This window comes from Gavia stellata, chromosome 2, assembly GCF_030936135.1.
Source record: "Gavia stellata isolate bGavSte3 chromosome 2, bGavSte3.hap2, whole genome shotgun sequence".
In the NCBI taxonomy this organism is placed as follows: Eukaryota; Metazoa; Chordata; class Aves; order Gaviiformes; family Gaviidae; genus Gavia; species Gavia stellata.
The window spans coordinates 51,200,230-51,272,318 of NC_082595.1; the positions used below are offsets into that span (position 1 = coordinate 51,200,230).

The following is a 72,089-nucleotide window of genomic DNA, read 5'->3' on the forward strand; positions in this document are numbered from 1 at the left end:
ATGAGCCACCCCTGTAAAATGTCCATAAAATGTCCATTGAGTTCTTTTCTTCCATGACCTGGGTTCCATCTGTTATGGTGGTTGCTCAGGAGTGGCAGTGTGTTCTCCGGTGTTATTGGCTGCCAAAACCTATTCAGGTTGGGTCACTCTTGCAGAGCTTCTTGTGAGGCTTGTCCTCTGTTTAGGTGGTTTCTACTGTAGCACACAACTCAAACAATGGGTTACAACAATTTAAAGTTATATCCATTACAATCTCCACACCTGGTCCCTTTGAACCAGGATGTAAGGTTTAATATTGCAATGAATTGGTACAGACTTGGCCACGGGCTGCAGTCCCTTCCCTTGGCTGAAAAGCTGCCAGGTGGAAAAGGACCTGGGTGTGGTGGTTGACAGCCGGCTGAAGATGAGCCAGCAGTGTGCCCAGGTGGCCAAGAAGGCCAACAGCATCCTGGCCTGTATCAGAAATGGCGTGGCCAGCAGGAGCAGGGAGGTGATCGTGCCCCTGTACTCGGCGCTGGTGAGGCCGCACCTCGAATCCTGTGTTCAGTTTTGGGCCCCTCACTACAAGAAGGACATTGAGGTGCTGGAGCGTGTCCAGAGAAGGGCAACGAAGCTGGTGAGGGGTCTGGAGCACAAGTCTTATGAGGAACAGCTGAGGGAACTGGGATTGTTTAGCCTGGAGAAAAGGAGGCTCAGGGGAGACCTTATCTCTCTCTACAACTACCTGAAAGAATGTTGTAGCAAGGCGGGTGTTGGTCTCTTCTCCCAGGTGACAAGTGGATGTGAGGAACAACAGGATGAGAGGAAACAGCTTCAAGTTGTGTCAGGGGAGGTTTAGACTGGATATTAGGAAAAATTTCTTCACTTCCAAGCCTTATCAAGCATTGAAACCGGCTGCCCAGGGAGGTGGTTGAGTCACCATCCTTGGAGGTATTTAAAAGACGTGTGGATGAGGCACTTAGGGACATGGTTTAGTGGTGGACTTGGCAGTGTTAGGTTTACGGTTGGACTTGATGACCTTAAGGTCTTCTCCAACCTAAATGATTTTATGATTCAGAGGTGTACCTGCTCCACTGTGGACCTATCCACAGCCACAGATGCTTTGGGGTGTATCTGCTCCAGCATGGAGTTACTCAGAGGTCACAGTCCCTTCAACTGGAGTTTAGACTGTAGTTACAGTATGCCTACTACAGCAGTACAGAACCAGCAGCAACGCCCTGGCCATATGCCAGCCCAGGCACGTGGCCAGTGCTGTTATTGAAATGGTCCCAGGCCCATCAAAGTAAGATGATAAGCAGTACAGCAAACAGCAGCCACTAACAATCACTAGACTCTAATATACAGCAAAGCTAGTAAGTCCTGTGGCAAGTGCAGGAGCCTGCCAATTAACAGCTAAACAGCTGTAGCAGCCTTAAATCTGGTCTAGCACATTCCGATCTAATCCGTCGTTATCTCGAACTCCTCTAGCCCGGCACTGGGTGCCAAAAAGCACTCTTATGGGTTAACCCCAGTAGGCAGCTCAGCCCCACACAGCCCCTCGATCATTTCCCCCCAGTGGGATGGGGGGGAGACCTGGAAGGGGAAAAGTGAGAAAACTTGTGAGTTGAGATAAAGACAGTTTTACAGGTAAAGCAAAGCTGCGCACACAAGCAAAGCAAAAAATCAGGAATTCATCACTAGTTCCGTTCGGCAGGCAGGTGTTCAGCCATCTCCAGGAAAGCAGGTCTCCATCACGCCTAACGATTACTCGGGAAGACAAATGCCCTAAGTCAGACTGTCCTCTCTTCCTCCTTTTTTCCCCCCAAGGTTTTATTTCTGAGCACGATGTCATATGGTGTGGGGTATCCCAGCTGTGCCCCCTCCCAAGCTCTTGTGCACCCCTAGCCCACTCACAGAGAAAGCCTTGATGCGGTGTAAGCACTGCTCAGCAATAGCTAAAATGGGGGGGGGGGGGGGAGGCTTATCAACACTGTTTTCATCACAAATAGAAACCATAGCGCCATAGAAGCTACTGTGAAGAAAATTAACTCCATCCCAGCCAAAACCAAGACACAAATTTACAGAAGTAGTAAATTTGACCTTTGAGAGTGTGACTCATCAGTCTAGGCACCCAGGGTGAATTTCTGCTCCTGTTGGTATAAAAGAAAATAGTTTAGCAAATGGAACAGAATGTGATCTCATATATTTGATTTTGCTACTTTTATCTAATCATTGCTCTAATTTCACAAACATTACTGCCCACATGATGACTTTCTATGAAGTTTTTCACTGATAAAATAAGAATATAAAACTTCATGAACATTGACAAAGAACCCAGGCTTTTCTGTTTAAAGATCAAGGGCCTCACTCATTTAAAAATACTTCTTTTCATCCCTACCAAAAGACAATTCACATTAAAAAAAGCAATCCATACGATCAATACTTAAGAGTAAAGAAAACAACAGGGAAGAAGGAAATAATTATTAATTATCCTTTCTGTTCTCAGCTACTGAATCGTAAATTTAAGTGACCGCTCTACATACAGCCTGACACTATAAAAATGCAGGGCTAGGGTACAGGCAAACCCATTCCCATATGGTCAAACTGTGGTCCTCAGTTCATCTAGCACTTCCAGGAAGAGGAAAGCAGTTTTGAAGAATTCAGGCAGGATATCTCTGCCATTTACATGTTGACAAGCACCTTGGGGAAATAGGGAGAGATATTTCTGAATAGCATTGTGTTGCAGCCGCTTTCAATTTTCACTACAATTCCTGTAGTTTTAAGCTACTAATATAAAGCAGCTGAAAGTCCTCTAAGGCCATCAAGAACTAGACAGGCCTTACATATCATCAATTAAAAGACACCTTTTTACTCATTTGTCATACATCTTCTAAAATAAATGGCACTGACCTAGGAAAAAAAAGCTCAAAGCTTAATAATTTTTCTCATAAATGTTTATAATCCTTAAAAAAAATGGTCATTTTGATGAACGTTTTTTGCCAGAGTAACATGATGTTTACAGTCATTTTGAAAAGTCCATTTCTTTTTCTGTCTCTGGATGAAAAGGGTCATTTCTTCCTCCTGCGAATGCTGCTTTTCTTCCTTGTTTGGTGAGGCTTGCGGCTCTGAGTTACCTTATGCACAGAGCCTGACGGGCTTCGTGCCTTGGCAGAGCCACGTGGGTGCAATTCCCATGTGTAAGTTCTGTACTGTTCCTCCTCTTGGACATTCAGTTCCCTTAGGCAAAGCAGGATGACCACTGCTTAGACCTGACCTGCTGTGGCACCCCTAGCCCTCAGCTCTACCCCAATGACCAGATTCTCTGCCAAAGGAAGGATCATAGGTAGTTCAGTTTTGTTAAAATGAGATCTGGTTAGATGAGGGGTTAATTTAGGAGATAAATCACCGTTAGGACCTTTTAGGGGGTTCAAGGCTATCACGCAGTCCAGTTGTAAAACTCAAAATTGGGTGAAGTATTTGGGCCAAGTTGTGGACCAGGACTCTAGTTAAGGTTGGACCAAATCAGTCTAATAAAGGTAACCAGTTAGTTAGGCTGGCACGGTAAGTACGGTTTAGAATGAATGTTGGTTAATGACCTAAAATCAAGATAAAGTCATATTAGGCACAAAGTTGTGGACAGATTGTGGCTTGCACATATTAAAGCTGGATCAAGATCTGGAGCCCAAGGCACAGGTAGGAAAGGCTGTTAGCCTGTGAGTGGGACAGAACACTAAAGCAGAGAAGGTAAGAAGAGTAGACTAGTCCTCAAAACAAGGATAAGACATAATGGTGAGTAAAACAACCTCTTTTGGGTTCCATTTCCAACCCCGCTATAGGTCACTATGGGAATGGATTAGGAGCTCGGCATAGAATCAGAGTAGACACCTATCCTGGGTGTTGCCATTTTGATAAAATATGAGCCGGTCTGCCCATGCTTGGGCAAGCGCTGACACTAGGTGTTGACAAGACATCCAAGGGCATGTCAGCTTGTACTGCAACACACTTTAAATAAGCACACAGTGAATATAATGAACATTTCTTACAGGTTAAATAGCTTTGTGTTAAGACTGTGGGCAACCCAATTATAAGAGCAACACAGGCAAGTACAAATGGACCTTCAACTATAACCTCTCTGTTTCCAATGATGACTTATTACATGTATATATAGGCAAATAACATACAGGTATGCATTATTTGTTTCCCCAACCAGGTACTTCCCATTACTGACAAGAATGCACTGATTTCAGAGACGTGTACTACTGCCTGTTGGCTACGGCACGTATCTCTGCTAGCTGTGCAAGTCCTGGTGCCTCTCGCATCACAATTTCTTGGGGTACTTTTAACAATTTATCGCTAACATGTCTTATTGCTTAAGTTATCTATTCTTCTAGGCCTTTTTACATAAAAGCTGTTTACGTTTACATCAAATAACCCTCTCTCCAACTCCATGTAAGCTTTTCCCCTGTGAATACACCCTGTTACTTTCCACTCAGGTCCAAGCCTAGAAATGTTAATTTTTTGTTGCTCTGAGGCTTTTGTCTATCTGCTAGACTTTGGCATGATCAGCTTTATTTTTCTGCTGCAGACATAAGTTGGTATCTAGTTACCGGCACTACCTGAATTTAGGTTCAGAGCTATTCCAGGAAACTATGTGGCCAAACAGCCACAGACAGCTCTGAAAATGCTGCATCAATGTCAGAGGGCCACAAAACTTTAAAACTGTCTTGATTTGGCATTTTACATTTATTTTTAATCTAAAAAACACTGCATATGTATAATGTAGCCTCAGATGTTTTCAGATAAATGCATTTTCAGTTTATTCTAACTTTATGTCTTTTTCTGGGAAATAATTCTAACTTTATAGTAATTACAGCAAAGTATAGTCCCATAACAACTTAAGGAACTTAAATTCTTAAGTTCCTTACTGTAAGAACCACAGCATGTACTTTGTCAAATTATTCTAAGAACGGATTATTCAAAAAACAAAGAAGCCTAAGCAAACTTTTTCGTAAAAAAAAAAAAAATCCCAAATTGTAAATAGCAGCCCTCGGTTCCCGCTTTCTTCCCCCGTAGGTAGCGCGCCCGGGCCGTCAGTGGCGGGGAGAGGGGCAGAGGCACGGCCCGTTGCCGCCGGCCCCCGGACCGGGCAGGGAGAGGCTGGCGGCGCCCCCCGGAACGCCATGGCCGCCGGAACGGCCGGGCAGAGCAGTCGCTTCCGGGGGGGCGGGATCAGGGACGGAGCTTCCGGCGGGAGAGGGGGTACCGCGGCGCCGTCTCCGCCAGAGAGAGGGCCCCGCGGGGGCCGCTGCTCGGCTGTGGGGCGTCGCCCGGCACCATGGCGATCCCCATGGTGCCTATGGAGACGCAGTTACAGAGCATCTTCGAGGAGGTGGTGGTGAGTCCGTCCCCGGAGCGCCGCCGCCGGAGCGGGGGGGGGAGCGTTGTGAGCAGGCCGGTCCGGGCCCAGGCCTTGTCCGGGGCCCTGGGGCCCGCCGCGCTCCCCCCGCGGGCGTGTGTGGGGGAGGTGGGGCGGGGTGTGTGTGTGGCGCATCCTGCAGAAGATCAAACAGGGGAGAAAGAGGTTTTCTGTTTTCCTGGCGCATTTTGTGCGTTGAAAAGCCGGGGATGTGGAACACCGCCGTCCTCCTCGGCGGTAGTCCGTGCTGTTACCACCGGCGGGCCCATCGCGAGCTGTGCTCAGGAGGTCAGTGGAGGGGAGATGGTTTCTCAGAGCTGAAATCCTCCCTCTGCTGGGTTTTTATAAGGAAGCTGACGCAGAGTAGGACTGGGCATAAAACAGAGGGAGGTAGATTGCTTGCCCAAAACCAATTTATAGTGTGCTGAGTTCACTGTAGAATAAACAGTTTAAGGAGGCATTTCAAAGGAGACTATGAGAAGATGAATGTTTTGAGGAGACATTTTTCTTCAGCCAACAGAGTGGCGTGAGTGAATCATGGAAATACCCCCACACAATGGTACCTGCAAAACGAAACACAGTTCGGTAGATCATTAGAATAGAGTAGGACTATTTCAGTTGGAAGGGACCTACAACAAGGCCAGTTGCTTGACCAATTCAGAGCTGACCAAAAGTTAAAGCATGTTGTTAAGGGCATTGTCCAAATGTCTCTTAAACACTGACAGGCTTGGGGCATCGACCGCCTCTCTAGGAAGCCTGTTCCAGTGTTTGATCACCCCCTTGGTAAAGAAATGCTTCCTTATGTCCAGCATAAACCTCCCCTGGCACAGCTTTGAACCATTCCCACGCATTCTGTCACTGCATCCCAAAAAGAAGAGATCAGCACCTCTCTCTTCATTTCCCCTTCTCAGGAAGCTATAGAGCGCAATGAGGTCGCACCTGAGCCTCCTTTTCTCCAAACTAGACAAGCCCGAAGTCCTTAGTCGCTCCTGACAGGATATTCCTTCCAGCCCTTTCACCAGCTTTGTTGCCCTCCCCTGGACACATTGAAGAACCTTTGCATTCTTCTTAAATTATGGGGCCCAGAACTGCACACAGTATTCAAGGTGAGGCCACACCAGCTCTGAATACAGCAGGATAATCACCTCCTCTGACCGGCTGGTTACACTGTGTTTGATGCACCCCAAGATGCGGTTTGCCCTCTCGGCTGCCATATTGAGCCTGCTGCTGACCAGCACCCCCAGACCCCTTTCTGCAGGGCTGCTCTCCAGCTGCTCCTCTCCCTTGTGCCTGGCATAACTTCATCCTAGGTGCAGAATCTGGCATTTCAACTTGTTAAATTTCATCCCATTAATCATAGCCCAATGCCCCAGTCTGTCTAGATCCCTCTGCAGGGCCTCTTGTCCCTCCAAAGAGTCAACAGCACCTCCCAGTTTGGTGTCATCAGCAAACTTGATAATGTCACATTCAACTCCTTCATCCAGATCATTGATAAATATATTGAACAGGACTGGAATTGAACCCAGAGGAACACTGCTGGTGACCGGTTGCCAGCAAGATGTAGCCCCATTCACTACAACCCTTTGAGCTCTGCCCTTCAGCCAGTTCTTCACCCAGTGCACAGTGATCCCACTCATCCCACAGGTGGACAGCTTGTCCAGAAGGATGCTGTGAGGGACAGTGTAAAAAGCCTAACTAAAATCCAGAAAAACAACATCCTGCCTTCCCTTCATTCACTATGCCAGTGACCTTATCATAGAAGGATATCAAATTAGTTAAACAGGACTTTCTCTTTGTGCCCCGAAGTCATTGGGTCATTGTGTCATGGTTTTGTAGAGCACAAATGAATGAGCACTTCATGGTATGAAACACTGCGGTGACAGTAGTTGATAAGGTCCTGAACAGGAGCCTGACTTGACGTTACAGAGAGAAGAGGCTGGTCGAACTGTCTGAACGGGAAAGACTATGTAGGTCTCACAGAGAAGTGTATTTGAAAATTATGTCCATATGATGAATTTCAGTAGTGGGAAGGTTGGGTTTTTCTTTCTGTTTTAAGTTTGCATTATAAAATGCACACTGTACTTTTCTTTGAATGGTGTTAAGTTGCTTGTAGCATATTAATTGCCTATACCCGGTTGATTTCTCATTTTGGCACTGTCATTCAGATTATGTTTTCACGTGTTTAACATTGTGATTTGGCTGTGTTGTCACATTGCCTGTTTGTGAGCAATGTTATTTGCCTAAAATTTTTATGTAACAAAAAAAAAGGTCTTAACAAAATTTCATTGCATTTTTGAAGCCGAGAAAATAGCAAGTTGGTACTTTCCACCGAGTTGGTAATAGCAGCAGTGACAGCAGCGAAACTTACCTGTTTCTCTGCAGAACGGATGAGTATCAGTTTCTCTTTTGCTTCTTGAGAAAGCTATGAGTAGCAGTGACAGGCAGTTCTAGGCTGTATGATTGAAAAGGATCACCAGAAAGATTATTTGATTACACACTCTTATTTCTACAATATAAAAATGAAAATACATAGTCGTCAGTTACATATCACATCTGAGTATAATATGAAATTGTTATAGAAATTAAAAAAAGTTGTAGGATAGAATTTTCCAGAACCTCTTTGCTGATGTATTAGAGTAATGATGTAGAAGCCTTTGAGTAAAATGGAGTTTAAAAAAAAAAAAAAGGAAAAACAGAAGTTTTAGGGGAGATAAGTTGGATATTCTTATCTAGTCTTTCACCTAGTATAAGACCATATAATCATTCAATGGAATTTAAAAAGCAAGGGAGCTAAACTCAGATGGGAAAGTAACTGTATATAATTGATTCGTGTAACTGAGTGTCATGGAACATAAGTGGGAAAAAAACTTAATGGGATTAAAAAATACTGAGTTTTTCAAAGTATGAAAAAAGAGCTGTAATAACAGAATCAAACAATTTCTCCAACTTTGGAAAGTAAATTAATCTCTAGGTATTTAGAAAAAAAATCAAACAAACAAAACGAAGAGCCGTAATCTGGATCCACAAGATATGTTGTTTATACGTTTATAAGAAAACAAAGGAATCTCAACTTTGAAAGAGTCTAACATAGCAGAAGAAATACATCTGTCTCTGATACAGTCCCACAACAGTACGACTGTTACTCTTTTGTGCTTCATCCTTGTGGTGTGATACTGATAGAAAACCTTTTCACAATAGCTCACTCGGGGTTTTTTTCTTACAGAAAACAGAAGTAATTGAAGAAGCTTTTCCTGGGTGAGTGTAATGTGCAAGACTTTCTGTATACATGTATTTTTCTACTTGTGCTCTTTCATTGGGTACTGCTAATAACTAATGTTCTTACTTTCATTAGTATGTTTATGGACACTCCTGAAGATGAGAGAACCAAACTGATCAGCTGCCTGGGCGCTTTTAGACAGTTCTGGAGCAGTCTTTCCCAGGTTAACATTTAATTTGTTGCTTATGTGTACTTTATATACTTTTTTTAATACAGTGAAACCTTGTCTAGTAGACAAACACTTAAGCTATAAGGTCTGTGTCCAGTCATTCAGAATCTGGCTTCAGATATGGCGCAGTAAAGAATATAGGAAGACTTTGCAAGAAAAAAGATTAGTTTTGACGTTCATAAGATTATGTAGTTGTTCAGCAGAGGTTGGTGTGCAGTGCAAATAAAGATAAGCAAATGGAAGTGTAACAGTAAAGAAATAAACCAAAAAAGGTAGTTTGTTACAGGGTTTCTGGTAGAAGTGAATAAGTAAGGAAAAAAAAAAAAGAAAATATATGTTTATATTCAAAAATTACCTTCCAAAAGTTAGATACCTTTAGGCACTCTTCCGTAATTGGAGACCTGGTCATCTTTGTTTTCACTGAATTTGATTATAACTGTGAAAAGGAAAGAAAAATATAGAACAGTTCTATTGTATTCTATTCTTTCCTAACTTCTGTGTGAAAAACAAAGTTGACTATAAAAATCAATGCTTCAGCTAGGAGGTGTTTCCAGTACTGGACAACTGAACAACTTCTGTTGGACAACTGGACTTTTTCAAAATAAGATCAAAAGACTTGTAGGGAAAGCTGTATGTTGTACAAATGGACAACTTCTACCATTTATAATCTTGTTCTTCTGTTAGTTTCATTTCTTCATGATAGGATACTATAAGAATTTTACAGTTTGTTTCACTACCTGTAAATACATTCTTTTTCCCCCTCTACTGCTTTTTCAGGAATCCCATGAGCAATGCGTCCAGTGGATTGTAAGATTCATTCATAGCCAACATAGTCCTAAAAGAATTTCTTTTCTTTATGACTGTTTAGCAATGGCAGTAGAAACTGGACTTTTGCCACCCAGGTAAGCTATGTTGGGATGAATTGATCAATAGGATACATGGAAGTTGTAATATTGGAGGGTATTTTACGATGTCATTGTAAAATTATTGCTGGAGAGCACGTGCTTATTATCTGTCATTCATTCTTGCGTTGTCTCCTCCTGCTAGGATGGTTTGTGAATCTCTGATAAACTCAGATACGCTTGAATGGGAAAGGACACAATTGTGGGCATTAACATTTAAATTGGTCCGGAAGATTATTGGAGGTGTAGACTACAAGGTATCTTCCCCCCGTTACTTTCTTCGTGATAAGACACGTTATTTTCTGGCTTTGTTTTTATGATTCTGTGTCGGAGACATCCAGCATCTCAAAGTCTGCTTTGATTATGAAAGAAAAAAAATAATTCAGTGAGATAATTTTTAATGCTTTTTCATATTTGAGCTTTACCTTAATAGATGATTCTGTATGGACAATGTAACTCCTCTTACCCTTTTCTCTATTACACAGTCCTCTTCCATCCCTCTTTCAGTTACAAGCTAAATAACCCTAATGCAATTGCAGAAGTGGTACACACAGAAAAGTAATACTATCAAGCATTAAGGCTGAAGTTCTCGCATCTGCTCTGTCCCCTGTTGCTACATAGAAAAAAGGTCCTGAAAGCTGTGTCTTTGGCAGGGTACTACTCTAACAGAAGGAGTAGGAAACCATGCATCTCTTGCAGAGAACCAGCTCACCAGCATTGGTGAGCGTGTTAGAGCAAAAAACATAAAATGCAACATTGTGCTTTGGTCAATCTGCGCAAGCCATTGTAGGTTGGATGTCTCTGGATACACACCAAAATTTCAGCAGTTACTTTCTCTTAGGGTATCCTAACACTGAGAAGTTCCATGAAGAGTTTAATGTAATTAGTATTCATGTTCTCAGTAGCAGTCTGTCTTCTGACATTTAGTAACAAACAGCGAATTTGCCTGTCAAAATATTGTCTGACCATATTGATTGTGTAATCTTTTTGCCAGAAATAAAGAATATCTGGGAACATTAATTTTGTGTGCTTTCTTTTAGGGTGTGCGTGATCTGCTGAAAGTGATCCTAGAGAAAATGTTAACAATTCCAAACACTGTGAGCTCAGCTGTTGTACAGCAGCTTTTAGCAGCAAGAGAGGTAACTATCTGAATTTTATGTTATAACTATACAGGAAGATAGGCCTCATTCTTTTGTCATTAATGGCTTTCTAATAGCTAGGATGGCTCTCTTTGAGAGTTGGTACAGTTCAACAGCAAAGACTTACTCTTTGTGTTCTAATTCTTTTCTGTAGTTGCATTTTATACAGTAAACAAAGAGCTTTTGGGGGATATTGTAGATAAGCACTGAAATCCCTAACAGCAGAGTCAGGCCCAGTGTTTGACTTGCCTAAGGTAAGATGTATGAGATATAATATTGAGAATAACTTCTTTATTTTTTTTCCTTGGTGGATAAAAATAGTAATTGTTTTCAATAGTTTGTAGGCAGACATAGAGGCATAGTTTTACTTAGGCTTATACAGTCTAACTTACACTTGTACAATTAAAAACAGGTTTTAAACTAATGTAGTACTATCAGAATACAACTTAAGAAAAAGAATTTTAATTCTTACATCTGTTTTTGTGGGCTGCCTCAGACTAGTAGACAGAGTACACCTTTGTTTACCTTATCCAAAGTCTTTTTCACTGATGTATTTTTTTATTTATAGGTGGTAGCCTACATTTTGGAAAGAAATGCATGCTTGTTACCTGCCTACTTTGCAGTTACAGAAATCAGAAAACTATATCCTGAAGGAAAACTTCCCCATTGGGTAATGATACGATATCAAATAATGTAATCTGGAGTTTTGTTCCACACAAAACAAAATTACTTTTATTTTTTTAAAAATAAAATTTAAATGAAGATTTTGGATCTTCTGTTCAACAGTAAGCTCTGTGTTTAGGCATGTAAATTAAGATACAGGCTTGATGTGATTACAGCAGCAGGTCCCTGTGTTCTTGGGTGAAATTGATGACATGGTTTTGACCTATGGCCTGATGTTCGAAACTGTTGATGCACTGAGTTGGTTTTGTTGAATACGTTTGGAAATGCAGGTCATGCTTACCTACCAGATTGTGCTTTTTCTGTGGCTTCAAGATAAGAAAAACCACTTTAAATAGCTGACCAGTATTTTCTTTCTGTTTGAATTCAGTTATGCAAAAATAATTGGGGCTCTGGTATGATGAAAGTGGTCACTGTTTCAAAAAAAAAAGTAATGTTGATCCAGTTTTTAATTTTGTATGCTGTTAAAATAACTAGGCATCAGGAAAAGGATAAAATCCCGACTCCCTTGAATTAATGGGAAAACTGTAACTGACTTCTTTTGAGACAAGATTTAATCTAGAGTGTACTAATCGAGGTCCTTTGTCTTTGTGGAATTGTTATCCAGAGGCAGACAGAGATTTGTTATGAACAGAAGTTCTAAAGCTTCTCTTAAATCATCTGTTACTAAATAGTATGCACTGAAATAATATAATAGGCATAGGAGAAATAGTTATTATATAAACTCTCATTGAAGTGCAAACTGAGAAGAGTGCTTCCTGCCCCTTCTTTATAAAGTCATATTTTTCCTTTTGTGGTTTTAGGTTCTGGATGATTTTTCTGACTTGTCAAAATGTATAGGAAGCTAGATATTTTAGTAGTTTCCTGTGTATTTTATTAAAGTGTGCAAACTGTTTTTAAGTTTTAAATAGTCCTTATCAGTGTCTGCAACTTAAAGTCTTAACTTTTTTCTCCTCTTCTCACCCAGTTACTAGGTAATTTAGTATCGGATTTTGTGGATACCTTCAGACCTACAGCAAGAATAAATTCCATTTGTGGTAAGAGAATGAATTAATGAATGACCTTAAAATATATCAATTTATTTTGAACTATTTTATTTCTTATAAGCTTTTGGGGCATATATTCATCTAAGCAAAATGATTCAGAGCTTATGTTTCATGTGGTGTCTTTACTCTTGTGTTTGTTCTCGGACTTGCTTCACTTCAGTTTTTGCTTCGAAGGGGAAAATTTGTATTGATGAGATCAAACAATTTTTTGCTACAAGCTGGTATTGGAAGTGTACTACTGGTTACACAGCCGTATAGTTTCTAACTACAGTAGACATTAAGAAAACCATAGGTTTTCTACGCTCAAGGATTTTGAGTTAATACAGATCCACTGGTATGCTAGTCATGGAGTGTTTTCTGACTTCAGTTTTCGTTGGAGCTTTTGTAGCTGCTCAGCCTTATCCCTATTGTTGCAGGCTTCTGTGTGAACATTTCCTAGCTCAGATGAGTACTGGCTGTCCTATTCTGTGAAAGAAAAACTCACCTTCGTTTATTGCTAGAAATCTGAAAATTAAAATGTGGCTGTTTTTTAATTGTGATGCCTGTTGCGTTTTTCTTCAAAAAGATAAAAATGTTTTCTGTTTGCTTTGAGAATTAAGTATCTTAATAACAGCAAGGTTTATTGCAACTGACATTCTTCAGTGCAGACATTAAGAATGTAAATCCATCTGTAGTGCTCTAAAGCATCTTGCATTTCAGAAGCATGTAGTTACTCTTCTATTGAAAGTATGGCATAGCTTTTATGCATATGACTCACAGGGATCACACACAAATTTTTGCAAGTCTTGTATGCATAAATGACCTGTATAGATATGGTTGAAGTGGAGAAAGAAATATTTACTTCCTTCTTGTTTTAACTGTTAGTAACATGGCCAGTCGGGACAATAGAAGTCATGGAATTTGAGCTGACAGTGAGATTTAGATCAAAGTTGAGGCATCTAAATTTAGATGCTGATATACAGGTGCACTAGGGGCTCAGTTCAGATGCCTGTGTTTAAGCAACTGAAATAAATCCCAGGTGTCTAATCTACACTGATTAACAAGTCTACATTTACCCTACAAAAAACTCTTCATCTGTGATGAGCTGAATGAATCACATTGGCCTACACTGACTGAATTAACTAGATCTCCATTGACTGTAATTGGAGTACAGATGCTTGTATTTGACTAGTTTAATGAACAGAATCCTGCCCACAGTTTGTTTTACAAGGTGAATGAAGGGAAATCGAAAGACTAGATTATATACTTAAGATTAGAAATACCATTTTATTTGTGGAGGGGGTCAGTGTACCAAAATTAAATCCCTAGGTCAAGCAATAGCAATGGAACAGTCTTCTGGTAACCTAAAAGGGCACTTTTGGATTAATATTTGCAAATACTTATATTTTGGGGGTACCTAATCTGAAAAAATGGACATTTTACTCCTTAGATATTTTATTACTTGAAAATTAGTTAGAAAAATAAAATCAGCATGAAGCAATCCTATAGTAAAAAGCTTTAAACAGTGGAAATTTAAGGAGATCATAAAAGTGGCTGAGGCCAGTTTTTGCATCAGAATGATTAAACAATAGGCCAGTTTCACTGTTTTAGAATTTATAATGTTTCATTGCATGTAGGTCGCTGTAGTCTTCTTCCTGTGGTAAATAACTCAGGTGCCATGTGTAACTCATGGAAGCTGGATCCTACAACCCTTCGTTTTCCTTTGAAAGGTCTCTTACCATATGATAAGGTATGCCTTATTAAGCTTCTTAAACATGTTATATTCAATAAGTATGAAGCTTTTATGTCATTAGGGGGAAAAAATAATTTCAACAGTGAATATCCAATTGTTCCAGGTAGGCTAATATTGAAGATGTAGATGTTTTCACTGTGTTACATATTTCAATGATTTCAAGCTATATGTGGAGGACCTTTAAAGCAGTGTATGGTATAACTGCTGCCCAGGATGCTGAAGAACATGAGATGTTTAAAGTGCTTTGTGGGTGTGTGCCTGTGAGACAGCAAAAGAGAGCAGAGAATTGATTGGAAAATTAGTTTAGCAGTGGGGAGATGAAAGAGAATGGGAAGGTAATTTCTTCTTTTCTGTGCTCTTTGTTAGTCCATAGGAAGGATAATTTTACAATTCAAGCTTAAATATAAGATAGCTTATTTAAACTTAAAACTCTGTGTGTGAAATAGTGGTGTACTGAAAGAATTTAAAAACTGTAAAGGATCAGGACAAAAACCAATGTTGTCCAGCATCCCATTCCCCATATCCTAGGTGTCTAAGGAAGGATATAGAGATAGTATATCTAATGAAATATATTGTGCTCACACTCTACAGCCATTGTAATTTTGGGTGTTTCCTGAGACAGATTTGCTTTCTATATATTTGGTAAACCTTCCTCTTCCAGATACTTGTTCAGTCTCCTCTTGAGCTCGTGTAAACTTTTAGCATCCACAACATCCCTTTAACAAGGAGTTCCGCATTTCAACTTCATGTTGCAGGAGGAATCAGCTCCTTCTGTTTGTTTTGAACCTAGCTTCAGATAACGTTTTTCTTTAAAGTGATTCAGCTATTGGAAGATACAGTGAGCAGTTGTTCCATATCTCCTTTCTTCATGCTACTCATGATTTTTATGGATCTTGGTCATGTGCTTCCTCAGTTGTCTTACCTGGCTTCCTTTGAGTTCTTGATAGTCTTCCAGTATTTCAGGGCTGTTTCAAAAAGTGTGCCATCCTTTTACTGGATGAAGAATGTTATTCTACTTGGTCCCCGTAAAATCTGTCACTTCTCAAGAGCTGTGATTATTTCCTCCTTTCTTTTGGGTATCAGAGAGCAAAAAGATTTGCCAGATAATACATATCTGCATAAATTAAATATTCATTCTTACATTGTTTAACTCAGTTAAACGTAAACTCAATATTAAACATAATCTTGAGGCAATATATGTTTGTATGTGATTTTTTTTTTTTTTTAAAGGATCTGTTTGAGCCACAGACTGCTTTGTTGAGATATGTGCTGGAACAACCGTATTCAAGGGATATGGTCTGCAATATGCTAGGTCTGAATAAGCAGGTACTGTACTATGCTGTAACACGTGATTTAATTCTGCATAGAATCTGCACTATTCTTTTTCTCTTTTCTTTGCTATAGCTAACTAAGCAAAACAGTTTAGGTCCAGAGAGTGAATTTTTTATTTTTATTTTTTTATTTTTATTTTTTTATGAGATTGTATTAGGTTAATTGGACACTGTTGTTCTTATCATTTGTATATTGCTTTACGAATGTTAAATTGAAAAGTAGAGATTTAAAATATGATTTTTTTTTTGCATTGCTTTTTTTTCCTATAAGGCCAGCCTCAAGTACACCTTTGACAGACAGTAGAAAACTGCTAGCTCAAACAATAAAAATGGTTATGGTTCATTAGTTTTTAAAGCATTGTTGTACTCTGTTATATTGGCATGTTATGGTACTAGAATAGTGAAAAGCTGGGTTTTGTTCTGTTACATTTTTTCTTTTTCTACCTTGGAATGGGGGGGCTTAGTCTGACTTGGGGATCCTTGAGGCTGGCCTCATAGTCACTGTTTTGTCTTTTCTTTTTTTCTTCCTTTATTTTTGTTCTGTCCTGTCTTGTCCTGCCCATCCTCCAATGCTCTAGACCTTGAACATTGCTCAGGTATGTTCACAACCTTACTGTTGTATTGTGACTAACGATACGCTGGCCGCTTCGTAGCCACTGATTCCAGTTAGAGAATACATGTACAGTCAGGGCTTGAAATTGGCAGGACCATTAGTCAAGGGCAAATTGTCACTACAAATCTCTAGAGATATGAGAGATGTAGCATGAAGCTGACAGTCAGTGGTCCTTTGGTCCTAAAATTTTGGTTGGAGTGGACTGCTACCATTTCCCTTACCAGTCATAAGAGCTTTTGCTTTGTCTGCTGGAATTTTCAGATGAGGAGAGATTCTTAGTTCAAAATTTCTTTCCTTATGCAGGTGGAAAAACATCCACTGCACTTGACTGTAAAATTATAAAGCTGTAAATAAATCATTGTTTTTTAAAAAACAAAAAAGGCAAAAAAAAAAAAAGCTTTACTAGTGGAATTTTCTTATCATTAGGAAGCCTCTGTAACAAACTTCCCAACAGGCAATTATAATATTCTCCAAGCTAGGTGAAAGAAAGGTAGTGCAGAATACCATGTGAAAAGTAGTTCCTTAAAATTTGACTACTTGTTTAAATAAATAAATAAATGCCTGAGCAAATCAACCAAGTGGACTTCTGCTTGAAATTTGAAATTATGGGTATTATATTTACAGTTGATCCCTTGCTACAATAATCAATTCCACACCTACTTTAAAAAACGTTGTTTAAGATTTATAAAATAGCGTTGCTGTTTGCAATACTATAGTGAAGGTTGTGTCAGTGTTTCCATTTAAGAAACTTTTTTCAGATTTGTAACTTGACTATAAAATTTACATGATCCTGAAACCTTGTGTATATTTCCCATTGTAAGTGAAATACACCAGTGCTCTTTTTGGATTAGGGCAATGTTTTTGAATGATTCCTACATCTTGACAAACAGTACTCTGTGTTGTATATGACAATCTCTTGTATTTGAGACTTAAGGCAGCTGAAATGTTAAACCTTGGAAATGAGCTGCTAGGTTTAGTGTTGAAATGAGTAGTATTTGTATTCTGTGTCTATTTCTGTGTCTACATTCAGTTAATAAATCCTCTATGCATCTTGTAGCTGGTAAATAATACAAGATCCAGATAAAAAAATATCTTAAACCCATTTTATTCTTCTAACTATGAGTGGTCTGTGCCTTCAGGTCAGAAAACATTGATGTTAAAAATGCTGGGTTTTAACTCCTACTCTACTGTCCTCTAAAAGTAATCAAAGAAAATTTAAATGAAGTAATGAAATATATTGAACTACACTTCTTAAAATTTGTTTGCTGGTATAGGAATTCCTACACAAAAGTTTCAACCTGGCGTGAATTTCTATGGCCAAGGAACAAACTTGAAGAACGTTGCTTATAAAGGAAATGCTGACAGAACATGAACTATAGCTGTGCTACTACAGTTACATCAGCATAAAGGTGTTTGGGCTGTTGAAAATTTGTGAATTAAAAATATAAATATAGAGTAGGGTGGCTTAGTGGTATAGAACAGGAAATAATGTTCCATTTAAACATTAATGTACTCTGTCTAAAACTGTGGAAAACATTAAAATTTTGTTTGCTTTTAGGTACAAATGAACTTCATGTTACAGTTGAATTTGTTAATGTAGCCTCCTGGCAAAAAATAGTAGCACGCTTTTCAGAAGTTGTGTAACTGTATCAATTTTTTCAGTAAAACGGTTGATGATTTTTTATTTTATTATTAGAACTGAACTAGCCTGCATAAATGAATTGTCAGTATAATAGAAGACACTTAGAAATGCAGATAGTGCCAATTTTGTTTCAAAATAAATACAGAAAACACATCAAAGCAATGATCATTATTTATTTATGATCATTAATTATTTATGTGAAGCTGCTTGCATGCCCTATCAACTATTTACACAGATCCAGTTGCAGGATTGGAGCCTTCATTTGAATCTTTTGGCATCACAAACTAGGTATGGTTCAGCCAAATTTGTCCTAGTTCTCAAATATTCTTGAAGATGAACAATGACATTTTCTGGTTCAGTCTTAACTAAGCAGATCATCTGTGGTAGAAAACTGTTCACTGAAACCAAGAAAGTACAAATCCAGCTGTCCTGTTAATCTTGGAGAGAGAAAAACGAAAGTAATATTTGATATGTTTATACATTCATATGTTCCTTTCGGGATTCTAAGTTTTGTTGTGGGATGAGGTTTTCTAATACCTTTATCAAGTATATGGCTTTAAGTCCAGATGTAATAATGCAGACTTCAAAATGTTCCTTCTTTCGGAATTTGGGGGGTTTATTTTTTGCTACTGTATACTTCTGTGTGGGACAGTACCTTTTGTTTTATACCTATTTGAACTGGTCTATAGGAAGTAGAGATTTAAATTGTATTTTATCATACATGTTATTGTCTATGGTTGGACTTGATGACCTTAAGGGTCTTTTCCAACCTAAATGATTTTGTGATTCTGTGTCAGTTTATATTCTGCTGTTAGCTGGGGTGGTACTCCCAATACTTAATTATCTTTTAAGTAGTTTGTTGAGGTATGTAACAATCTGGTTTTTGGAAAATGTTTAACAATTCAAAGTGTCTTAATACACTGATGCCAAATTAAGATTCAGTTTAGGGATCCTATAGTTGGTTCTTCAGATCGAGCTTTAGTAATGTCTTAAAGACATGAAGTCACTTTGAACATTCTGGTTTATATCTTTACCTTCCTTGTATGTACATACTTGCATGACTAATAAAATGCCTTTTTTGCTTGCATAATTGCAGTCAAGATTGTATTGCAGTCCTCTATACAATGAAAAACTTTGTTAAACTTTGATTTCTCTGGGTTGGGGAATATTTGCAAGAGGAGGTAATTTTCGGGTGTCTTGTTTCTCTTGTTTATACAAACTTTTAATTAGCAGCTATTGTATTAATGATTTTGCTCTTTAAATAGTATATTTAGCTGGTCACCTTTTAAACCAGCAGTGGTGATCTGCAGCTTTGAGTAGGAAATTATCTATGCCATACTCTGTTCAGGTGAATGTGTAGTTGTATATTCTCTCCTAGCTACAAACCAAGATAGTTTGCTTGGGGAGGATGTTGTTCATTTCATGTATGTCCATGCATTGTGTAAGCAGAATCATTAAGTGAAAGGAATGACATAATGCAATATTAAAAAATGGACTTTCCTTTTCCTTTTATTTTTAAAATATTGTACGTTGATGCTGGGAACTTACTATCCAATATTATTAGTGTTAACGTGGCAAAGTACTTAAATTAAGGGGTGTGATTATTTTTTATATATTTCTGATTGTAAGAGTATGTGTTGAGAACACTTCAGTGCATCTTCCTTGTTGAAACTTACTCCATTTTTTAATGAGGAAAATTTGAGAATGCTCACTGAACTTGGTAGAAGTAGTATCAGGCATAATATAAGCAACAAGCTTTAAGGTTTTGTGTCTTGGTAGCATACAGTTTTCGAAAATGGAAGTGAGAGGGGGGTGTAGTTCTGTCTTGTATTTACTCCTTCAGGCATTTAACTTACACGTTTTGAATTGGCCTTCTGGAGACATCATTTACTCTTGCAGGGATCTTGGGCTCTGAGGTTTGGTCTTCTGAATCCATTTCTTAAGTGTAGATACTTGTTAAATATTTTTGAGCTAAATGTTGTTCGTTTAAAATATTTGAAAACTATAATAGGTTGCAGCTAGCCTTACTGACTTCTTACAATATTTTTCTTTTAGGGAACACTTTTAACTCTACCTGTGTCACACACCCCCCACCCCCCCACAAACTCCAGCCAACTGAAAAAAAACCTCCAAAACCAATTCAAGCTTTGATCCCCCCAAAAAAGTACCATGAGTCCAGCAGAAGGCTGGTCTCGAGAGAAGTTTTAGTATCAAGTTATCATTGTAGTGCTTTTTTCCCCCCTGTATTTCTTCATGTTTTAATAATGTTTTCAATGAGATGATATATTTGTCAGATCTTTAAATACTCTTTTCAGGGAAAAATGGAGAATATGTATTTATATAACCAAATTACAAAAAATTGAGTAATGTTCTCTTTAGGATAAAAGCATAGTGGTTTTGAATGCTATATTTTTCCATATATAATCCAAAACATTGTTTGGTTTGGTTTTTTGTTTTTGTTTTGTTTAAGCCATACCAAAGCATGAATTCCTACTTATTTGTGAGGAAAATCAGCTCTCACCTATATTTTTATTCATCTCAGTATATACTGAGATGTTCTTTCAGTGATGAGTAATTAATAAAACAAGGCCCCAATCCTGCAAATTCTTATGCAGCACAATATTTTATTTGAGTCCTCCAAAACTATAGATACAAAATTTGTGCAAAAATGTGTATTCACTGAAAATACAGAAAAAAAAAAAGCCAGAAAATTAAATTAATGAACATAGAATCTGAAGTACTGCTGTATTTCTTACTGAAAATTATTTTTAAAGCAATAAGAGTATGATTTTCAGAATAAAAGAGTGAATTTATTTTTTTAATTTCCTGGCTCCTAAACTTTTCCCAATCTTAGATTTATTCAGAATAGTGAAAATTCCTACTGGAAATTCTGGCTTTCTTTTTAACAGTAATATTTTCCTGTTGTATTCTTTGAATAACTTTATTCTAAATTAATGTAGCCTAACATGATTAGGCTTTAACCCAGTGCTTAGCAAACTATTAAATTTCAAGCCCTGTACGTAGTAGTTTTGCATGCTGGATTATAAACTAGTCTGTAGTGTTGTCTGTTGCACCCTGCTCTGCTTCATAATGAGTTGCTTTGGGAGGGGGAAAAAACGGAACTGCAAAAAACCCAAAGTATTCTCGACCGGTGGTATTAATACTGCTCTCTGTAAACCTGTAACATGGTTGATCCTTGATAATGGCATTGCGTACTGGAAGAGAAGGTGAAACAAATGATGCTTTCTGTTTTAGTTAGAGGTTTGTGTTAAGCATGCTTCAGGAAAGCACAGCTAGACTTGTAGCTTTCTGCAGTTTTGAGCTGGCGAAGAGCATGCAACAGGGGATGCTGTTCACTATATTTTGTCAACTTTTCCCATTCTTGCATTTTATATTTAATTGGAGAGAATATCTTTTTTTTTTTCATGGCAAAAGAGTACCATCGATGAAGGTAGAACAAGCATCTCCTTTCAGCATCTCTCTTTCCTTTTATTATTTCTTTCTCTATTAATTAAAAGGGGTTTTTAGGCTGCCTGGCTAGTAAGTCAAAGAACTCATCTAAGGCATCCCTAAAATGTTTTATGAGTATTTGGGCAATCTTTTTAAACTTTTATACATGCACCTTTTTGCCTCTAGAAAGGGATACTGCATTTTCATGATTAGTGTTTGAGCAGCTCAGTTCCTTTTCTTTTGTATCATTAAAGTAATAAAGTTTTCTTTAAGGCTGCATTATGTTACAGGCATCAGGTGTTTAAAAAAAAAAAAAAAAAAGACGACCATTCCTGAATAGAGATTGTAATGAAAGAAACAGAGGTTAGATTATTTCCAAAGTGCTAGCACTGTCTGAAATAGGTTAAATTCCACACAGCTTTTTGTCCTTAGTAATAGTACTTTGTACCAGTATAACTATATGAATGCAGGATAATAAAAGGTTGTTGCACTAAAGAACTTATGATATGTGACATTATCCTTGATGGTCTTAAATTGAAGATTTATAATCTGAGTTCCAAACCACTGGTAGTGGGCCTGCTTTATATACATCAGTACTAACATATGTATCTGAATATATAATGCATTCCTTACTTGATCATTGTTAAAATTCATCAGGGAAGGTGTGTATTTTAAATGATTCCTGTGTTTGCATAGCTCACTGTGGAGATTGTGTCAGTCTAAATCTGACATCTAAAGAGCTCATCAGTATGATACATAATTTCTGTTCTAGTCACAATATGTAGAACATACCACTTCTATCAGATTAATTTTCAAATCTTCTTGATCTTGTCTTGTACCAGGTGGTTCTGTGTCTGTGGGACAGCACCTAATTACAGGAGTATTAACCAGGTGTTAGTTCTGCTGCTAGTTGTAGGTTGTAGGTGAGCCCAAAAATGAGAGTGAAAAAGAGAATCATCATTGAACACCTATATCGTGTATTGGGATGTTTCCTCTGGGTTTGGTGGTATAATTGATATGATCCCTACTTTTGGAATGGACTTTAAAGGAGAAAAGAGGGAAGAAAAAAACCCACAACAGCAAAAAAAAACCCAAAACAAACAAAAGAACCCTCACTATGTTTGTTTTCCATGATTGCAAGATCAGAGAAATAACATTCTGCATTAATTTATTAAATTAAACATCCCAGATGTTATTTGTGCATTGATGATATGTGTTTTGGAACGGAGTAGGGAATTATGTAATGTATTGTAAAATGTAAAAATCATCGTGACCTGTAACATAGTGCAGCTTTAATACACTGGCTTATCCTTAAGTTCAGACTTCATTTCATGCTTCCCAGCCTTTTGTCAAAATACTGTACTGTAACAGCAACTGTACAAGTTCTGAAGTTAACGGCAAGGCTTTTGGAATACTGTATCTGATCTCTGCCTTACAGCACAAGCAGCGCTGCCCTGTGCTGGAGGACCAGCTGGTGGATCTTGTGGTGTATGCCATGGAACGGTCTGAGACTGAAGAGAAGTTTGATGATGGTGGAACCAGTCAGCTTCTGTGGCAGCATCTCTCCAGCCAGCTCATTTTCTTTGTGCTCTTTCAGTTTGCAAGTTTCCCTCATATGGTCCTGTCACTCCATCAAAAGGTAAATTGTTTGTATCACTCCCACTTGGTAAGAGAGATTTTAAGAACAAAACAAAACAAGTTTAAAAAAAAAAAATCACTCACCCCTGCAAGAAGTACCTTATGTGTAAGAATTAAATTTTTGATCGTTGTGTAGAAATAAGTCAAATTCTCAAGTTATGTCGCTGTGAGCTAGGTCTGTTTCCAGTGTATTCAGTTACAGGATGTTGTATTGTATTTGGATTCAAAATGTGCTAGTAACTAGAATAAGGAGATAAACTGGCATAATTCAGAAGATCTGAGTACTGTGCTGTTACATCCAGTTTACAACCAAGCTTCAAACAGAGCGAACACCCTCTTCATTTTGTGAGCTAGAGAAACATGCCATGTAAATGGATGCAAGAACTTAGTTTGTCTAATCAATCTAATCAAAGATCGTTTGTCCAATTACATTGATATTGGCAATCACAGTCCAAAGTTGTTATTACTTCGTAATGATAATTCTGTTAAAATTGATATACTTTCTAGTAGTTACCCTTTTCTCTGGTGCTTAGTGCCTCTCTGAATTCTAAGGGTGGTGGTGCCAGTGCTCCGTAAGAAAGGAGAGGAGGTGTTACAGTAAGTCAGCAACATCCTGAGCTCTTTGCTGAGAGAAAGTATGGTGTCAATGGTAGGAAAGGTGTGTTCTTTCTCCCCACTGTAGAATTAGCTTGTGGCTATTTAGATACAGTTTCTAAGATGCACTACACATTGCTCCATCTTCATTTGTCCACAGTTACCTGTTACATCAAAATTTACTGTGTATGTTATGTTTTACTTCTGATGGATTCTAGTTCTCTGCTCTCTTTGATATCCCTGAAATTAGTTTTACCAGCGTTGCATTCCTTTAATGTTAATGAACCATTGAAACAATAGGCACTATACAACACAATTGCACAAACCTTATCTAAAACTAAAGCAAACTAGATAAGAGTAGAGATTAAGAGAAGAGTACTGGTTATTAGAGAATTGCTGTTACAGATAAAGAAGTTAAGTAACAAAAAAATAAAACATCCAGACAGGTCCAGATGAAGTGAGCCCAAGCTGTTCTGGTTCAGAGACTTCCTTTATAGATAGAGTTAATATAAAACCTGTGGCCTGCTGCTAGCAGTGGCAATACTATACTTGGCTACAGGGCTGACAGTTTAAGTCCAATATTTAAGAGTTGCTAATTTTTCTGAACAGTGATCCTCAAGAGCTAAATACATTTTAAATCCTACCAGTCTGTTTCTGCGTTGCAACTAATGTATCTGTTTGCTGTCTTTCTGAAAACACTATGTATGTTTCTGCCTAAGTCCTGCTATAAAATTCCCAGTAATATCTGCTGGAACTGTTTTAGTCTGCCCTTCTGCTTTTATAGGAATCTTTGCAGTGATTTTTATTCTGCATGCAGTATTTCTCTGTTACCGAGTGTTTTTGACAGTTGGCAGGCCGTGGTCTCATTAAAGGAAGAGACCATCTGATGTGGGTGCTACTCCAGTTCATCTCTGGCAGCATCCAGAAGAATGCACTGGCTGACTTCCTCCCGGTTATGAAGCTTTTTGACCTCCTGTATCCTGAGAAAGAAGTAAGTCTTCTCTCTGAAAGTAAAACTTTTATTTTTAATTCAACCTGAGACCTTCACATATGTCAATATTACTGTCATTCTTGAGTCACTGTTACAGCAGTGTGCTGCATACCTAGAGAGAGATGTTTCATAATGAAGTTAAAATTTTCAGGATTTCATAGATATGTTTTTCCAGTAACTGCATTTGTGCAGTGTTTTTAGGGGCAAAAAAGACTTCCGTTAATCATCTCTTCCTTGACTTTGGTTTGATTAAGGTTTTGAGGAGTTTGTTAAAGCACTGAGGATACTATTAAGGAATAATGTTATGGAATTTCATTGTTACATCTGGGCTGTAACAGAATAATACACTGAGAGACACTTTCAAGTCCAAAGAACTGAAAAAGACACTTCAAATTTGTTTTGTATTAATGGTTACTTAAAATTCATCCTGCGGTAGTAAATCAAATCCTAGTCACGCTTGTACATTCCTCTAGAATGAAGGTTCCTGCGGAAGGGTGAGTTAGGGGAAGTTCTTAAATTTCTACCATGACAGCATTGTCAGCATGAAATCCTGATTGCTTGCTCTTATCATAGTGCTTTCTATTTTGAGTCAGTAGATATGTTAATAGGAATGCATGGTGTACCAAACTGATACATAGCAATTTTTCCCCCCCTTAAATTAATTTTGACCCACAGAAATTCTTCAGTACAATTAGTTTCATGAGCTCACAATTGCTTTTGTCAGCATAAAATATGGGAAGAGTGATGGGACTGTTTACTTTAACTGTAGTGATGGGCTCTGAGTTACACTTGTTTAAAGTGTTTGTAGGACTAGGGCATTTCTGAGGATTCAATTTCACAAGCAGTTTTAATGTTATCTATGGCTGCTGCTCTTAAGAGAATCTGTCTTATGCTCCCCTTGATTATGTGTTGCTGCTGTCTCACTTGTGCTATCAGTGGTGCTTGTGCAGTAGTAACTGTACCAAAGGGAAAGAAACGCAGATGTTGGCAAAAGGAGAGAGCCAGAGTGTCTTTTCCAATGGCAGTAATATACCTGAGTCTGTAGCCAAAACCTTTTGAATTTTGGGGTGTATCTGTTCCTTTTCATAGGAAGTGTATTAATCTTTAATTGTAGTGGTGATGCTAGACAAATTAGATTTTTCAAAAAAATATTGGTGAACCACTGAGTACCTACTATGGAAGCACATACCATAACTGATTTCTGAATAATGTGTAAGTGGGAGGCTGAGAGTAAAAGTATATGCTTTTAAACTATATATGTCTTGAATTTGTATATTCTAAGCATGAACATCCATTTGCTGAGGTCTTAGAGTATTTGGTTTGGGTTTTTTCTTCAGAGTAATTACTGAGGTCCAGGTCTCTTCACAGCTCTTGATTTAAAATTGCTTACACAGATGAGGGTAAAATCTGTTCTTTAAAATGTTCCTTATGGTGTTGCAAGTCAGAAAAAGAAAAACTTGACCTTGTGAATGCTGGTTATCTAAGTTGGTTTTCTGTATATTAATACATGAAGTATGTCACATTCATGTGTTCTTTCTTTAGTGTATTCCTGTACCTGATATTAACAAACCCCAGTCAACTCATGCTTTTGCAATGACCTGTATTTGGATTCATCTGAATCGGAAGGCCCATAGTGACAACTCCAAGTTACAGATTCCTATTCCTCATTCTCTTAAACTTCACCATGAGTGAGTTTTGGGGGTTTTGTTATGTTTTGATTTGTCTCTAGACATAATGGAATAGGAAGCTCCAAGTCTGTATTCAGAATGTATTGTGTGGTGGGATACTGTATAAGGATTATCAAAGGAATGAAGCAGGACTAAGAAAGAGCTCAAAGTCAAAATATTTAATCAAAAGTGAAATGCTGATACTATACAGCTAATGGAAATAATATGTTACATCTCAGATTAATAAATCTTTTTTACTGATGGAGAATCTGAAAGCAAATTGACTATTTTGTTTTCTTATGCTGTGGTTTGGAAAGTGTGGATAAGCAGTACATTGTGTTAAGTTTTGTCTGGAAAGGTGATTTTTAAAGTGTATTTTTTTTCCCTGAGGTGTTTATCTGATACAGGAAAATCATAACACAGTGGAACTGTGGCATAAGATGTAGTCATTTTGATGTGGTGCAATTAATAAATATTTTGTTTTTTCTACTATTTTACAATGGATTTTTGACTGGGGTTATTGTGGCTGTAATCCTGGAATGCATGTGTATTCTTCTGCTTGTTTCTTTCTGCTTAATGTTTAATCTCTTTGGCACGCAGGTTTTTGCAACAGAGTTTAAGAAATAAAAGCTTACAGATGAATGACTACAAGATTGCCTTGCTGTGCAATGCTTATTCAACCAATTCAGAGTGTTTCACTTTGCCAATGGGTGTACTAGTAGAGACTATTTATGGAAATGGCAACATGAGGATACCTCTTCCAGGGACTAATTGCATGGCATCAGGGTCTATTACCCCATTGCCAATGAACCTTTTGGACTCACTCACAGTTCATGCCAAAATGAGGTACAGTATGCAGCTACCTTTTTTTTTTTTGTAGCCTATAACAAATTATCATTGGGAAAGCTTTTCTGTGTCTGAACATGTCATGTATAGATCTGCTGATTTACTTAATAAATTTTGTAACTTTTAAGTCCTTGTTGTTGATTGAAAAATACTTTCTCTCTTTCCTCAGTCTGATTCATAGCATAGCTACAAGGGTAATTAAGTTGGCTCATGCAAAATCTAGTCTGGCCTTGGCTCCTGCTCTTGTGGAAACCTATAGTCGCCTGTTGGTTTATATGGAAATAGAGTCCTTGGGCATCAAAGGCTTTATCAGTAAGAAAGAAAACTTTTTTTTTCCCCCCCCTTCCTTTTTGTTCAGTACCATTTTCTTTTAATGGCAACTGGAGACAATAGTAAAAATGAAAATATAATGATGCGGCATTTTGAATACACATATAACTATTACAATTTATTTTATATTAAAATAGTTTATCCTAGAGCTGCAGTAAATTTCAGGTGCGTGTGCTGCTGTCCCTTTATGCCATCACTTGTATGGTCATGACCTTCCTAGTTACACTGTTGTGCAAAAATATTCTAAATGGAAAATTGTAAGCAAAGTTAAATTAGATGCAAATGGCATTTAATTGCACTCGTTAAAATAATTTGCATGTCTGCTCTATATATTCATTCAAAAAATTATTGAGCTCTGCACTTTTACAGCATCTTCAGACAGCGCTTGCGCATGCACTCTTTGGAGGTAATAAAATTTTCAAATCAAATATCTGACTTGCAGCTAAATATAATCGTCTATCCACAAGGTACTCTGTAGTTGTATTTTGAAGTGTAATCATTTGGAAAACTTACTCTACAAACTCTTTTTCATAAGGTCAGCTCCTGCCAACAGTGTTCAAATCTCACGCATGGGGAATTTTGCACACTCTGCTAGAAATGTTTAGCTATCGGATGCATCACATCCAGCCTCATTACAGAGTCCAGCTGCTCAGCCATCTTCATTCCTTGGCTGCTGTGCCACAGACTAATCAGAACCAGCTTCATCTGTGGTGAGTGATGGTTACCATGTTTAACCATAATCTCAGATTCCTCCTTCATCACATGTCGAAAGCTGTGTGACAACTATGTTTTAAATGGGACATGAGTATTTCCCAGTCTTAGTTCTGAGGCTAAATTGTTTTGTGGTACCTCAGCAGGTCACGTTTCAGAAACACAGTTAGATGTTAGCAGTAGTACTCAGCAGAGTTGCATGAGGCAGCCGCTTGCACAGACATGGCAGCAGTGTCACAGGTCAAAACACAGTAATGCGCACCAGAACTGTCATGTCAGGAAGTTTTGGGCAACTGTTGAGCTTGCACTGGAGATAAAGGGCAATGCCTGCTGCTTGTAGTCACGGTGATTGGCTTGTCTGCCAGCGGGACTGTGCTTGCTTACTCCTGTGCAGGATGTTTAATTCCATTACGAGAGTTAAGCTGGTTCCACTTAATTCTTTAGCAAAGTTAATTTTCAGTCAGATCAGAGAAATAATCTGATTCATCCTGCAGCTGTAAAAGAGTTGACACAAAGCTGTGGTGGCTGTACATGAACTTGAGTGGAGAAGGAAGTGTTGCTTCCATTGTATGGTGTGCGTCAGCATAAATCATGCATAAAACAATGGCTAATTTGAATACAAGAAAGATGGGAAAGCTGGTTAAAGAAGCTCCAGAGTTGATACGCAGCTAATTCTAGGGAAAAGCTTTGAGTTTAACTTAACTGTTTTAAAAAGTGGAAGGGTATGAGATTCAGTTTCTGTGTAGAACCTGGGGTTTGTTGTAGAAAAGTTGGGGAAAAGAGTGTCCATTTACTCTTAGAGTAGAACACTTCTTGTGGGTGTATGTGAGGGAGACAGAGCAACCTCATTATTATCAGTTCGTATCAAGGAAGTCTAATTACACAGTAACTTCTTAGTCCCAATGCAGATTGCTCAGTTGCTTATCCTTTATCAAGAATAAAGAGAACAAGTGAAGACAAGTTTCTCCTTAAAATCAAGATCTTGCTCTTTTTATTCACCTAAATCTTGTTTTGTCATCTTAGTCTGTGAAATATGGATGTTAATCAGTCACTTCTGATAAGCACTGCATGCAACTAGGTTGGAGTAAACTAACCTACGGCTTTGGCATTTCAAAGACACAATGTTACAGAAGTCTCTTAAATTACTTCAAACTACCTGGTGTGAAAAGCGCTTCCTACTAGAGCACTGGAAAATGAAGTGCTTTTAATCAAAAGTAGTACTTCCTCATTTCTTTAATAAGGACAATTTAGTGCTGTCTGCTTCAGGGTAATAGTTAGCTTTGAAACTTCGCATGCATTATTCATGCCTTTTTATTCCGTTATTATGCAAAAAAATATATTTTGCATATATTTATGTATCCTTGTTTAGACGAAGATGTTCAAAAGATAACAAAAGGGGGGGTGTCTAAATTGGAGACACTTGAGGCTCTTTTTCGGCGGCTCTGCACCTGGAATTTTCACTAAATCAACATTTGAGAGCTTTATTTGAAAATAAAGTACTTATAGTTGGTAACAAATTTATTAAACGTGGAAAAAGCAAACTTTTCTAAAAGGTTAAGAATGTCACTTTCAAAACAAATGTTTTTGTATTACTTGAAGCAGAAAATGGAGGAAAAATAGGTATTTTCAGAATCTTAGAAGCAGCAGTGTAAGCATTATTTGCTAACTGGACTGTTTCCTTCTTTCAGTGTTGAGAGTACTGCTCTAAGGCTAATCACAGCTTTGGGCAGCTCGGAAGTCCAACCACAGTTTACGCGATTCCTCAGTGATCCCAAAACGGTTCTTTCAGCAGAATCAGAAGAACTCAACAGGGCTTTGATCTTAACTTTAGCAAGGGCAACACATGTGACAGGTAATAACAGTACTGTGAGATAACATCTAAGTGAAAGCTGTAGTTAAGCCATTTCTCTAAAGTATTGTTTAATATAATATCATGGAAATGACCCAGTCACAAAACATATCCCATACACTTTTGGTTTTGAAAAAAGTAGAATTTTAATTTTCAACTACTTGTTTTCAGGCAAAAAGCTATTATTAAAGCAGTAGTGAAATCAGACATTGTTTAGAAGTTTATTTTTATACAGCGATACAGTGTGATTAGTTTTTTTACTGTCTTATTTTCAGTTTCATTATTTTAAATTTGAATGTTTGGATTGATTAGTGATATATGCCATTTAAAAAAAAAAAAATGGAATGTTCACAGCAAGTATGTTGCTCATGTGGAAGCCACCCCCTCTACAGCTTATCTTTAAGAAAAAGTAGTGTGTGTTTTTGGTTTGCTTTCTTGGGCAAGGGAGAGGGGGAAGATTTTATTGTATGTTTTAATGATTTAACAATGTGCAATGACATGGGTCAGGTTTTTGTTAGCTTTGAGGGGGATGTTTTCTCTATGTCCTTTTTTATGGTCCTGGTTTGGAGACTCGCTGGAGAGTTAGAAAAACACTATTTTACAAAAACTAGTGGAGGTGATTTGAAAGGGAAGGGGCTTCTTTGTGTTAGTTTTTTTTAGTTTTTAACTTTTGCGGAACATTTAATGTTAAATCAACACTGGGGTTGGGGGGATGAGGTTTGAGCTTTATTTCTACAGCTTAATTGAGAAAGGTACTGCTGAGCAACTTTTTTAAAGCAATATAAAATGGCATGTGGCAATTTCATCATCATTATCTTCCTCAGGATTTTTTTTTAAGTTTGATTAGTTAATCAGGAAACGCTTGTCTTACTGTCATTACAGGAAATTAAATATAAAATTTAAAAATCATGATTACTTTATTTCTAGCTCAAAACCTAAAAATAATTCTGTTATTGTTAATAGCATGAAAAAGATAATATCCAGCTTGTTCTATAGAGTAAATAAGATTCAAAGAAAGGGGATGGGAGAACTTGGCCAAAAAGGAAACCGTGTTGAACTAGCAAAGCCTTGATGCATGTGACTACAAAAGGAATACCAGTAAGAAAAATGTTTTTTTTGTGTGAAATTCTAATATCATCAATCCATTTTCTAGACTTTTTCACAGGTTCTGATTCAATTCAGGGAACTTGGTGCAAGGATATTTTGCAGACTATCATGAGTTTTACTCCACATAACTGGGCATCACATACACTAAGCTGTTTTCCAGCTCCTCTGCAGGTAATAGTTTCAAACTGATGATTTTATAATTGGAAATACAGAGGATTTACTCTCTTAACAAGATCCTTTGCCTTTTGCTAGTTGGCGAGATTCTTCTCCTGTCCAGGCTACATTAATCTCAAGTCCCTAAAGAATGCAGCATGATTGTAACATTGCTATTTCTTCAGAAATGCTTTAGGTTCTCCTGGAGTGTTCTAAGGCCAAGTTTGGCCAACTGATACTTCTGGTGGAAGGTAAATCAGATCTTTTAAAAATTAAAAAATAAAATTAAAAAGTTAGAGAAGCCTTTTTTTCTTGTGGCAATTTATCATGTAGCTTTGTTAGTGACAAAACAGTCACTGTGGTGTCACGGTGAATCAACAACCCTCCCTAGTAGGTTTTGTATTATACAAGGAAGTAGGAACTCATACGGTGCTAAGTCAGGCAAAAGTTTGCCTGTTCAAATGTTTTATTCTAGGCTGTCAGTCACAGCAAAGCCTACTTTATTTCAGGTATTCTTCAAGCAGAATAATGTACCTCAGGAAAGCCGTTTTAATTTGAAGAAGAATGTGGAAGAAGAATACCGAAAGTGGAAGTCTATGACCAACGAGAATGATATAATCACACACTTTTCTATGCAAGGTTCACCCCCACTTTTCCTTTGTCTCCTATGGAAGATGTTGTTAGACACCGATCACATTAATCAAATTGGCTATAGGTGAGATTAAAAGATGTGCTATTTCAAAGTTACTGCAACATTCTCAGTTCTGAGCACATAAGCCTTGTGCATTAACATCTTGATTTGTACTATTTTTATTAATTCAGAGCATGGAAAAAAGGAGTGAAGCTAGGTATTAGCAAGCATATCATAATAATTGTGCAGTGTTTAAGATTGTTTACACCACGCAGTGGTCTGCAATGCGTATTCTTCCTGGTATGAGAGAAGGATGTGAGGTGTTTGAATTAAGCAGTTTACTTGTAATGGCAGTGTTTCAGGCAATCTGAAATAGTAAACAGAAAATATAAAGCATTTATTTACTTAGCCTTTATACATTAATAAAGTCCAGATTTTTTTTTAAAAACAAATGTTGGATTAAGATGAAAATTTGCTATAGAAGTAGTAGTCCTACAATTTTTTTTATTTGTTCTCAGTAGTAATAGCATCAGCTCTAGCCATGAAAAAATAGATTCTTTCTTTTCAGTCCTTGTTAGGTCTGTTGAAACAATATTTATGATGGCATGTGTTACTCTTCTGTGCAATGAGGAAATACCAGTATTTTAATGCTATGGTTATAATAAAACACATACTGCAGGAAAATAAAGTTGAGTTGCAGAAGATTGTCCTAAGAAGTGTATAAATAAAAATGCACACCTAAAGCATGGGTTCTGGGCAGAATACTGTATGTAAGAATTGGTGAACTTGAAGCATTTCTCCAGACTTTGGAATTCTGTTGCTCTAAGGCTTTTTTTGGGGGGGTTTCTTCAGTTCATTTAATAAAGGGAGGTTTTTTGTCCTTTTTTTTTTTTTTAAGTCAATTGTATTAAAACCCATTAACTGTTATAAAATAGACCAGTTAAAAATGTGTTAAGAACAGTAACAGTTGCTTGTTGCCTTTTTTTTTTTCCCCCCTCTTCTTCCCTGCTAGAGTGTTAGAAAGAATTGGGGCCAGAGCTTTGGTGGCACATGTCAGGACATTTGCAGATTTCCTGGTGTATGAATTCTCTACCTCTGCAGGAGGCCAGCAGCTCAACAAATGTATTGAGATTCTCAATGACATGGTGTGGAAATATAACATTGTAACACTGGATAGGTTGATACTGTGTTTGGTATGTATTGCCTTAGAAGATAAGATGCCAGTTCTTCTTGCAGAGTCTGCTTTCTGAGTCACTTCTGTGAGGAGCAATCTTTTTAAAAATGCATTAGTTTTAAATAGTGACTATTTGCTAACCCAATAATCAAGTAAAATAATAGATTACTTATGTAAGCAACATAAAACTTAAAGTCTTACAGTTCTCTGAATCTTCAGGGGAAACTTTTCTTGATTATTTAATGGCAACCATTGAATTGGTATTATTAAAAGTTGTTATTAGTGCTTTGGGTCTCTGACCTCAGAGCTACGCAATTATTTCTGCAGCCTGAAAAGGTAGAAGGAATATGGCATGCCATCATTTAGAAGCAAATGGAAAATCCTGTACCCATTAAAGTATGCTTTCTTTGCTTAGAATTCAGCCTGTTTTATCAGAAAAGTAGGAGAGAAATGGCATTCTCAATCTTTGCAGGTTATCCTACAAAATAAAGCAGAACTCGCCAACAGAGAATTAAATTTTCTTTCAGTAATTATCCGTTACTTATTTTAAAATCTCATCTTAATATAAAGCTGGTTGTTTGAATTTTAGTTTGGTTTTCAAACTGAAGTCCAAACATGTCAGAGTGGCCAGAAGTTTGAAGCAACCTTAACTTCATTATCATTAATTGGTTATTTTCAATAAGAGACCTGACAGCTAAAAATGAGCTAGAATTCTTTGAGAACATGCTATCACTGAGGAGTTTGTAAGACTTCTTGCCTATGGAATAAAAAATGTGATGGGTACTTTTCACAGGGGGTGATTGAACCTGCCTCTGTTCTGTGTCTTCACTTGAAAAATAGAGTTGAAAGACCGTATGTTCAGTGTGAATTTGTGTGCAGATATGCCTGATGTGCAGCCAAATTTGCTAGCCAATGTTTAGAGGTTATAAAGCATACAGCAGCGTCAACTGTAATTCCATGTTTTCTGATCCATTTTGTTTAAGGCTATGCGTAGTCATGAAGGAAATGAAGCTCAAGTCTGTTACTTCATAATTCAGTTACTCTTACTGAAGCCTAACGATTTCAGAAACAGAGTGAGTGATTTTGTGAAGGAGAATTCTCCAGAGCACTGGCTGCAGAATGACTGGCATACTAAGCACATGAGTTATCACAAGGTATCAAAACTAATAAAATTCTTTTATTGTAATACCTTTTGGTGGAGTTGAGATCAGCCAGAGAGTCTTTTGTCCTGTAGATGACAGGACAGCTCTGTCAGTTTTTGGACGTACTTATTAAGTTGTAATTTATTTGGGCTAGTGTAAAAAAAAAATTGCCACATTTATGTAATAATGTTAAAATTACAATGCAGTGACATTCAAAGATAGAAGCAACTGAAGAGTTGGTTGGAAATTCATTCTTGCTCATCTAAATCCAATAATTTTAAAATCTTGGTTTCACTGAAATTCATTTAGAACAGAGTTTTTGTGCATCAGGGAGAAGGTATTTCATTCTGGTGTCTTATGACTATAACAATAGTTAAACCTACATTTTCTCCTCATTATTAAAGCTTCTTCTATCTCCTGTGTGGCAAGAACATGATATCCTGATAAGTTAGGGAAGGGAATTGCTGAGATTTTAATGCTGCTGTAAAAAGTGGCTTTTGCTGGCTAGAAAATGATGTACCAGTGGAGTGTTCTGTCAAAAGATAAATGAACATTGAGATGAAATAGATACAAGCAAACTCTCATGTAGTGAAACACATATAATCTAGTTCTGATCCAGAAGCTATTTGGTCTGTATTAACTCTCTGCTTTAGCTGTACAGTGTCTTAACAGTGCCTAAAAATGTAAGGGTAGCAGGGAAGCAAATGACATTAGCTCAGGAAGTGCTCTGACATGGCTGCACAGTTACTAGACCCAATCTGGCATACAGACATTCAGTCACAGGTAAAACACTATAACCTCATCTGGTATTTGAGTACACTCCAGTTCTTTCCCAGGGAGTTATTACATGCATATTATTTCCAGTGTTCTGATGCAGTATATAATGCAGAAACTTTCAGAAGTGCTGACTTCCCCTAGGTTTTCTCTTAAAATACTTGACAAGGGACACGTAAGCGCTGGCTGCTTTCAGCTTTGCCTTGGGATGCTTAATGTTCTCTTATGCCCACTTTGAGTGGTGCTGAAACTTTGTTTTATTTTTTTCTGAAGAAGTTGTTATCTACTAGTCTAATAACGAAATTTTACTCAGAGTTGAATTTTCTTCAGTGAGCTTTCCAGTGAAATCATCTCACTGCATTCATATGTGGTAATGAGGGTTATGAAGTGTCTTTTTAAAGAAATTTAGATACTGAATGTTTAATACACTGCTTTTAAGGGAAGGGCTTTTGAATTTGTTGGATTTCTTTACCTCCAGAAATATCCTGAAAAGCTGTATTTTGAAGGCTTGGCAGAACAAGTCAATCCCCCAGTTCAGATCCAGCCCCAGTACCTACCAATTTATTTTGGAAATGTATGCCTGCGCTTTCTGCCTGTGTTTGACATTGTAATCCATAGATTTCTGGAATTGCTTCCAGTGTCCAAGTCACTAGAAACTTTATTGGATCATCTGGGAGGTTTATACAAATTCCATGGTAAGTTATCTGTGAATAGAGACTTCCTGTTGCGATCGTTTTATTCTCCTTCATCTCCTTCATTCATAATTTTCATCTACTAGCACAGCAGTGTTTTAATCCTTTCCTATTCTTTAAGCTCTGTGTACATTTCCGCAAAGAAGTACAATCCCTATTTAGTGAACTTGCTTTTATTCAGGTAGCTCTTGCTAATTCATGCTTCCTTCACACCTTTCCCTTTCACTCCCTTCTAGTAGCAAGTACTTGGACTTGTGTCCTAACAAACTTTCTGTTATGAAGACTGAAACAGCTAAAAAGCAGTTCCTCCACCTATCCTTGTTTAAGATTCAAATAACTTAACCTGATCTTTTTAACACTTTATAACTGCACTTTTATAATAAGTTTTTTTTGTATAGGTGTCATTGCTATGTTATGCCCAGGCAATGTACAATATTCTTTCTTTACTGTGACTTCATACCTTGAGTCTTCCTATTTAATACTTTTTATATGAAGAGATGATTTAGATGGTTTACTTACAAATATATTAGTATTATCATTAACATATGAACTATTAGTAATACTGATTTTCTTTCCTCGACTTCTACCCTTCTGCACACACATTAAAGTATATGTGCAAGACAAAAGAAAATCAGTGTTGTAGAGTATAGTGAAATAAAGAACATGAATAAATTCCATATATGCTGTTTTTAAATACATACAACTTAGTCTTGTAGAGCTCTTGATTTTAATTTTATGTTTGCCACCATAAACGTAATAGAAGTTATTTCTGTTTTTTGTTGTTTTCCTTTTCTTCTTGGCAGACCGTCCAGTGACTTACCTGTACAACACTCTTCACTATTATGAGAGGCATCTCAGAGAGCGCACAAACCTCAAGAGGAAACTTGTTCATGCCATAATTGGCTCTCTCAAAGATAATCGCCCACTAGGCTGGTGTCTAAGTGATACTTATCTCAAATGTGCTATGAATGCCCGAGAAGATAATCCGTGGATTCCTGATGACACTTACTATTGCAAACTCATTGGAAGACTAGTAGACAATATCCTTCTTCAAGTTGCATTAAGTAAGCTGTGCCAATGTCCTGTAGCTTTGTTTCATCAAAATTTAAAGTTCAATTTCCATCTACTCAGATAAGAAATAAAGCTTGGAGTCTTTATTTAGCTGCATAATTAGTCTAAATTAGTTTATTTCAATGTACTTTTTTTAATTCTACACAGATACTGTGCTGCCCTAGTAAAAACATACTGAAAAATATGGTGAAAACAAAGTACAGTACAGCTGTATAAATATTTCACTGTTTAATGCATCACTTATAAATACAAATACTGATGTTTATGCATTCTGAATTGAATTCTAATTGCCACATAAAATTCGCTTGATACAAAGCATGAGTATTTAAAAAACATGTAGAAAATGAGATTACTTTTTTCTAATGCCATTATCAATATTACTGAGAATAAAATATTGTAAGCAGTGCCACATTTAAGATGGTATATAACCAGCTGTGTCTAGTTGAAGATCATTATATGTGCTGTTAGCAACTGCTGAGAATATGGTTTTTAGGAGTGAAAAGCTGAAAGTTATGTTTTTAACGCAAACCTACATTTTCTTAATTGCTGCCTTTTATTAATTTTTACAATTATGACTACAGCTGATTTAAATTGCTGTGGAAATAGCTGGTGAACCCAGGCAGCTATGTTTTAGAGAATAGCACTACTGGAGTTTCCCTGGACGTCATCTTTCTGGGTCAGCTTTACAGGAGTTGACCAATTTTCTGGATGTTACGTGTCTTCCTTCACTCCTCTTCCCAAACTTGCCTTTCTTTTATATAAAACTTAAAGTATTTTGTTAGATCTCTCTAAAGAAAGCTAAAATTAAATAAACCCCTGCTTTTATGCAAATGTTAACAGTGTGTTCAGAGATCTTTTCTATATGTAACTCAAATGAGTTAGTCTTGGTTGGGAAAGTAGAATATTTTCAGAGACTAAGCAGGTGGTCATTTTGCATAAACTGTCACCCTAGAAGTCTGCTAGAAGATCTTATACTGAGGCAAATTAATGGTTTCTGATTATGCAGAGTAGAAAATTCTTGTTATTTTCATTTTCTTGTCTTGGAAGCAGATGGTGAATGAGCTAGCTGGTGCTGTTTTGTTCCACCTCTTAATCAGCGAAATTTATCCTCTGCATGACCTTGTGTGTGTGGTATATTTATAGCTATGTATTCATGCAGTCCTTCAGTGATTGAGTATCATTGCCTTATATTCATACTTTAGTCCATACGTCTTATTTTTATGAAATGTGGTTGTTTTATTTGTTCTCAGTAACTTATCTTTCATTTCAGTTCAACTTAGTATGTGTGGTGTATACATACATTTTTAAGTAGTGTCTGCTTACACTAGTCTGTGTTGGGACAGCTTTTTTCCTTAATCATTGCCACCTATGGCAGGCAAATCACCCGGTCCATTTCCGAACTGTGACTGGAGGTTCAATGAGTTTCCTAACCCAGCTGCCCATGCTCTCCATGTTACCTGTGTTGAGCTCATGGCTCTGGCTGTTTCAGGGAAGGATGTGGGCAATGCACTACTGAATGTTGTGCTGAAGAGGTATGTTGGCTTTCTGAAACTGTTTTCTGCAATATATAATAAATAATTAGAGACTGCTACGGTAGTTTGTAATACTAATTTTCGCAGGTTTTTACAAATTTTTAATTAAGTATAAATACTTTAGGTTTTATATATGAAGCATTTTTGAAGGACAAACAAGGCTATAGGGATCAGTCAGAAAAATCATTGGATTTCTGTGCTGTAGTGGATTGTGTGTGCTTCAGGAACAGTTGATTCAGCATGATCCCCTTAAAAGACACAGGGAAGACCTCTCACAGGCAAAGAACTTGTCCAGTAGGTTCAGTGGCATGGAGGCTGGAAGAAGTCTGTTTGCCTTTCAGCTGTGCTGGGACGAGGACATTTCATCAGTTAACATCACAGCATCTTTGAACGCAAAGAAAGGGGCAGGAAGCATTCGAGAGGACTCTGAATCCTCCTGATGCTAATGTAAAATCAGAAGTACTTTGAAACAGAGTGGTGTGCCAAGGCTAGCCTTTTGTCATGATGCATTAAGTTTGACCCATAGCTCTGTTTCTTGCTCAGCCACTGGTAAAAGAACTGCAGTGAAAGAAAGGACCTAGTATTCTTGCAGTGATTCGCATGTCACCTTTGAGCAATGACAAACTGAAATGATTCCTTTACAGCCTCATTCAGCTTCGTAATACATTATTGTTAGCTCTATTTGGGGCACATGGAGAGAAGGAGTCAATAAAGGGACAAGTAACCCTTAAGTACTGAAGCCTATTTGGTAGGAAGAACAGTGTGATAACAGACTTTGAATCTGCAAATGCAAAATCATGCCTGAACAAAGTTTTGCAAGCAACATCACAATGACATTTATACCATCTGTTGGCTCTCCTAAATACCTGAATGTGTATAGTTCTCTCAACTTGAGAAATATTCTTTACATAAGTATACATTGTCTTTAGGTGCACCAGCAGCACAAACTGCAATTGTAAATTTCAGAGCTTCAGTTTTCTTTTTCTCTATCTCTAGTCAGCCCCTGGTGCCAAGAGAGAATATCACAGCTTGGATGAATGCGATTGGACTAATTATCACGGCCTTACCAGTGAGTCAATATGTTGTATTTTAAAATTAAAAAAAATCTCTTCTTCCATGTAAGGTTTATCATCTTTCTATTGTATGCTGTACAAACTTCTGCAGTTTGCAGTGTGATAGCCAACATCTGTAGATTCCACAGAGAGCTATTCAGAAGGCTACTTTCATGTTTGAGAAACATCTCCTCCTCTAGCATGGAAAAATTGACCAGGTTTTCTGGTTTTCTATTATGTTTCGAGGCTAGGGTGAAAAGAAGTAAATCACTCCTATTTAAAAACATAGTTAAATGCCACATGTGTAGTATTAATTGGGAAGTGGAACTATGAAATAAGAAGGTCTGTAAGGGTTCTGATGCAAAGCTAATTTTCTGTTAATGCTTGCACTTGCACCTCCTGTATCTCTTAAGCCATGTAAATGAGATGTGCCTAAAACTGCAAAAGCAAATGTATGCAGTATTAGAGTTTGTGTATCAGTAGAAACTTTGATCTTCTAAATATAATGACACTTGGTACCTCACCAGGGCTGCCTGAATAATTTTGATTTTGCTTACCTGTTGCTTGTATGTGCAACAGTTATCCTTTCCTCGCAACTTCTCTTCCTCAACAAAATGGTTCCTTTTCTTGGAAGAAAGCCAGTATGGATTTAATCCTTATTATTTTTATAATGCTTATTATTATTATTCCTGTTCTGTCTCCTTTCATCTTCATCTATATTCTTTAACTTTTGTACCTTTTTTGTTTCCTGTTTCCATCTTGGATTTTTGGTCTGTTTGTGCCTGTACTCATTAAACTCAGAAAATTCTCAGTCTCTTTCCATTAAGGGTTTTTGCCTCTGCTCAGCTTCTTTTGAAGACCTTTATATTAGCTAGCTAAATAATTAAATTCATGAAATATGTCTTGATAATGCCACATCCTTGAGTGTGCCACACCCACTAACATAGATGCTTTCTGTATTGTGCTTCTTAATTTCAGTGTTTGTCAGACAGGGTTATAAACTACCATGGAGTTGAAAACATTTTAGAAATGCAATAATAGAAGAAAGAGATGAGGAAGCATTGTCTTAGATGGTGTTCTTTTCAGAAGCAATTCCCACTTTTTGTTTTTTTCCAGGAGCCGTACTGGATTGTTCTCCATGATCGCATTGTAAGCGTTATCAACAGTCCCAGCCTGACATCGGAGACAGAGTGGGTTGGTTACCCATTCCAGCTGTTTGACTTCACAGCATGTCACCAGTCTTATTCTGAGATGAGTTGTAGCTATACTTTGGCTTTGGCACATGCTGTCTGGCATCATTCTAGCATTGGACAGCTTTCTCTCATTCCGAAGTAGGTGTAATGGTATTTGATGATTTAATTTGTCTTTTAAATTCCATGCATATTGTAGATAACAAAGCTGTACCTGGAGCACTTACACCAGCAAATATGTCCAGGGGAGCTCCAAAACTCACCAGATAGCTCACAAGTTTTTTTCCAGCTCCCTCTTCCACTGACGTAATTCTTGTTATCTGTAAGCTTCAGGCCTTTCGTCTAGAGTGTGGCTGCCTTTAATGAGCTTTTTTTATCTTGATCAGCTTTTATGCTTTTATTAATTTCAGTTTTTCTTAAACCATTGACTGTAGCATATTCCTAAAACACCAACTGTAATCAGTAAATGTATCCTTAATTCTAGCAAGTACCCTCTAGCTGCAAGTTGAGATGCTTTGCTGACAGAAGGATGTGGTAGTGGTCCACTTAATGATAAAAGCAAGTGAAAAATACCACTGCATTAAAAAGTTGGTTAGACTTTCCCCAGTGCCATGTTAGTGAGAGAACTAACAGACTTCACTTACTAAGTCTTAAAATATTGGACAAAAATGAAGGTGGTATGATGTATTCCTCTCAATTAATCCTGAACCATGATTTAAGGCTAGTGCTAAAACGTCAGAGGACAGCTTTTTGACTGTGTAGCGTGCTGCTGAGCTTAGAATTGTTGCTTGTTCTAGTCTAGTAATAATGCCTGGAAATGTTCTAGAGCTTCACTGAAATAACTAATATTTGAAATAACTAGTCTTTGCAGAACTACACTGAATTTTCTAAAATGAAGGCTGAAATCTGTGCGAGACAATGTGATGTTTTGGCTAGAATTTGGGGTAGGGGGAAGAAGAAGAAAAAAATTCCAGTTGAAGTAGTAAGTGTCTTGAAATACTACAGGTTCCTCACAGAAGTATTGATACCCATAGTGAAAACGGAGTTCCAGTTACTCTACGTTTACCACCTTGTTGGTCCTTTTCTACAACGGTTCCAGCAGGAGAGGACACGATGCATGATAGAGGTAAAGTGTAGCTCTTAGTCTACTTTATACAGTATATATTACTTTAACTTTGCAATTATAATACAAGGCAGAATCTGATAGAGATCTTTGATAAACGTTCAGGATTAAATTCTATACAAATTAAACAGAGTTTTCAAGGATCTGAATTGCTGAGTTGGTATTTAGCTACTGAGTTAACTGAAATCTTGTCAGCTTGGTTCAGGATAAAACACCTAGCACTATTTTTTTTATTTATTATTATTAAAGAAAAAAAAGAAATACAACCCCCAAAATAACAAGCAATAAATGCTTTCTTTGGCTCTCAAACTGCATGCAAAATATGCATCAGACTTACTGCCTGTTTTAAAAGCTTCTATGCAGGGGAAGGAAGTATATAAGAGCTGAATTGTGAAGATGGAGGAGCAGAAACTTTTTCTTACATTCATATCAACGTGGATAAGGGTAGGGGAGGAGAAAAGAGATGTAGCTGGCCAGTAGGCAGGTGAGCTGAAAAACAGCAGGTAGCAGAAACCCTTCTAGAAAGAAGAGCTTAACTTGGGAATCCTAAGTCTTTAAACATAGGTGTTGTCGGTAAATATACACAAAGCCTATATGTCAAGTATGCATCTTGTCTCCCTCTAGAGTCTGTCCAATATAACATATACGTCTACCACCACTACTGATTACTTTTTCACCCCCAGTTACCAATGTCTGTGCTGGGGACTTCACTCTTAACCTTCTTAGGTCCCCATTAGTTCCTGTGATGTAAATCCCCCCTCCTCCCCTGCCCCAGTTCTTTCTAAAATACTTAGTTTGCATACATTGTTTTGTGAAGAAGTCAAAAAGCGTAGGGATGCATACACAGTGGGAGAAGAGTTTTGTAACTTTTGTTCCCATGTTTTTGAATATAGCATGAATACAGGATACGGTAAGAAACTGTATTAGGTAGTTAAATAATCATACGGCAGTGTTCCAGTACACTTATTTACATATTTCCTTCAGTTTTGCCCCTGAGTTATGGCCTTTTCTGGTTCTTTTTAAGTATACTTTGGAAGTATGAAACAAAAAATACATATATAATACTGCAGAGAAAAAAGCGCATTCCTTTCTTTTTTTCCTTTTTTTTTTTTTTGGTCTTAAAGCTACAGTAAAAGTCACTCAAAGTTTTTTCATGAGGCAAAGGTTTTTTCATAAGGCAGTGCTTAAGTGAAAGTACTGGAGAGCAACAGAAAGTACTGTTTAGGCATGGATCAGTATAATTTTATAGATTCCTGTATAATACTATAAATAGCTTGTAAGTATTGCTTTGACTGGTTTCTTCGTTCCTCTCTCAGGAGGGAAGTTCCTTCTGTGCGTGCATTCTCTGTATTGAACCAAAATACAAGAAAAGTTAAAAAGCTGTCTTCTTTCCATGCTTCTTAGCATTTCCATACCACTCCATATTTTTTTTTTTTTTTTTTTTTTTGCAAGGGGTTGATTTTGGTGTGAGGCAACCGTGAGGAGTTGCTGCCATTAGAGTAGGCAGCAACTATCATGTGACTTAAATGACCAAGCACAAAGTTCAAGTTTCACATTGCCGTCCTTAAATGGTCATAGGCTTACATATGTTTGCACGCAACACTTCCTTAATAAGTACATTCAAACATTGTAGTTGGAAACTCTTCGTAGAGAATGCTTGAACCTTTAAAATGCACTGTATGCATTTCCTGAAGACCTTGCTTCAGTTGGAAGGGACCTACAATGATCATCTAGTCCAACTGCCTGACCAATTCAGGGCTGAATTGATCAAGCTGAATGCAGTAAACTGTAATGTCTTCTCTCTAGAAGACTCAAATCTTGTGCTAAACTTTTCCTAGTTATTTACTAAGGTCTGCTTTTGAAAATTTTGTAGGCACTTACTCAAATAGTATTGCAGTCGATGATGTTTAAGCAGTAATTACGTAGCACGTACCAAATACCACCATTGCATTCACTGGAAGTTAACTTGGGAAAATGGGAATATTTAGTTAAGCATAATGGGATGAGTTAGACCTGCCCATTTGTCCTTGCAAGAAAGTAAATAGTTAGGAATCATAGGTACTTAAAAACCAGTACATATATTTATTACACTGCTTAACTGTATTTCTACTCTAAAGCATTTTAAAAGTTGTTTTCATTTGGGGCGCTTTTTGTGTTTGTGGAAACAGATTGGAGTGGCGTTTTATGAAATGCTCCTGAATGCAGATCGGTACAGCTCACACCTGAACTACATGGATCCTATATGTGACTTCTTGTATCATATGAAGTATATGTTTACAGGTGACAGTGTGAAAGACCAAGTAAGTAAACAGTAGATATTGATACTTTAATTATCTCTCTTCCCATATAGCAATTTAATCTTTTTATGAATTATTTTCATTGGTAGCAGTACAACAAAACGCTTAACAGTTGACTAGTCTCCATATGCAAATTAGGAAGTTGGTGCATTTCTACACATTTAAAAGCTTCAGATGCAGTATGCTAGGTATCTCAGATTTCAAGATTAATTTCTGTAGTCTGAAATTTTAAGATACAGCTTGAGGGTGCTTTAAGTACTATCATTAAAGCAATCAGTAGAAATAAAGCTATTGGATTTTTCATAACTTTTCCTCATTTCAATCTTTATCTTTTAAGTTTTTACCTAATTTCTGACTCATTAATGTAACTTTATATGTGACAAAAGGAAGAATGCATCCATGTTCAGTGAAAAATTGTTCACCCAATTTAAGTTTAGTTTATAACAGTATGCAGTTTTAAAAGTGTCAATTGTGTGAATTGTTTTGCAAAGCTTTGGTGTACAGCTGTTACACCAGGGAGGGGTTTTTTAAGGTTAGTTGTCAGAAGAGGTCCAAAAGTTAACATGGTAAATAAAATATTAACATAAATACCACTATTTACTATATCTTTTTCCTTTTTTCATTGTGCTGATGTGATGTTTGTGTACCATAGTGACATATATCAAGATAGTCCTGTTTTACCAAATGCATTTCTGTATTTATTATTTTTTTTAACAGGTTGAGAAAATAATTTGTAATCTAAGACCAGCTTTGAAACTTCGGTTACGCTTCATAACACACATCAGCAAAATGGAACCAGCTGCTGTTCCACAACCACCTCTCAATAATGGGTCACCAGCACAACAGCCTAGCCAAGTGCCTGTTAATGTTGCTTTGCCAGTAACACAGTGAACTGAAGTGTTTAGCTGGCCTTGATGTGAAGGCTTCCTTCTGTTACTGATCAAGGTGAAACATCAGCTGATCTGAAATTTGGTATGCTGTATAAAAGAAAAGAGAACCACGTACAGATTTCTGCTTCGTGTTCTTTTGCCTAATGAAGCTGTCTAACTCTATGCATGCCAGTTTTCTTACCTATTTATATCAGACACTAGGTGAGGTATACTTTGCCTTTCTCTGAAAGTACTGAGTAAAGATTCTCTGCAAGCAAATGCATGGATTTCTGAAGAGTTTACAATATCCTGCTCCCTATCCTGGTTTGAGTCATCTGGATTTTTCCTTTATTTCTGTCTGTGGTATGAACGGACACTCAATGTATGTAGCCTGGTAGAAAATGGCCTTTTTAAATTTGGGTTCCACCTCATAAAAAATTTCTGTTATTTTTGTCCAACAGAATTTAAATTCTTTTTGTCTTTTGGGCAGACAAGTTAAACCCTTACACAGAAACGCTCCTAGACAGAGATTGCATCAATTGTATTGAGTTATAACATCTTTCCAAAGACTAATAATGAGCCTTTGGAAATATCTGTACATTTTGTATATACAGTTTACATTCAACAGATGAGCCATGGGTTTGATCTAGCATCAATTACTAGACTGTTAGATTACTACCCAGAGGCTGTCTCTAATGAATCTGTTGGAAGTCTGCATATTCAGTTCAAGCTGTGCTGGTTCATATTTTCTCTTTCCTGTTTGGGAAATGGTGTAGTTTTTATTACATCAATCACATGAATTTTATTGATACCTTACATTTTAGATTTGTATAATATTCTGCTTCAAGTTTTATGTGTACTGTGTTCAGCAGGTTTTGATAACAGAATTGAAAGGCTCAACGTTTTGTAAATACTCATCTTGTTTGACAAACTTTTTTAATTAAAAAAAAAAACACTTTAAAACACTGTATTAGTATTGTTAAGCTTATTTATTGTTTTCCATACACATTACCTTCAAAATAAGGATTGACCATAGCAAGTGTACTTCCATGTCCCAAGTTCTCTATCAGCTTCACAATAATGCCAGTTTTAACATGTTACAAATAGAGTCCAGATTAGTAAGGTCAGGTCTGATTTATGTCTCTCTGTAAAAACTTAACAGTTATGAAAAGGAGTTGTTGATTCAATGGGTGGAAGTTTTTTTGTCTTTTTGTTTTTGAAGGACAGCAAACTGGGATTGCTGGAAACTGCTGTCATTTGTATTGTACTTGGATCCTAAATTCTGCCAAGTGTAATCTGAGTAACAGAGAACTGTGAGTGCTCTTCAATGAATTTGTAGTCTGGTAGAAAAACATTTACCTATCGTATGCTGTATGTTTGGCTTAAAAGGTGTTGTATTCCATTCCAAAATCAGGTGACTCTAATACCATTGGGCTCAATTTTCATAGCAAGCTGAACATAGTTGGTCTCCAAAAATCCAGTGGACCATTCTGTACAGGCCGTCCCATAGGCTTTCTGGGGCAGACCTGAGAAGTAAAATTCTGGTCGTGGGTTTGCAGACTTCTGTCAGCAGTGAACCTGTATTAAGACTACTTCTCTTCCTAAACAGTTTTTGGGCACACGAATAGAAAAGCCTGTAGAAACAGCATTTTTCATGGCTATTATGCATGCATGTTCTGACTGAGCTAATGCTAACACCACAGGCATCTTTCTGAATTGCTTTATTTCATATTGAAATAGTTTTGGTGCTTGATGTGGGACCCAGAGTGTTCTTTTTAATATTAAAAATAGCACCTGTTTTCAGTCACTGGGATTTCAGCGATAGTATCAAGGAAGTTGGATAACTGTCTTGAGAAGCAAATCATGACAGCTGTTGGAATTCTTTAAAGCTTTTGGTGTTCTTAGTTTTGGTTTGGTTTTTGCCTTTCTGTTGTAGGACTGGAAAATTAAATTCTTTAGTGCTATGGCAGGCAACAGTGGTGTACAAAAACAGCTCCTTCATTCAGCTTTGTGTCTTTGCCCCATGTGCAGTTATGTTAAGAAGATGACGGCAATACACTGGCCTTGCACTACGTGGAGGGGATTTCCCACAGCTCGGCTGGCACTAGCAGATCATTGGAAAACTTGTGTTTCATGAATACTGATCTACATTTGACCTTTTGCCTTAGAGCTTAAAGACTGCATATGCCACTAACAGTGCTTTCTGAAGCGAACGATGCAAATCAGTAATGCTGCTAGGTAAGCACGGGCTCAGGGTCCTGATTCGCATCGTTCACATATTACAAAATGCAAAGGGAAAACTGTCTCTTCCACTGAGTATGTACACTTGTTCTCTGCAAACCTCACCAGGTTTCTGAAAATGCTGAACCCCCACTAGTTGAAATAAGGTATCTCTTCTGCCAAAATCTACACTTGCATCTTCAGCAGTACCGGTCTAAAAATGAGTTTTAATGATGCTTTCTTTGAGTTAAATAACTTACCCTTTAAAACGCAGCTAACCAAATTCACTTTCTAAAGTGCTAGCACAGCAAGACAAAATTGCGGTGTAATTTCAGATGTATGTTTGTAATTGATAATGGCTGTCATATGGCTGGTTTTTAAAACTCAAAATACTGCATTTGGCCCTCTGCTGGAACTCACAGCAGTTGTGAGTAGTGAGGGGAAACTTAAGTCTGAGGTTTTGCTTTTGCGGTTTTTTTTTTATTCGAAATTACAGGTAGCCAGTATGGAATGGACAGAATAGTACCAGGCTTCCCCCACCTCATCTGTCTTTTATAGAGAATATTTATTTAGTAAGACTTGGAACAGTCTATTTATAATATGGTTGGCTGAGTCAACATATGTTTAGAAAAAATCTGAATTCCCTCTTTAACCACCAGAGGGAGATTTCTTCAAAAAATTAAATCTGATCTTCAGTTGCTCATGTGTGTGATGCAACATCCTGAACACTCAGATCTTCCTTGGATCTACCAGTATTTTGATTCAAGATTTAACAACTTAGAAGCCATATTGCACTGTTGTCCTTGATGTTTAAAATATGCTTTGTTATTTCTCTTCCTCATAAACAAGTCTGCTAGAGGATTGCTTAGAGCTATGGGTTTTGCAAAATCTTCCAAACAAATGCAAAGATTTTTAATCTTTCAAAATAGTCACAGATTTATGGTTTTTTTAAAAAGCCAATCACTTGATGCATGCAACAGTTACCAGAGTTGATGAAAGATTTTCATACTTAATAACCTCAAAAAATAAGCAATAGAGAAGAACAGTGTATTTGACTTCGATTTTAGCACTAAGATATTTTAGGACGTAAATGCATACTTGTGGCTTGACAGACTATACCTGAAATGCAGCCCTTTCTGAAGGTGCACCAAATGAGGATAATATCATTGTAAGTGGCTGCTTTGACTGCTGAAGTCACTTATTCCTGTGACTCTCTACAAAATGGGCTTAGCCCCACCATGCCTACTGCTGAAAGTAATCTAACAATTGTGAATGAATATTTGAATAAAATGATCACGCAATATTTAACTTGCAGTACCCTCTGCAACTCCAAAAGGTGGAGAATGTTTTTAGTTTCCACGGTGCCTTTGTTCCTTCAGCAAATAGAAGCACAGTAAGGCACGAACTTCTTTTTCTGGTTTAGGATCCAGAAACCCCACATGGAGAGGTTCCCATCCACCCCCCTGTTTCTTCACTTATGCATCTGCTATTAGCAGTGGTCAGAGAGACACCATTGTGTTTCTCCATCCTTTCTTCTGATCATTTGAAGCAGAAGAAATGTCTTGTCTTCTTTTTTGTCCTTTTTTTTTTTTGTTTTGCCTTTTTTCTTCCTTCCACCATGTGTTTGTTCTGTATAAGCTCTTGTGCTGTTCAGTTCTGGTCCTTCACCTCATTAGTGTTTCACACAGAGACCGCTCTGTGAGTTGGTGCATTTGATGTCAGATTTAATAGGAGTGAGTTGTTTTAACGATAAATGGGCACTTTCTAATATTTTTCTCCTGAAATGTGAGGGAATCCTGTCTGTGTCCTGGTGAGAGGAATGCAGTGGGTTCCTGCCAGCCATCAAAGGCAGAGGATCTATAGTTCTGCTGTAACCGTGTTTCAGCACTGAGCGGGCCCAGGCTGCTTTATAGTTTAACTTCTAATTAAAAAGCTGAAATGCCCCCACACCTAATTGCCCCCACGTCAGTGCTGCATGGGAAATCTTTAAAGCAACCCAGATGCCTTTGAAGCAAAAGGCTGAGCTGCATGAAGAAGGAGAGACTGAGGGAGGGCATGCAGGCACAGGGAAAAAAAAACCAACATTATTAAATAGTTCCTAGGTGTATAATTTCATCCACATTGTGCTCTGATCTTTTCACATCTTTGTTCCATAAGTAAATTGGAAGTTTGACGTTCCAGATTTAAGGTGGGACTTCATTAATGATTTTTGCTCATGAGAAGAGCTATGTAGACTAGCGTAAGGCTTTATTTGTGTCAGAATTGTTTATTGTGGTGAAGACTTGAGGGGATGAATTTTATGTTTGGAAAGTGAAAGCAGAAAATATTGACGCGATAGCAAATTGCAGTTGGGTGGCATTAGGATTCAAGAAAGAAATTTGAAAAGAAAAAACAATCGTAGTAAAGCTGCTGCTTTTTATTAGAGTTGCATCTGTAAGCCCTACCTGGGGACTTAAACACAACTGTGGTGTTGTAAGCCCACAAATGCAAAGTGATCCTCTTTCATTGTAGGCTGAGCTGAGTCAAATCAGCCTGCACATCAACAAGAGCCATTCTCACTGCCTCTCAGATGCAATTTCTTCATCACACGTAGGAACCAAGTTCCATATGCTTTATATTTTTATGGTCCCTACAAGTATGGATTTTGGACACCTCTGCCTCTTTAATACACGTCTCCGTAATGGGGGGCGGGGGGGCAGGGTTGGGAGGGGATAGGCTAAGGCTTGCATTGCATTCCCTGGAAAATATGCAATGAAACAAGGCTGCAGATGACCTCGCTCTTGGAGTAGCCATTAGAGCATCCATTCATCCTCTCCAGTACTGGTCAAAAGGTGCAAGGCAGATGAATGACAGTGAATTGGTTAGTGGGTTGGTATTGTATTAGAGGCAATCAGGAAGGTGAGTAATGTTGGGGTCCCTCTGGAGCCAGGGGAGAGATGGTTGCAAGCCTTTGCAATTTGGTTCTTGCTCTGAACTGGCCTCCGGGAAGGAGTCTGCCACTTTTCCATTGACTGCTCATCGAGTCAAGGGAGACTGGCTGGTCAAGCTAGGTTCTGGAAGCTAGATTGTATGAATACCAACCAGTCTAGTGCTGACAGGATATAATACCTGGTGATCTCTAGGACATGTTAAAATACAGCAAAACAAGCAAGGAGAGGATGTACAACTGTTGGTGAGTTCCATGATTTGCATCATTACAAATAGGTAGCTGATGGCTAAAAACAGTGAAAAATGAGCAGACAGAGAACAGTCTGACAGTCCTTCTGTGTAACACTTTTACTGAGATACAAGACTTGCAGAGGCCTGTTCCACACTAACGTGAAGAATGTACCTGTTGTGACATTTCCTTCCTTTTTTTTTTTTTTCGGATGAAGCACATTTTCCCAATGCTGCTGTTGAAAGCAGCAGCAGGTACATTTAAAATTAGTAAAGTTCTGTTGAAAGTTGTATAAAATACAATTAGCATGTTCAGTGTGAAATGACAGCATAGCATTATCTGTATGATTGCACTGGAGTTGAGAAATTCAGTGTTCATTCCCACGGCAGCTATAACTCAGGCATGCCATTATTTATTAAATACTATTGAAGAGCACAAAACAAGGTCCTGAATGAACCAGTCTCTGCACTGAAGAGCTTACAACCTATAAATGAAGGTATGTAGAAAAAGAAAAACTGTATAGTTGAAAAAAAACCAATAATAACTTGTTGGGTTTTCTTATTAGCATATCAATTTTCCTGTGAGTGCTGCAAAAGCAGGATGCGTGTGTGATATCATTGAATGACTTTATGGAGGTGTTTGGCAAGTGGAGAAGGGCCTTAAGAGGTGAGGATGAGATAAACAGATGGGAACGGAAACTGTTGATGTTCTCAGAAGGGTTGTAAGGTTGAATTCTCTTAAGAAAAACCCCGTAGGCTCCTTCCTTCCTTGATGCTGTTTCTGCTGTGGCATAATTTAGCAAAAAGGAGACCTGGCTGTAGCTTATCACACCAGTATCTTCTCTGTTGTTTTTTGTATTTTCAAGGCCCACCTGAAACAGCCTTTAAGGGCCCTTACAGGAGTAAATCCCCTTTTTAACTTGCTTTCTTTAAAAGGGTAGATTAAATGATTAAAGGAGTGCAGACTGACTCCACGCAAGGCAGTAAAGGTAGGCTGTCATCTGCCTTCAGCTAGCGCATAGCCTCTTTTAATCAACGGCAGCACTCTGACTATGGATGAAAGGGGAAAGATGGAGAGTGTATCCCCTCAACCACTGCAGAATTAGCATTGCCCTAGGAGCAAAAGCCATGTTAAAATATGTGATAAAAAGATTTCAGCAGCAATATTGGCTTCCACTTCTCCCTTCCTACCCTTTCTACTCGTTCTTGTCCTCACTGACTGTGTGCCAGAGTCTCCACTCTTCGAGATAGTATTAGGATGAATAAAGCTCCCATGCTACAGATGCAAGAGAACAACCGCCACTCCCCCTTTTCATAACTTCATAACTTTTCATAACTCCCCCTTTTTTTATAATAAAAAGGCACCTTTTAATATTTAGACTTAGTTTTACACATTTTAATAGCTGGTTTTGAGCTCTGCAAAGTTTGGGATTCGGAGAAATAGGCCAAAACAGGGGCGTGAGATGAGACATGGCTAAGGGGCCCAATCACTCCAAACACTGGATGAAATTAACTTCTTTTTCCCAAACAACTTCTGTGTTCAGTTCAAAACAAAGACAACAAATATCAAGCCTGAAAGCCACATTTATGAAAACTCCTTTTCCTTCCCAGTAGAAAAAATGTGGCTAAGAGTTTTCCGTATTTTCCACCATGCTCCTTTTTTCATACAAAATGAATGAACAGCATTGAAGAAAGGTCTCAGTCAGTGGCAACTTCATCATTCACAGCCTTACATGCTTTGAGCAAAAGTGTTTCTAGATTGGTCTGACAAAAGCGAGAGATGCTCTTTACCTGTCCTTTTGAAAGAGGAGCTTCAATTATTCCAGCTCACAGCTTCAACTTGACACTCATTACATCGCGCTGCTTCACCTTTGGGGAGTTACACCAAACAGGGCTGGTCCTTCCCCTTGGATGATGGGTTCTAAACTTGTCTTCCTGGCAGAAAAAAGCCTTCCCTCACTTGCAACAGGGGTGAAGTTACTGTATGGAGGAGATTTGTTTTTCTTTGAACCCACAGGAAAAAGCAAATGCACAAACCCAGCGGCAGCAGTTACTGCTTTCTTGTCCTTGAGCCTCTTGCAAAGGGGTAATTGTTTCACTGTTTTCTTAGACAATTTGCAGTATTTCATATGACTAAAATGCCACTTTAGCAGTTTTTAAGAAATACATGTTCCCATGACGTACAATGCTGGGCAGCACCTCCTGGGTATTTTTGAAGGACAAAGTTTTCACAGAATACATCCTATCTCATGTTGCTATTTATAATTTAGATCAATTGGGTTTTTTTTCCTTTGGTTTTTTTTCAACAGCTTCATTTTACTGCAGATAAAGGCATTTGCTTTAAAAGGATGGGTAACCCTTGACCAATAATAACTTTGTCACCTCTGCTCTCTGGCAACTATTTCAAATTCCCTTTGAGATTTCCTCAGGGGAGGGTTTATCATATTTTTTTTTTACTCAGCATTTTCTGAAGGAAAAGAGAGACAAATCAAGGCCAGAAGATTTTCACGATTCCCCATAGTGCATTACCACATTTCAGAGAAAAATTTAAAATGTCTGTGCTTCGGTGTTTGCGAGAAACTCTACCCCAGACACAGGGCACAACTGGGTAAGCACATATGGGGAGGGTCGTGCAGAGCAGGGACATGCGGCACCTTTCCACACCTGCCTTCCTGGGCTCCACCGTGTGAGGCTTCTGCACCCCTGAGCTTTCTCCTCTCTCACCCAGCGAGCAAGTTATTTAGGATTTTTTTTTTCTCTAAGTCACCCTAACATGTGAGTGTGATTAGGATATTTGCCACCTGCAAAGGAATCTCACTGTGTAATTTTATTTTCCATAGCTTCCTGAGAGATGGGCTATCACATCAGCTGTGGCAACAGTCCGACCTTCCAGCCTGCAAAGAGTTTTATTGAGCTTGTTGATGGTGCTTTCGCCTCTCTCAGAGGCAGTTTGGGCCACCACTTCCTTCTCTTCAAAATGAGCTCTCTAGCCAAAATGGAAATAACAGAGTGCTATAATTATATTCTCTTTTTCTCTTGGTGCATGAAATCAACACTCAAAAAGATGTTGGCTTGATAACGTTTCCAGCCAGTGTGCAAGCAGAACCTGCAGTACTGCAAGCTGTGAAACAGATTTTTGTATGCACATTCCTCGTCTGGGCATTATTTACATTATGTAGTGTATTCAAGCTGTCATGCACAGGAGGCTTTTCTAGTGTTGGTATCCCAAAATACCGGTATAGCCCTCAGGATAGTCCCTGCTCTAGGCACTTTCCCGATGTTTTGGCTCATGTAAGAAAGCCTTAAAACGGAGAGTTTACTCAGACATGTTGCTTCGGGTCCTCTGTCAAACCTTGGTGAAGCCCAGGGGAACCTTGTCATCACTTCGCTGGGATTTTGGCACATGCACCCCAGCCACCAGGTTTCCCTGATGGGGTTGTTCAGCAGCCAGCCACAAGCAAGCGATGGCCCAAAGCCATACGTGACACGAATGCTCCATTTAAAACTTTTCAAATGTGCATCATATCAGCCCTAAACGTTTAACTTGTGTGTGTGTATGTACCTATTTTTTCAGATTAAGATGTTGGAACATATGGTGTTCAGCTAACTTGACGAAAATGCAGGATGGATAGTTGTATGAATTTAAAAATAGAGACGGTCCTCTGGAGCACGTGCAAGGCTTCTGAAGTGGCATGCTGTATGAACCCTGTCGGAGAAAAGAAAGCCCTTCAAAACGGATGGGACACCATAAAAATCCAATTTCTGTGATCTGTCAGCAAACTTTTTCTTCTGCTCCAGAAGATGACAAGCTGACAAAGCTGGTTTTAAAGAACATTTTCAACGTGCTTAATAAATTATAAGAGGCAGCTTGCAAATGGCATATTTCATTTGCAGTGACCTAAATCCCAAACAGATTTTTCAGTAGTGTTACGAATTATATAAAGTGATTTATAGGTTTCCTTGGCATCAGTTGTCTGTCTTTCTCCCTGAAATTAGGCAAGCTAAAAGACAGAAAAGTAGGACAGCATTAAAAAAGCATTAAGTTAAAACATTATAGAGTGGGAGTATTTGAGAAATTAAAACGTAAAATGCTGACAAACCACCAAGGAATGATGGGCTCGTGGCTGAGGTACAAGAAAGGACTGCAAGAACCTAGATTCATTCTTCTCTGACACAGTCTTCCCAAGTGACCTTAGGCAAAGCTCTGAGATTCACTGTGCCTTTATGTCCATCAGTAAAATGTGGCAAATAAGGCTTCCCTACCTCCCAGTTGGGCCATGAGACTGTAAAGTACTTGTATATACATAACAACAGCCAGGGCCATGTGATGGCCATAGGGAAATAACGGGAAAAATCATGAACTAAACTGCTAAGAGCATGCTTTCCCTTGAGCCTGCTACTGTCCACTTTGTATTCTGCAGAGGTTCCCAAACCTGTTGTGCTCCTGTGCTGTCACCATTGTCACTGTCATCAGCTGCTGCCCTGGTTTCTGTGTGTTACAGAAAATTTTCAGTTGTTATTGTGAGCATCTGTAGGATCTGAAATAATAGCTTACGCGCCCCATACCAAATCTACCACAATTCAGGAATCCCAGGTCAAAATATAGGATGACTGTTAAGATGGAGGTGGATTTTGTTTTCCACAGAGAAAGGAGGATAGAAAAGGAAGTTTCAGATAAAGACATAAGCATTCAAGTGACAGGATCATATTTATCCTGTAATTTTTTTTTTTTTATGGGCTGCTCTACACACCCCTCATTTATCTGAGTGGGTGACATTTCCTGCTGAAATCACTGTCCACAGTCCTAGTTATCACCCCAGGACATGTGCCACCCTCCCTGGACTCAGGCTGTCTGTCACAAGGAGCCTCTCTCAGCAAGAGGAACAGCACGATGGCTCTTTTACTCTGGAGTTCTTCATCCTGCAGCCAGGTGACCAAAAAAACGTTAATGAAGGTATGGGAAGACTGTTGACAACCCCCCTACAGCCAAACAATTAAATTCATCCCTGTAGTAACTTAGTCAAGCCCCTCAATTTGAAACTGTCAGAAGGTATTAGTCCAGAAGAGAACTGAGAGCTTGTTTATAGCAGAGCTTGTATCATTCAGCCAGGCTTGTGTGTTAGAGTGGTGCAACTCCATAGTGTATATAGTGGCCGGTACATGGTGCTCCTCATTAAGCTCTTCCACCTCGCAGCGAGGTTTCTGTGCTTGTCCTTCCATGTGTTGTGCCAAGGTGTTTTTATGCTTCTTTCACCTCCTGGCTTACAAAGTGGTGAAGCAACATCGCAGCTGTAAATGAGGAAAAATTGGACTCTCATTATTTGCTCGGCTGTGTATCAAGTCGGTTTTCCTGTAAACAGCACCCCTGTGGTACTACCAGGAGTTCAGTGAATAGGATAGACAAGCGAGCAGATATGAACTGTGAGCACGGGCAGGCTGTGACTTAACGCCGCTCTGAAATCTCTGCCTGGCATCAGGCGTAGGGACGGTGTGATGGCTCCTGCTGCAGCCGAATCAGGCACAACTGGACAACATGGATGACAGCTAGTTTTCTTTCAACAGATAGTAATAGTCCTTCAGATAATAATGAGATAATAACAGCTAATAATATGAGTAATAATAGTCCTTCTTGTTTTCTCATCTTAAATACATGATGTGGAAGAAGCTATTACAGGGGAAGATTTCTCCAGCTGAACCTAAGGGGGTAGCAGGGTTCACTCTTTAGGTTGCACTGTCCCTGTTTCTCAAACCAGGGTTTTTCTGGGCAAGTATTTCCCAGCTGAGCCCTGGAAAAAGAGAAGGCAAAATTAGGCACTTAGTTACGCCTTCAAGTGACAGGTGGGATGGGGGCTCTTCCCCTTCCCCTTCCCCTTCCTCTTCCCCCTCCCCACTGCCCCACATGGGGCGTCAGACCCTGGGCTGAACACTAATCACTCCATCCTCGTCCCCAGGCAGCCGAGGACAGCCACTGCAGTGCTGCTTGCACTCGATGCACTGAATTTTGGGATTCCCCTCCGTGTTGCTGTCATGGCCCTTGCCAGTCTGACAGGACTCATGCGGGACCAGCAAGGGTGCGAGGAGGAGGGTAGGACAGGGGCACCTGTGCTCACTGCCCCCTGCAACAGCAGCACCCTGAGCTCTTCTCTCAGGAGCCTGATGCTCTGAGGACAAAGCAATCCAGATGAACAGGTGACAGCAGGCATACAGCCCTGCCCTTTGTGGTCACAAGGATGTTTTCATGGAATAAAATGAAAGCAGAGATGTTTCTCCAGCCCTGCTAGGTCCCAAGAGTGCCAAAAGCAGCGCCCTACTGAGACATGGGGAACGCAGGCTTTCACTCAGAAGCGTATGTAAATCCAGTTACCGTAGGTTTATACATACAGATCCTAAGCTTGCAATAGTGTGCCTAACTTAATGCACTACAGCTAATCTCATTGCCTTCAGCACTTCACGTTAATATATTGAGTTTATGTAGCCATAACCGAGAACCAGAAGTGACAGTCGTATCAGTGACAGCAAACTTCAGATCCTTCAGGCAGCTAGAGCTTGTGTTTTTTCCACATGCAAATATGCAAGACCACAGTGACCTGAAAAACTTCCCTTCTGGTCACATGAAAAGGTGGGACTTGATTTCTCTGGTGTTTGCAAATTGCCGTCTCATCTCACTGTTACCAGTTGTTCTGAAACAGGTATTGATGGGAATTTGTTGTGTCAGAAACCTGTTGTGCAGAGAAACTTTATTTTCTAGCGTGTTAGCACTCCTCCTCCTCCTTTCCTCCTCTCCCTTTCATAACAAAGACATTCCCATTATTTGTCTGAACATTCAGAAGAAGAGATCATTCGCTGAGTGCAAGCAGAGCCTTGCCAAAGTTACTGCTTCCAAATCAGCAACTGCTTGTATCAGCAGGCAGCGAAGGGAAAAAAGGGTTGGGCGGCGTCATGCAAACTTTGTGTGGAGGTTCGGCAGTGTGTGAAGTAAGACAGATAACACACCGATGCTTTAGCAGTCCCAGTAGTCCCACAGAAAAATTGCACTCAGCTTTGCTATTTCCCTCAATTTTCCAGTGAGATATTAAACTATCTTTCAACTTCAACTGGTGCTCATACTAATGTATCATTTTACATTGGCCAAATTCCCTACATACTTAGTGTGTTTGTCCATTGTGTCTCATCACATATGAGGTCTGAAGTTCCCTGGGACAGAAACTCTCTTTCTTACTGCATCTGTTCTCAGTAATTTATAAAACAGAGCCTCAGTTCCCCTCAGGAGGGCTTTTAGGCACAACTATGCTACAGCATTAGGTGCTTTGAAGCCCCAGACCTTCAAAGATAGAGAAATCTGCAGATTCTGACATTTACTTTTCCTTGAGATGTCTACATAGCGCCTCTCAAGAGCTTTGCTTGTGCTGCTGGGAATGTTGCGAAATAGTCCTCTGCTGTTCCTCTTTCTGGCTAAGATCCTTGAAACCAAATCAATAAACTGCAATTCAGAAGAATCTTTTGTAACTTCCTGAGGAGGAGGGACTAAATGCAGGGATTTATACTTGTATTACAACCTTCATCATGAATATAATGCTGCTACTTCAGTAAAAATCCCTGACTTCGAAGAGAGATGGATTTTGCCTCACTAAGAATATTTTACAAGAATGAAACTGGGTACATGCTGCATTTCAGAATGCATGCTCTTTCAAAGTGGTGTACCCTTGTCATACAAACTCCCAGCAGATTATCGATGGCAATTTAGTACTGTTTTGGTTTTATATATTCCAAAGATCACTCATTCAGGCTGGGTGTTCACCTTTACACCAAGTAGTGGTGTAAACCTCAATGTGATAGTCCTCCAAAACCATGTGGAATTGATTTTAGCAGAGCAGAAGTTCTGCAAGGTATTCAGTAACATGCAGAATTGTAATTTTGTGCATTAGAGTAAATGAGAGACTAAACTGCCCCCCCCCCCCCCCCCCCGCCCCCCCGGCCCCCCAAAGTAACAAATGCAAGCCTGCGGTTTGCTCAAACCACCCAATTACAAAGGAGGAAGGTCAGACGCAGGTATTGAACAGCAGTCAAATTGTGACACAAACACAAATCTTAACGATAAGAAAGTGTATCACATACAAGATTTTATGCTCATTGGTTGTTTTTCTTGGTTTTAGTTTAGCAATAAAGATCAGTGATGTTCCCTCTTTATTTGTCAGCTAGGGAAAGACTATTATCATTTTTCCAACTCCTACAATGCTGTGATAGCACAGTGGGGGATTCACAAGTGCTTTGATTAGGACATAATATTGCAAGGAAATTAAAAAAAAAAAGGAAAAGCAGAAGGCAGCTCTTTGTAAGCGTCATTTAAAATGAAACAGAAAAGAGGGTAAGATGCACTTCGGTGTTTTTTCACTGCGCAGAGACCTTCCCTGCAGTGGCTGGGGGTCAGGAGAGCAAGGTGCGTAGAACAGACCTTGCAGTGCGCTGGAGATGCTGTGGGTTAGCCTGCAGCTCACCTGAACAATGTCAGGTCTGCGTAGCCTAAATAATTTCTCAGTCCCAACGGGCTGTTAGTAGGCAGAAACATGTCTTCAGGTGAGACAAGCAAAGGGATAGGCAGTGTCTACCAGTGTGCCCAGCCTAAAACAAGCATGGTGAGGTGGCACCAGGGGACCACCCCAGGGAGGCTTAAAAAGAGCCAAGCTTGGTGCTGGTTGCCCCCGCTGCTGTTCCTTGCAGATCTAACCTGCCTCTGCGGGGCAGGCTGAAACACCGTGTCACGCATGGTAGTGCAGGACAGGCAAACACGCGCTGCAGCAAGTGCAGAGGCAGTGCTTGTTCATGTCCCTGTGACCCACTGCACTCAGGGTTGGCCAACGACCACACGGCACATGGCCCAGCCCTGCCGAGCAGCGTAGCCATTGTGCCGTGCTCAGCCTATACTGTGTGAGTTTAACCTAGCACATCTTCCCTGCAATATCCCCTGTATGAACAGGGAACTTTTACCTTTTGCTCTGTGTCATGGTTTAAGCCCAGCTGGCACCTGAGCACCACACAGCCGCTCGCTCACTCCCCCCCTGCCCCAGTGGGATGGGGGAGAGAATAGGAAAAGTAAAAGCAAGAAAGCTCGTGGGTTGAGATAAAAACAGTTTAATAAGTGAAATGAAATAAAATAATAATGATAATAAAAATTGTAATGAAAACAACAACAAAAAAGAAAGGCAAGTGATGCAAATGAAAACAATTGCTCACCACCCTCCGACTGATGCCCAGCCCAAGCAGCGGTCCCTGGGCCAGCTTTCCCCCTAGTTTATATACTGAGCATGACATCATATCGTATGGAATGTCCCTTTGGTCAGTTGGGGTCAGCTGTCCCGGCTGTGTCCCCTCCCAACTTCTTCTGCACCCCCAGCCCACTCGCTGGTGGGGTGGTGTGAGAAGCAGAAAAGGCCTTGACTCTGTGTAAGCACTGCTCGGCAGTAACTAAAACATCCCTGCTTTATCAACGCTGTTTCCAGCACAAATCCAAAACACAGCCCCATCACTAGCTACTATGAAGAAAATTAACTCTATCCCAGCCAAAACCAGCACACTCTGACAAATGCAATAGGGCTTTACCAGGACCCTTTTCTGCTACAGTGCCACTGCTACATTGCCCATTTCTGCAAATGCTTCAATTCCCTGTCAACAGAAAAGCTGTGGAAGGCAGATTATGGAAAAGCTTTTGGAGGACAAGAGGAATTTCTGGATTTTGAAGATCTTGTGGTAATATAGGAGGCCACAGGACCGTGCCACAATCGCAAAAGCCATCTCTGGAAGGGTTGTTTTTTTCCCCACCTACAGGTGGACCAAAGTCTGAGATTTTAATCTAGGCTTCTATCAGGGGGAAAAAAATGTAGAACTGAAAGTAGAACTGAAATCCTATTTAAATATTTTATACTTTTATTTAAATAATTTAATAATTACATATTTAATGTGCAATATTTAATAATTCAATGTATGTCAATAATTTAATATATAAGTATAAAATCCTTTTAAAATATGTATTCTAGACTGTTGCTGTGCAGAATGGCAGTATGAATATAAACACATGTTTAGGTTTTATTTCTATTTTTGAGTATATTAATACTGGACTTGTGAATAAAGTATTTCTTTGTGTCCTCTTGTCCAAGACTGCTGCTGGCTCATCATAGAAACAGAAACTTAGAGCCAGGCTCCAAGAAACAGTAAACTAAAACATGCTCTTTTCTTTAGTGTATCCTCCCAGCATTTGTAATCTGCAGTTTAAGAATTTGCTGTTGACAGTTGTGTCCATAGGGTCCTGTATAGTAATGAGTAATGAATCTTGTCCAGTTCCTCTCTAAATCTATTTGTACGTTGTACATACACATTTATATAGCTCTCAGTGCTATAGCATACTAGCAGCTCAGAAACAGCTCCAGATGCACCTCAGAAAACTCATGTGTAAATGGGTCAGTTCTGCTTGTACTCTCTCCACCTGCAACATGGATCTGCAAAATGCTTCAACAGTAAAAAAAAAAGGGACATGGAAGCAAAAGTCTTGATTTGAAAATGCCAAAGTGCTTCATGTTAATGCCGTTGGACTAGAACGGTTTGATGGTTCATTCAAAATAACACGTTTTGGTATGGAAAGAAAGCAAAATCAGAAAACAAAATTGAAAGGAGTTTAATCACACACAACATATTTTGGTTTAGTTGAGTCACTCATTGAATTGTTTAGGTTGTTTTCGTCTGAGTGGATAATATTTGTTTTGACTTAATTAAAGCTGTTTGTTTCCAAGAGTGGGGAGGACAGGGTAGTCCTACTGTTCACCTGTGGACCTAAACCCCTGCATTTGTACACCTGGTCTACTCTCACTCTGTGCCCTTTCTGAAACCCTCCCAAAAAGCCTGGTTTTGGTCTCCTGGCCCTCTGGATCCCAATACCTCTCTGTGGTCCCTCCCTTCGCTTTGACTCTGGCATGCTTCCCATGATCCTTTCGTCTCACCAGCATGTTCCCACAGCCCTTGCCTTTGGCTAATGGGCAATTACAAACATGGCAAGTGTCCTTGGACTAGTCAATGGTTACTATCCATGCAGCCTGAGAGTGCGCTGAAGAGTTTAGTTTAATATGCTTGTTGGCACAAAACTCATTCTTTAACAATGGTTTCTGTGCATTTCCCTCATCTGAGCAAGGCCAAACCCTCCTGAACCTGCCTGGGGAGGTCATTTTACGATGCAACGTTCTCTATGATGCAACATTTTTTCAGCAGGGGCCTTTGGCTTTTGGCAGGGAGCAGTAGGACAACAAAAGCACTGGTACCAAGTCAGCTTTAAAAAAATTTAAGTAGGACACTGCCTTATTTTTATCCTTGAATAATTTAGATCACAAACAGAGCAAATGATATCAACAAGCACCTACCTAGTGAGTTAATTAGCTGTGAATTTTCTAGTTTGAATTCATCAGCAGTCATATCACCATAAGCCAAAGACAGGAATGAACCTTTTATGTTGCTGTCCTAATACTCACAGCTTTTGCCTTAGATGAGAGAGAGAGAGGTTGATTGACTGACTGCATCACTGGTGGTGAAGAAAAGCTATGAGGCTTTTATCGCTGCTTGGGAGTTGACAACAACTGCTCTGGTGGTGTCATTCCTGTTTGACCTGGAAAACCCAATCACTTCATGCACACAGGTATAGAGGGGTAGAATTCCACCTATCTGTTCATAAGGTCCAGCAAAGGCAGATGACATTGGAGTTGTGAGTGTAAAAACATATAACATGCTAGGCAAATAAAGCTTTAGTGACCCAAATGCTCCTATAAATACTGCATCTGAATAAATAAAAAGGAATTTATCAAGAATGTGTCCCACACAATCCTCATAATGGCTTTTCTTTCTAAATAGATATTTTCAACTATTCTAAAGTGACCCAATAATGTGTAAGACTTGCTTTGTTGCAGGGAGCAGATATATATATATTTTTTTTTAAAGACCGTTCAAAAGGCTCTGCTTATTCAAGAGTCCGTTCGGTCAACAAGCCCCTCAGTGTTGGGGTTTTTTTATTTTGCAAGATTCAGTAAGACCAAAGGCTAGTTATGAAGAATATTTTCTATGGAAGTTCAGGCAGAATTGAGTGATAAAAAGTGATTTACACTTTCTTACAAATAATAACTATATATATTTGTTTACTCAGTACCCTTGAGATCAGTAAGATCAGGTGTAAATTGCCTTTTTTCCTGAAGAACTTTAATTCCGTAGTGCCTTCTGTTGAAAATATCACAGAAGTTGGGAACTTCTATTGCATTAACCTTGCTTGCATAAAATGTGAAGGATCTCCTTCAATATCTGGGTGGTAGAACTATTTTATACTTTGTCACTGGTGTGCATCTGAATGGCATCAAGTCTGACAGGAAGACAATAGCTTCACTGTGAAAGCTTTTGTGCTACAGATCAGAGGAAGTGGATCATCTTGCATTAATGTGCTGGGTCAAAAATCAGAAGAGATAGCTTACATTGTTTACTCTTTCTTGGAAGCTGGGATCTTGCCTCATACACCTCTGTTCTACAAGGGTGTTGTCAGGAGGGATGCTTTGCATGTTTGATCAGATACTCTATAAGGATTATAAATTAAACTAAGTAAAAATTGTAAGTTCAGCTAATTGTTCTAGAAAATTCAAGGGGGTCTTCCTGTAATCTTTCCTTGCACCTTCTACTTCATGCCAACCAAAAATAATGAAAACAGAGGAATTCTATTTGATGTGCTGATATTCTTCCTGAGCTGAGAGGTTAAACTATATTTTTCATTCCTTGCAGGAGAAACATTCAACAGTGTTGAACTTGATCTATTTCCACTACCTTTCTTTTACCCTTATGTTAGCTAAATAGAGAGCTTCTGTCTTCATCATTGTCAAGGTAGGTGTTCAGTGAAGATAGAGTCTGATAACTAATGAAGTCCATGGGAGTCTTTCCACTCACTCTGATAGGAGATAGAGATTGAAATGAAAAAATTCTCAAAAGTTTCTGTATCGTCCAGCGCAATGTCCTTACTCATGGGCAATCTGTCTTACTGCCTCAGCTTGGGGTCAAAAGAAGGAGATTTCAATGGGGGAAGACATGTATGAGAAGTCCAGCACAAAGTGTCCAAAATACAGCAGCAGAGGGTAAAACCAAAACCAAAATCTGAAATAAGCAACTAGTAATGAGCAGCGCTCAGAATGGCAAATTCATGGGGGCAAAGTAAACAGAGTCTAAAATTAATACAGCCTTTTATAAGATGCAGGTTTTACTTTTCAAGCTATATTTACTTTAGGGTTCATAGAATCATAGACTGAAAAAATTGTTTAGTTCGGAAAAGACTTTTAAGATCATCAAGTCCAACCGTTAACCTAGCACTGCCAAGTCCACCACTAAACCACGTCCCTAAGCACCTCATCCACACGTCTTTTAAATACCTCCAGGGATGGTGACTCAACCACCTCCCTGGGCAGCCTGTTCCAATGCCTGATCACTTGCTTAGTACAGAAATTTTTCCTAATATCCAGTCTGAACCTCCCCTGGTGCATCTTGAGGCCATTTCCTCTTGTCCTGTCACTAGTCACTTGGGAGAAGAGACCAACACCCACCTCTCTGCAACCCCCTTTCAGGTAATTGTAGAGAGCAATGAGGTCTCCCCTCAGCCTCCTCTTCTCCAGACTGAACAACCCCAGTTCCCTCAGCCATTCCTCATAAGACTTCTGCTCCAGACTCCTCACCAGCTTCGTCGCCCTTCTCTGGACACGCTCCAGCACCTCAATGTCCTTCTTGTAGTGAGGGGCCCAAAACTGAACACAGTGTTCGAGGTGCGGCCTCACCAGTGCCCAGTACAGGGACACAATCACCTCCCTACTCCTGCTGGCCACACTATTTCTGACACAGGCCAGGATGCTGTTGGCCTTCTTGGCCACCTGGGCACACTGCTGGCTCATCTTCAGCTGGCTGTCAACCAACATCCCCAGGTCCTTTTCTGCAGGGCAGCTTTCCAGCCACTCTTCCCCCAGCCTGTAGCGTTGCATGGGGTTATTGTGGCCCAAGTGCAGGACCCGGCACTTGGCCTTGTTGAACCTCATCCAATTGGCCTCGGCCCATCGATCCAGCCTGTCCAGATCCCTCTGCAGAGCCTTCCGACCCTTGAGCAGATCAACACTCCCTCCCAACTTGGTGTCGTCTGCAAACTTGCTGAGGGAGCACTCAATGCCCTCATCCAGATCATCGATAAAGATATTAAACAAGACTGGTCCCAAAACTGAGCCCTGGGGGACTCTGCTTGTGACTGGCCGCCAACTGGATTTGACTCCATTCACCACAACCCTTTGGTCGCGGCCATCCAGCCAGTTTTTTTACCCAGTGAAGAGTGCACCCGTCCAAGCCACGAGTCGCCAGCTTCTCCAGGAGAATACTGTGGGAAACAGTGTCAAAGGCTTTACTAAAGTCCAGGTAGACAACATCCACAGCCTTTCCCTCATCCACTAGGTGGGTCACCTTGTTATAGAAGGAGATCAGGTTAGTTAAGCCAGACCTGCCTTTCATAAACCCATGATGACTGGGCGTGATCACTTGGTTCTTCTGTATATGCCATGTGCTGGCGCTCACGATGATCTGCTCCATAACCTTTCCCTGCACCGAAGTCAGGCTGACAGGCCTGTAGTTCTCCAGATCCTCCTTCTGGCCCTTCTTCAATTTTAAATAACTCAGAAAACATAAGAAAATGAAAGCACCACAACAGTCAGCATTTATACCTGGTGTGCTTTGTGAGTACACTGGAAACACACTTCTCTGAAATCCTCGTGCATGCCTTACAAAGTGGAAAAATGATGAGTGTATTTCTCAAATTGTTGTGTTTATGCCCTCCCTCCAGAGGAACAGCAACTTGCAGTCCTTCCTCCTAGGCACATCTCAGATCTGGGGTTGCAAATGCAATGATTCCTTCCCTAAACCTCCCACACATCCCTCTTCCTTCTGCAGCTACTGCTTTTCCTTGAAGGGCATAGCACAGAGCTTGGGGAATGCCAGAGCAGTGCAATGGCTACCACTTAGATTCATTTTCTCCTTGATACTGGGTGTCTCTGTACTTTCAGTGTTGAAAGTGAGACCCTTTTTGCTCTCTGCTATCAATGATTTCTTGGCAATATACCTATAGAAATAATAACAAGCAAACCAAATGGTAAAAGTTCAGTTAGCTCTTCACTGGTCTGTGGTTTTGTTTCACATCTTCTGTTTACCTTGACTGTAAGACAAGGTGTCACTACCTGTCAGTTATCCCCACCACATTCTGCCAGAGGAATAAAACTTCAAAATTGACAGGAGGGTTATCTGGGCCTCTTGCAATCTGAAACCAATATTCTTCTCATCTTTACAAAAGATAAATTATTGTAAAAATGGATACCTAAACTGTAGTAAAAAACTGAGAGTATCAAGAAGAGTACAAGGATCTCATTAGGTCATGCAGAGAGGGAATTAGGAAGGCAAAAGCCCAGCTAGAGCTCAAGCTGGCCACGGTCATCAGGGTTAACAAAAAATGTTTTTACAAATATATTAACAACAAAAGAGAGAATGTCCATCCTTTACTGGACGGGGGGGGGGAGCATTGTCACCAAGGATGAGGAAAAGGCTAAGGTACTTAATTCCTTTTTTGCCTCAGTCTTTAATAGCCACACCAGGTAGCCTCAGGGTATTCAGCTCCCTGAGCTGGAAGACAAGGATGGAGAGCAAAATAAACTCCCCATGATCCAGGAGGAAGCAGTTAACGACCTGCCATGCCACCTGGACACTCATAAGTCTATGGGGCCTGATGGCATTCACCCAAGGGTGCTGAGGGAGCTGGCGGAGGAGCTTGCCAAGCTGCTCTCCATCATTTATCAACAGTCCTGGTTAACAGGGGAGGTCCCGGACGACTGGAAGATTGCCAGTGTGGCACCCATCTACAAGAAGGGCTGGAAGGAGGATCCGGGGAACTACAGGCCTGTCAGCCTGACCTCAGTGCCAGGGAAGATTATGGAGAGGCTCATCTTGAGGGCGCTCAGAGGGCACGTGCAGGATAAGCAAGGGATCAGGCCCAGCCAGCACGGGTTCATGAAGGGCAGATCCTTCTTGACCAACCTGATCTCCTTCTATGACCAGGTGACCCGCCTAGTGGGTGAGGGAAAGGCAGTCGATGTTGTCTGCCTGGACTTTAGTAAAGCCTTTGACACTGTCTCCCACAGAGGAAATGGCCTCAAGATGCACCAGGGGAGGTTTAGACTGGATATTAGGAAAAATTTCTTTACGGAGAGAGTGGTGAAGCATTGGAACAGGCTGCCCAGGGAGGTGGTGGAGTCACCATCCCTGGAAGTTTTCAAGGAACATGTAGACATGGCATTGTGGGAGATGGTTTAGTGGGCACGGTGGTGTTGAGTTGATGGTTGGACTTGATGATCTTACAGGTCTTTTCCAACCTTAATGATTCTGTGATTCTGTGAAGATCAGGATCCCTAGTTCCAGCTGTCAAATTTTGACAATACCGATATGTAAATGGATAATTCCTCAAAAGTTTCTACTGTAGCCTATTTCCTTGCATGCCCTATATAATCTTTAGATAAATTTTTCAACTGAGAACTTTTTATTCCCATTTTACAGAGGGTTAGACTCCTTTCCAATTATGTAACTGTTCCCCTCTGCAGATGAGAAGAAAATGCAGAGGAATTTATTATTTATGGAGAAAAAATATTAATAGTTCATGATTAATTTAGTATGATGGTTGCAACAGAAAGGTATCTGGGTAAAAACTGCCTTACAACACACCTTGTATTGTGAATGCTTTCACTGCTTAACATTCACTGTGTGAATTATACTCAATGGGAGACGAGGAGGTTGGTTTCATTTTGACACCAGCAGTGACTGCTAACGCACTGATTAACTAAAAGCAATGGCATCATTACTGAGTGAGTCATTAGCATCCTCAGTGAAAAGCATTAACGAGGATGGAAAAAACCCAATTGCTTAGAAAAAAGCACAAAGCACATGATGGAGTATTTTAATTTGTTCAAAAATAGTTACTGCTCCCCTGCTCCTATAATTAAGGTTTTATTAATTTAGGATGGGAACAGATGAGAGCATGAAGCTTTGTGTGTCTGCATCAGCTTGGGTGCGGCTCATAAACCTAAAGAGAGACCCCAGTGAATCACAAGCACCATGTCCACTTTCAGTGGGAGAGGTTCCATCATGGGGCGGGCTGTGGGAGAAATGAGTGCCAGACTTCTCTGTATTAATGCCTGCTTTTATATCAGCTTTTTACAGCATGCCCTTATGGACAATGAGCAGACCTCAAAGTCTGACAGTTTAATCATGTTCAGTATAATTTATTTTCTGTAGGAGCCTAACAACAACCTACAAGCAACAGGCAAAAGAAGCAAAATCCTATGCCTCTTCGAGTAAATGGGAATGGGCGTTGGAGTATAACCAGGAGTTCATCCATAATGTAATGATCTCCCAACACCATTTTGAATATATCTGTGTTGAAATTACCTCCAGAAAGTCCTCAGGCAAAAAGCCACTGAAATTAGGGATGCACCCAAGGTATTGAAATTAATGAGTTCTGTACCAGGCTCCAAGTCTGGGTCTGGCAAAGGGAATTTTTTTAAGTTTTTTATCTTTTTTTTTTTCAAAAAAAAGTCTGGATTGGCATCCTGAGGTTCTGTGCAGGAGCACTGTACAGAAGTTCAGAAGTACAAATTTTCCTGGTTAATTCCACTGAGCATATTTAAAGGATATAAAGCATGAACTTGTCTAGATTGTCCACTTGTATGTGTGGACACTGAAAATGACTTGCATGTTCAACATATCCAGAGAGGGATCATAACAATGAGTAAGCAAAGATTGAAGGCCCATCCCTGCCAGGTTCTGTGTGTCTTCAATCACAGATTCAGAAAATCACAAAATAATTTAGGTGGGAAGGGATCTCCTGAGGTCCCATCTACTCTGACCTGCTCAGAGCAGGTCTAATCAAACCAGCTTTCTCAGGGCTGTGTCCAATCAGGTCTCCAAGGAAGGAGGTTCCCCAGCCTCCCTGGGCCCTGTTCTAGTATTAGATCACTTTCATGGCAAAAAAAAGGTTTTCCTAATATCTAACAGGAATTTCTCATGCCTTCTGTCTTCTCAGATCCTCTGGTCAGGCAGCTGCAGACAGCCATAATGTCTCCCTTGAGCCTTTTCTTCTTCATAGGCTTTTAAAGTACAGTGCATTCAACTCCTACAGATTCGGGCTCCACACTGCTGCCTAATATCAGGCAGCGATCTTTGTGGGTAGCCAGACTGCAACATTACTCATTTCTACCCACTTTTCTCCTCTGTTTGTTCCAGGTACCCTGTCTCTTTTAGAAATACTATTTTAAGGGAATCATGACTTTTAATCTAGCAGCTGGCATACCACCCTCTACCCACAGGAAAGCAGAGCAGCAACTGAGACAAGCACAGAAAAGCTGTGCCCGCTATTCTCATCCTGTATTCCTCTCTGAGATGGTGGTCCGCTCCTGTGCACACAGGGTTAACCTCTGCAGAAAGACTCCTGTGAACCAAAGTGGGATTTGAGTCCAACACTTTCAGTCCAGATTTAGGAAGCCTAAAATCCATGTAAATTCCCAAGTCAAGAGTGTCCTCTTGGCTCTCTCTGTACTGTCAGGGCAAATATTAGGCACGAGGATTTGGATGAAAATAAGGTGTGATTTCAGATTTTGGTATTCTTGTGTCTAGGGCTTGTTATGGGCTGTCCTGTTCTGCTCAGTGTTGGGCCATGCATTTTAGCAGCCAGAAATGGGAATGATTTGGGTAAAATCTCAAAATTCCCATGTTTTAACTACTATGCTATGTGAGTCCACATGTGTTGAAATCTCAACAGTGAGGATGTATTACAATATTTTTTGAGGATGCAACACAAGTCAAAAATGAGAGAAAAATAGGAAGAACAACAGAATAGCTGGAAGCTTGCATCTGTGGAACCCACCCATTGTTTTGCATTTTCTTTACTAAACAACAGCTGGAGCCAAACAGTTGGATAGTCCAACTATTTCCTCACTAATCTTTAATATAAAAACATTTTTACTCATTATCATATTTCAGTTTAATACTTTGATACCAATTTCAAGGTGATTTGCAGGTGAGTCCAGGCAGAGCTCTTTTTAGGGCCTGTGTGGGCTTGGTTATCAAAGGTAGTAGAGTAACATGGCAAGTAGGATTTATGCAGACTACCCAGGTGGGACCTTAAAGCAACATTGCTGATGCCAGAACAACACAGAGTCCAAGCATTGCTTCAATGCTTCAGGTTGGTGCCAACACAGCTGAATTGGATGGCTGCTCCATGTGAGTACAGCAGCAACTGGAGGACCTCCAGGCTTCACTGTGTTGGATAGGTGTGCCTTAGGATCTTCTTCCTGGTGCTAGTGTTGCGATTACATGACAAGTAGCTAAGCTTTGTGCAGGAGATTGGACTAGATGACTTCCAATCTAAATTTTTCTGTGATTCTGTGAATTGCGAGACTAAATTTTGAGACTTTTCCCTGACCTCTAGCTGAGGTTTTCCATAACTCGGCATCGCAAGGGCTGATGATTCAAGGATGTTGAAGGAATGTTTTAGGTCAAACCCTGTCTGAAGTTCTCAAGGTTTTCATGTCTGATCCAACATCCAGATCCATGTGGCCCTCATAAGTCTTTTGGAAAGCAGCAGTACTATACTTTTAAGAACAGCTCAATGTAAGAACCCAGGTCAGTGGAAATGGGCACCTACAAGTATTCCTGGACAACAGGACACTGCAATATCTAATGTTTAGTTATGTTTCTCTCTAGGCCATTAAATGCCTCATAAAATTCACATTAAATTTAAGTGTCTAAGACCTAGTTAAATAAAATACAGCAAGTAAGAAGGGAGATATTTAGAATAGCTAATGGGCCATACTTATCATTCCGTATCCCATGCGAAATGGTACAGTTCAAATGAGAAGGCTTGAGGAACCTGACCCCAGAGCAGCTCACATCTGTGTTATCCATGAGTACATTCGAGATATGGGTCTAACATGATGCAAACAGCAAAGAGAATTAACCCTGTGTCTTAGGTGAGACTTCTAATAAGTGGTTAAGGCAGTAAATAGGACAGGATCCCAGCTGTGCCATCACTTTTGTTTGCCAGATGTGACAGGGTGATGGGCACTCTGTACCAACCCCAGCAGGGCCCATAACAGGAGCAAAGGAGGGAAGTGACCTCCCTGAGAAGGGGGCTTTGTGGGGCTTCAATGCCACAGGAAGGAACCCAAGGAGCTTCTCAGAGGGAGCACCAAAACCTAGGAATGTGAGGTACTTTGAAGGTTACAGTGATGAAGGTTTTTAAGAGCATGGACATTTTGGGGACAAGTAGGTAGCTAAAGCCATCTGTGAAGTCAGTCTCCTTGTTTGGAATGGGCCCTCTTTATTGTATAAATCAACAGATAAGTAAACAGAATATTATTCTTAAAGTACACTGCATAACACATAGGGCTTCAGGGGAGAAAAGAATAGTCTATCTCATAGTCATTAAAACTTGCATAATTTTAGTTGAATCATAGTTAAAATCTGTTAATAATTTAATTGCATGTTTGTCTTTTAAACTGATGGATATTTTCCAACATGTTGTCATGTAGTACTTTTTTATGGTTTTGATACAATAAAAAACCCTCAAGTACTAAAAGCAATGATTTTAGAGAGTGAAAGAGAAATAAAGAGAAAGTAAAAACATCTCATTGTTTCTCTCCCTGAACAGGAATGTAGTTCAAACAGATTATCATTTTTTCTGAAAGCGTTGCAGACTTCTAGTTACCATGAACCCTGGAAACCCTATGCACTTGCACTTCAGTTTAGCAAACAGAAGCCTTGCTGTTCTCTTTGTTCAGAAAGATTTAGTTCAGAGTTAACAAGCTGATAAAACACTTTGCTATAAATTTTTATAAGAATCTATGATGGGTCACATCGCTACGTTGTCATGGTGATGGTGCAGATGTCAAACGCAAACGAGAAAGTGGTATATATGATGGTTTGATTTTGAAAAAGATTTGATTAAAGCAGCTTTCAGGGGCTCAGATGTTCTTTCTTCCAACAGATTACTCAGACTTCAGCAGCTAGAGGCCCAATCCAGAGACCACCACACCCACTAACCCTCAGGCTGTTTCAGTGGACTGTGGACATGGCCATTAGGAAGGCATCGATGTGAGACAAATGCATTAATTTCCTCTTTGCACAGAGACAAATCCCTCCTACAGGCTGAGGCCCTACAGCTGCTTGAAGTACATGTAAACTTAATAAGGATTATTTTTAGATGGTTGTGTTTGATATATGGTAAATGGTGTGTTACCCTTGGTAAAGCTTGCTGTTATCTGAAGGGTATTTTAGAATTAAATTAGAATTAAAATTCTAATTTATTGAACCCAAGCGTAGAGTAAAAATATAACTTCACATGCAGATTGCCAACATATAGTACAAAGTATGGTGAGTGGCAATTTATAAAGCAGAATTGACTCTATTGAAGGCGAGGGAGACTGGCTGCAGGTAAGTAGTGGCATTGATCAGGGATGGAGCCCTTAACAAGGATGACAATACCGAAGCCATTCCTCTCTTTCTGTTCTGCCTTTGTTCATATTTTTTAGTACCTTCTTGTTATTTCCTTTGTGCTCATACCACAGAGGGATGCTTTCATACATGTGTTTGATATATGTTCTTTGTTTCCTTTGTTGTGACCTAAAGTTTGTTCTATTCAGCTCTCAAGGTTGTATCCCTTCCATGACCTGTGCTTGTCTGATTGATTTATATTTACATCGTGGGGCCCTCTGCTATGATGCCTCTCGGGCCTCTCAAGGCCTCCACCATCACCTGTTGCTTGTACCCTCGGGG

The 72,089-nt window shown here is 39.2% G+C and overlaps 1 protein-coding gene across 7 annotated transcripts; it reads left to right on the plus strand.

The window, feature by feature from the left end:
- Positions 1–5,259: 5,259 nt before the first annotated feature.
- MED23 (mediator complex subunit 23) lies at positions 5,260–45,750 on the plus strand. Of its 7 annotated transcripts, none has more exons than XM_059835463.1 (30): positions 5,260–5,374; positions 8,619–8,650; positions 8,748–8,835; positions 9,619–9,743; positions 9,889–10,000; positions 10,784–10,882; positions 11,451–11,552; positions 12,531–12,600; positions 14,226–14,338; positions 15,572–15,667; positions 16,251–16,268; positions 22,816–23,016; positions 24,457–24,600; positions 26,143–26,288; positions 26,868–27,113; positions 27,283–27,425; positions 27,979–28,153; positions 29,843–30,006; positions 31,157–31,281; positions 31,773–31,978; positions 32,907–33,087; positions 34,052–34,222; positions 35,463–35,679; positions 36,480–36,716; positions 38,114–38,279; positions 39,276–39,348; positions 40,448–40,662; positions 41,527–41,647; positions 43,813–43,944; positions 44,659–45,750. In XM_059835463.1, exons 1-30 carry the CDS (start codon positions 5,315–5,317, stop codon positions 44,830–44,832), a joined length of 4,152 nt encoding a protein of 1,383 aa, XP_059691446.1. In that variant the 5' UTR covers positions 5,260–5,314; the 3' UTR covers positions 44,833–45,750. The 7 variants fall into 7 exon arrangements, with proteins under 7 accessions (XP_059691446.1, XP_059691447.1, XP_059691448.1 ...); XM_059835465.1 differs by having other exon boundaries at positions 5,336–5,374; positions 22,975–23,016; XM_059835464.1 differs by lacking the exon at positions 16,251–16,268 and having other exon boundaries at positions 5,327–5,374.
- The last annotated feature ends 26,339 nt before the right edge of the window (positions 45,751–72,089 follow it).

Excerpts from the sequence above, each read along its gene's own strand:
- MED23 (XM_059835463.1), top strand. The coding sequence starts at position 5,315 with ATGGCGATCCCCATGGTGCCTATGGAGACGCAGTTACAGAGCATCTTC. Across the intron at positions 10,883-11,450 it reads AGCTTTTAGCAGCAAGAGAG|GTGGTAGCCTACATTTTGGA; the intron begins GTAACTATCTGA and ends TTTTATTTATAG. Across the intron at positions 38,280-39,275 it reads CTGAATGTTGTGCTGAAGAG|TCAGCCCCTGGTGCCAAGAG; the intron begins GTATGTTGGCTT and ends CTCTATCTCTAG.